This window comes from Panthera leo, chromosome F3, assembly GCF_018350215.1.
Source record: "Panthera leo isolate Ple1 chromosome F3, P.leo_Ple1_pat1.1, whole genome shotgun sequence".
In the NCBI taxonomy this organism is placed as follows: domain Eukaryota; kingdom Metazoa; phylum Chordata; class Mammalia; order Carnivora; family Felidae; genus Panthera; species Panthera leo.
In genome coordinates this window covers 62,063,109-62,135,040 of record NC_056696.1, presented here as the reverse complement: position 1 = coordinate 62,135,040, position 71,932 = coordinate 62,063,109, and the positions used below count along the sequence as shown (strand labels likewise).

The following is a 71,932-nucleotide window of genomic DNA, read 5'->3' as shown; positions in this document are numbered from 1 at the left end:
ATTTTAGTAACAGGACATGAGTTCTTGAGGGTCGGCGTACCCATCGATGTCCATTCTTGCTCTTAGATGGCACCTTGTTAGAAAGTCCAAGACGTTGCCTGTTGAAGTGGTGATGGTGTCTGCATAGGGCCAGTGTTCGAGGGCTCTTTCCTTGTCAGGAAGTTGTCTCTGTGCCTCAGACGCCATGGGACTGGCTTGGTAAAGCATGGTCGTCGGACGGCGCCTCTACGCTGTTGTCGCCTTCATTTTCTACACCCTCTACTGTGTGGGCACTACCTCCGCTGTTCCCCCATTGTTTCGAGATTCCCCTGCGTCTTTATTCAGTACCACAGAGATTGCTTCCACTGTACCCACAGTCCCTGTCTGAGTCACACAGATAATTGAGAACTTTTCATCACTACTACTGACGTCGAAGTCCTTGCTCATGCTGGACATCTCCTTGGGCTGGAGAGCCCTGCGTCTCTTTTCGTAGAGGTGAATTCTCTGCTGGGCAGGGAGAACTCAATCCCACAGACTGGTCTGGGTGGCATCTGACTGCTGCCACCTCTCAAGTCGGCTCACCCACCCCTGCCCAAACCCACACTGATGTGCTCAAGAACTTCTGGAAGTCCATTATCTGGATTTTACAGCTCAAGTCGTCTTCGTGAAGCCTAGACTGGATATAGCTTGCTTGACATGCTTGCATCTTCCCACATCTTTAATCCCAATTTTCTCCTGGCTTGCTCCCTTGTAGACCCACTCCGTCCACATTCTTGGCAATCTGCCCGTTAAGTGTTGCCTACCAGGAGGGCTTTTTGCCGAATCCTTCAACTGTTCACTCTTCTCTGTATTGAGGAAGGAGATCACTTCCTTAGAATCTGGAAATCAGTTCTTTCCCTTGTCGAACCTCTCTAAAAATGGTTTGGGGTATTTGTATCTCCCGTCATCAGATGGGTATCCCCGGAGCCAGCTACTAGGCTAAGGGTAACTTAGTTACCATTTTTTGCCCCCTGCCATATTCCAGGCACTACTGTTGGGTAGAGAAGGAGCCCCAGTAACTCCAAAGACCTCATTCCTTCATGGATAAATTCTGGGCGCAAACAGTAGAGGCAATTGGGAAAGAGGAATTAATTCTTTTTCTTTCTTGGTTTCCTGCCTTATTAGTCACGCTGTGTCAAACAGAAGAAATAAATGACCACAGCGTTGTCTAAAAGCAGGCAGTTCTTGCTGTCAGAAAGGTTGGTGTTTCAGAAATATTTTGTGTAAGAGGAAATGGGAGTCATTGGAGAGAAGTGGACAGTAAGACCATTTCTTTATGTTGTTGTTTTTAAGTAGAAATACTTTAAGGAGCCTGAGGCTCTCCATCCCTTAGCTCCTGACCCCTTCAGCTGGCATTTTTATCTGGGTGTGGTTGAGTTAAGTTGAAAGTCAAGCAGCAGGTATGGTGTGGCACAGGGTCATTTCCACTCTTTACCGGGGGGCAGCTGAAGAGGGGTTATGGCTGACGCATGTACGTAAGCCGTTTGTTTTCTTTGGCACAAACTGGGAGAAACAGTTTCTTCTCTCCAACCAGTAGTTCCTGGAGAACCGGCTCTTACAAGCTAACAGGCTTTAAATCGCATACTTTGGCATCTTTTGTTAGAATGAAGGCATTGCATCTTTAGAATATGTCTGTGAAACGTGTGCCCTAAAGGGTTAAATTTTATCTCGGCTAATGCAGCCTATTATCCTGGAAAGAACACGACATCCGCAGTCAGAAAATGTGAGCTTGGATTCCTGCTTTGTCACCTCCCGGCTGAGGGATCTTTGTTTCACAAGTCCCAACTTCAAGCTCTGTTGCTTTGTCTATAAAATGAGACTAATAATCATGTCTGTGTCATAGGTTGGGAAGGTGAAGTACAATGATACCTGTGAATAACACTTTGTAAATTCTGAGTTGAATAGAAGCTCATCTGTTCATTATTTACCCTATGTTCCAACCTACACGTCTCTCACTAAACCCGCTGGTATGACTTACAATCTTCATTTTCGCCCCAATTCCCGCCAAGATCACCTATGACTGCGTCATGTATTTGGATGCCCACCCAACGAACTGATCTTAAGCTTGACCCCAAAGTCAATCACATGGCTGATCCTGGACCTTGGATTACCCTCACGTCTGGAATGGTAAATTCCAGAGATCTGACAAGCATCTCCTAGCCTACAGCCGTTATAGTCGCCTATGTTGACCTACTCACCAATCTCCTTGAGACTTTGTTCCTCAATTTTTCCCCCTTTTCTCTCAATTCATCACTTTCCTGATGGTTTTCCTTCTTTTCGGTCTAAATCTATGGGGAATCTCTTAAATTCCTCTCACCAGCAAGCACTTCGAAGTCCAGAGACCCTTCCCCCTCTGTATCCACCCTGTCAACTCATAGCCATTGACAAACAGACATGTGCTTTGTCCACTCAGACCCTTGGCTTCTGAGCATCAATACAGGACATTACACACCTGTGTGTGCTGTTGCCACTAGGACTTGGTGGACTCCAACTCAGAAGCGCTCACCGCACCACCTGACAAACCTTCTACCCATCCCGGCTCAGCTCCCTTTTCCGTCCCTCGCGTGGGCTGGTCCACAGTTATTTTAGACTTCACAACCCCTATTAAATGTTCATTTTCCAAGATTCCCCTCAAAACTTCCTTTTTTTCTTGGGGCACTGGGGTGGCTCAGTCAGTTAAGCATCTGACTTCGGCTTAGGTCATGATCATCTGACTTTGACTCAGGTCACAATCTCATGGTCGGTGAGATGGAGCCCCTCATCAGGCTCTGTGCTGACAGCTCAGAGCCCGGAGCCTGGAGCCCAGAGCCCGCTTTGGATTTTGTGCCTTCCCCTCTCTTTGCTCCCTCCTCCCCTCTCTCTCTCTCTCTTTCTCTCTCTCTCTCTCTCTCTCTCAAAAATAAATAAACATTAAAAATTAAAAATAAAAAAAATCTTCCTTTTTTCTTTGTGAATTCTTACTCCACTCCCTCCACGCAGGCTCTCTCAGCTCTTTCTGATACAATGAGTTATTTTCTCTTTCTTACTACTCATTTCTTTGTCTGGACTTAATACTCTGCATCTTGGGTACTATACTGCATGTAAGATTTACCTCTTTCTCTGGATTGCAAGGCAAAAGAAAGCAGGGATGTATCACATTCACTCATACCTTCCCAATACCTGCCATGGTGCCCGAAAATATCTACTTAATGAGCATTAAGAAGAAATTAAGAAGAATTAAAGAATTAAAGAAATAAGAGGGGCAGTTGGAACCCTAAGTGGACTTTGGAAGATGAGTGGCATAAAACCATGTGTGACAAACAGCTGAAGGATATTTAGAGACACACTATTGTGACAATGGTGCTCCTTATAATGCCAAGAAGTGTCCTTCACATGCCGTTCTGGAGTGAATGTTGGTATTCACATATAACACACGTGCTAAAGCCCTAACCCCAATGGGATAAATAAGTAATGGAGAGATCATGTACAGCATGAGTGGGACTTTCTTTCTTAATGTTTATTTTATTTCTGAGGGAGAGAGACAGAGAGATAGGGCATGAGTGGGGGAGGACAAGAGAGAGGGGGGACCAGAGGATCCAAAGTGAGCTGTGCACTGACAGAAGCAAGCCCAATGTTGGGCTTGAACTCATGAACGTCTAGATCATGACCTGAGCCAAAGTCAGACACTCAACCAACTAGGCCACCCAAACACTCCCAGTGTGGGACTTTAAGGCAAGGAAGTTTGAATTATTAATACTAACCTCACCTCATTTCTATATTCTAGGGTAGAAATGAGCTAGGATTATGCTGGTTAAGATTACCCATTAATTTTCTAATTTATCGTTGCAGCACTGTACAGGTATTAAGTTATTGTTAACTCCATTTAATATATGAGAACAAAAGAAAATTGAAGATTTAAAATGTCTAAAATCAGAGTCATTGGTAACACAATAGAAGATAGCTTTAGTTTTCTGACAATAATTTCGAATTATTTAGAATAGCCAACATATGGAAGCAACCCAGAGTCCATTTGATAGATGAATGGATAAAGTTGTGGCATATATATCTACATGGAATATTACTCAGTCACAAAAAAGAATGAGATCTCGTCGTTTGCAACAACACGGATGGACCCAAGATGTACTATGCTAAATGTTTCGTGTTGTTTTTGAAGTATTTGGGGGGAGATAAGAAGGTTATTTAATCACCAACCTGCAGGCAGACAAAAACTGACTCAACTTTCTTACTTCCCCGGAATGATCTTTTTCCCTCTTGAATGGAATGAATGAATCATTTATTTTGACATTATGCACCCTGCCAAGTCTAACCGGAAAAGGGGACATACATTCAAATGTAGCAAAGAAATGGGAGATCTGGATTATTAAACTCGAAAGGGTGACTATTTACTAGTGTAGAACTATAGTTGTTATATGCTGGAGTTAGGAGTACTGACCTCCTATAGAGTCAAAAATCTACATATAGTGCTTGACTCCCCCCAAAGTTGACTACTAATAGCCGATTGTTGACTGGAAGCCTCACTGATGACATGAACAGCTGATTAACACACATGTTGTATGTTAAATGTATTATATACTATATTCTTACAGTAAAGTGAGTTAGAGAAAAGAAGATGTTATGAAGAAAATCATAAGGAAGAGAAAATATATTCATAGCAGCGTACTATTAAAAAAATCTGCGTATGAGTGGACCCACACAGGTGAAACCCGTGTTGTTCGAGGGCTAACAGTATTTTCAACGTTAGGAATGCACAAAGTTAGCATGTATATACTTGGGGTCACTCTCCATAATTGCTCAGAGATATTTGAATTTTTGACAGAGTTTTTTTTTTTCTTTGCTTTGCTTAAAGACTTTGCAAGGAATAGCCTGCTATCCTGAATGTTTGTGTTCTCCCCAAATTTATATGTTGGAGCTCTAATTCCCAATGTGATCGTATCTGGAGATGGGGTCTTTGGGAGGTAGATCATGAAGGAGCCCCCATGAATGATATTAGTGCCCTTCTAAGAAGAGACGCCAGAGAGATAATCTCTGTCTGCCATATGAGGATATAAGAAGGTGGCCATCTGCAAACCAGGAAGAAGGCTCTTACCGGGAACTGATAGGCCGGTACCTTGATCCTGGACTTCTCAGTTTCCAGAACAGCGAGAGGTAGATGTTCATTGTTTAAGTCACCCAGTCTAGAAGGTGTGTGAAAGCAGCCTGAACTGGTTAAGACATGGCTCTGTAGTTAGTTTCATCTGCGGGGGCTTCAGAAAGGGAATTTACTGGTCTAGAAAGGAGATTATTAGGCAAATAAACAGAGCTACTGGCAATCTTTCTTGAAAAACAATTTAAAAAATTCTACCGTTTTCATCATTAATGAAATTCATGCATCTGTTATTTGGATGTTTCTCCTCTGAGGACAACAGAAAAAGTCAAACGTCCTCTAGGGAATTAAGCATTTAAATTTCCCATAAACTTTTACTACTGAAAGCAGAGTTAATCAAGTCAGACGATGAGAAAGAAAAATAATCATTGTGTAACTCAGTTTTTGTCTAAATATACAAAGCCAGACTTGGCCAGAGACCTTGGTCTTTGCCCTTCCTCTTGATTTTTTAAGACTTTTTTTTAAATATAGCTTTTTTGAGTTTTATTCTAAATTTTTTGTCATATTCAAAGCATTTCCTCGAAGGGAGACCTCTGGCCTGTCATTGTAACTTGAAGTCCCAAACCTACTTTTAATCCTTTCTGACCATCCTGCTAATTGAGCATCTTTTAAGCCATAAAGCCAGAAACTAAATTAAGTGTTTCCTTTAGAAACTGGATACATTTAAAAGCACACAGTTTCCAGAAACCCGTCTCTGACCCTAACTAATCCTTATCACTTTCTTTTCTAGTAACAGACACATCAGAACCTATAAATTTGGATCCAGTAAAAGGCTGACTGAACCAATGGCTCTGAAGTTATACTCCCTAGTCCTCTACTGTATTTAAACAACGCATGAATAATAGTAATCTGCCCATGGCTTTTGAGTACTTGAGAGAGAGTGGAGGTGAGAGAGGACATTAAGTTTTGTAATGGTATTACATAGTAGGAAGAGCCCTGGAATGGGAGTCATTTCAGCCATTTGTTGTTCCATTGTGCAACATGATTCCCAACACCATGGTTGTCAAAGATTTACCAAACATGACCCAACTCTAGTAATGCTTCTCAAGCCTTATCTTTCTAGACCTCACTGCTGCATTTGACATTGTTGACCATTCACTTCTTGAGATTCATCCCTCTCCTCTGGCATCTATAACAACAACTCTATCAACTGTCCCCTTTTCTTCTCTGATCATTTCTTTTTTTTTTTTTTTAATTTTTTTGACGTTTATTTATTTTTGAGACAGAGAGAGACAGAGCATGAACGGGGGAGGGTCAGAGAGAGAGAGGGAAACACAGAATCCGAAACAGGCTCCAGGCTCTGAGCTGTCAGCACAGAGCCCGACGCGGGGCTCGAACTCACAGACCACGAGATCATGACCTGAGCTGAAGTCGGACGCCCAACCGACTGAGCCACCCAGGTGCCCCGTCTGATCATTTCTTGATAGTTATGTTTGCATGTGGTTTACAGGTTTTCAGTCAATAGTCTTGGTTATTTCTGTAATCTCTTCAGTTATCTCATCCATGTTCATCATTTTGACTAAGACTCATAGAGTGATGACTCTCAGATACTACCCCAGTCTGACTCCTCCTGAACCAGAGACTCATAACCTTTTGGACATGTCAGCTTGGTTGTCCCACAGGCACCGCCAACTCACTGTGTTCAAATCTGAATTCATTTTTTATCCCAAACACAACATCTCCCGTGCCAGTACTTGGACACCATCATCTGTGCAGAAACCTGAAAGCAAGCATCGTCTTCTCATCCCTGGAAATTCTACCTTTTCGTGTTTCTTTTTTATTTTAATGGGTTTCTTCCTAATTGCAGCTTTGTTGGAAGATAGCTCACTTTCCACAAAGTTCACCATGTTGAATGGCACAGCATGGTAGTTTTTAGTCTGCTGACAAAGTTACATATCAATCACCACAATCTAATCCCAGCACATTTACATCACACCGACAAAACCCTCCTTGCCCACTGGCAGTCACTTCCTACTTCTCCTTCCCCTCAGTCTCTTTCAATGATTAAGTCTACTTTTGATTTGGATTAGGGTCGAGTTGCACTGAGCCAGAAGGTTGATACCTGTCACTTTCCAATTCCGAATCCAATTGATTGGATTTTCCTATTCTGGACATTCGATATAAGTATAATCATATAATATGTGGCCTTTTGTACCTTACTTCTTCCTTGGCATAGGATTTTCAAGATCCATCCATACTGTAGAATATAACAGACTTTTATAGAAACAGAGAGTAGAACGGTGGGTGCCAGGGATTTGGGAGGGAGGTGGGAAAATGCGGAGATGTAGGTCAAAGGGGACAAACTTCCTGTTGTAAGATGAATACGTTTCAAAATCTAATGTGCACCACGGTGACTGTAGTGAATAATACCGTATTGTATACTCGGTATTTCCAGAGAGTAGATCTTAAGCTTTCTCACCACGACAGCAAAAAACTATGTGGGGTGATGGGTGTGTGAATTACCTTGATTCTGGTAATCATTTCATAACGTACGTGTGGTCGGATCATCATGTTGTACACTTTAAAGATAGACAATTTTGTCATTTTTTTTCCTCAATCAGGCTGGAAAAAAATTAAATAATTAAAAAGGAATGAAGTTCTGCCTCCTCATATGTTTTGAACCTGCTCCTTTTTGGCATTTTTTGTTTATTGTTGTTGCATATTCCAGTTTGATCACTGTTCTAGGTTGTGGCTCTATCACGTCTTGCCTGGGCTGCTCTGATCCCTTCCTAACTGGTCACCTTTTCTCCATGATGCAAATAGAAGTTCGAGTAAATTCAAATGCATAATATGTCCAGGCTTAAAACCCTTTGCATGCCCCATATTTCTATTTTAAAGGATAAAGTCCAAGTGTCTGTCAATGATTCCCTGCAAGACCTGTTCCTGCCTCAGAAAACTATCACCACCTTCGGCCTCCACATTTTTCTTCTTGTTAGTTCCTGTATGCACAATACCCCGTCTGCCTTTGCTCCTTCTTTGCATTTCCCTAGGATACCTTTCCTCATGTTCTTGGCTTGGCTAACTCATGTATCCTCTTTCCCAGAAAGGTTTTTCAGAAACTCAAGTCAGGCAATTCGTACACCTCTCTCATAGTACTTATGTTACCATACTCAAATTTTAAATCTAGGAAATGCATGGCTCTCCAATCAGATAGTGGGGTAATCGGATAAATGGGAAGATTTTTTTTTTAATCTTTTAAGAAATCTTTGTTCTCTGAGCATCTAAATACCAATGCACAGTAAGTACCTAATATAATTATGTTGCGTTAAACTTAATCGTGATAGTGACTGTGACCTTGGAAAAGTCCACCTTTCTAAACATTATTTTTTATACTTTAAAGTGCTAGGGTTGGATTAGTTGGTTAGTTGGTCTCTTCCCGACCTAAAATTCTAATTATATAATCCTATTACCTTCTGGTTCAGTGAAGCTATGCCCCAATTCATATTTGATCTCACAAACAATATTCGACTATTCTCTCCTCCTATATGATTCTTGCCAGAGCTATTGTGCAAAATTTCTTCATCATTTACTAAGCCATCCGAATATATTTGTCTCTTTAGGATAATCTAATTATGTCTTTGTTGCTAACAGAAGTTTATGGATTCTCTTGTAATAAATAGCATATTGAATATTACCATATTCAATATTATATTCATCTCTCTCATGGCAAAAAATCCACATTCAAGTATCTTGTTCAGAAGATACGGCAGCTCATACAGAAAAAAATACATGAAGCTTTTATAGATCAAGACTTTAGGGCCTCCATAGCTGGAAGAGAAAAAGGTAAGCCTTTAAATATCATAAAAAGTGTTTCCATTCAATTCTTCTTTCCATAACTTCACCAGATGAAGGCTATTCTGTGAGATCAACCCAATTTGAATTTTTTTACTTACAAAAAAATTAAATACAGTCCTAGTCATGGCTGTTAAAATAAGAAGTATCACTTGAATAGAATTCTTTGGGCTTAGTAGTAGAGAGAAAAAGGCCCAAATTATGTTTATAAGTGGCAACCACCAGAATTTAATGATTTCAAATAACAGAAGAGTTGAGTCACACTCTGTTGTTCACCCCCTGGACTATATTGACTTAACCAAACGAATCAAAACATTTCTTTTGGAACTATATGGATCCCAGTGCTGCAGACTGTATTTTGAGAAAGAGAAACCAGGCCATTTTAAAAAAGTAGGGTCCTCTGTTGAATCAAAAGACTCAGTTACCTCATGTCAAATCTCTAGGTACAGCTTCATTGTTTTATTTAATGTGTTGTGAATTCCCAAGATAAAAGGCATAGATATGCCAACACAATTACTTTAAAAATTTTTTTTTGTTTAATGTTTATTTATTTTTGAGACAGAGAGAGACAGAGCATGAACGGGGGAGGGTCAGAGAGAGGGAGACACAGAATCTGAAACAGGCTCCAGGCTCTGAGCTGTCAGCACAGAGCCTGACGCGGGGCTCGAACCCACGAACCGCGAGATCATGACCTGAGCCGAAGTCGGACACTTAACTGACTGAGCCACCCAGGTGCTCCAATACAATTACTTTTTAAAACCCAAATGGAAATGGTTTTAATGTTGGACAACATTTAGGGTTAGACAAAATCTTTTCTATTTCCTCCGTCCTTATTTTTCTAGAAATCTGGAATTGTCAATAGGCCTAATAGCCATCTTATTTGTGGGACTGATACATCGATTCTTTGTGGTGCAGACTAGATGGTATTAAGGAAAGTATTGTGTGTTCAGGTTCCATCAGGCACATTATTCTGATAAAGAACCTTAAAAGTATTGGTATCATATATTTTTGCCGTTTAATCCTAGGTTGGCAGTAAAATCACTGGCCGTTGGAATCTGGGAGAATACGTTCCAAGGGAAATCAGGCACTTCTTTTTGGTTTGGTTTCTCGATTTATAATTTAGCCTGGATAATTTTCCTTTGTCTCAAATAACATTTTGGAGAGAACACGAACATTTTAAATAATGTCATTATTTGTCAAAGTAATTTGAGCATATTAAGGTCATTCAGAAAATATGCAAGAATAAAAAGAAGTACACGAAACTGGCCCATCAGCTGATCTCTGGAGGCACCTATAATAAATAATTAGGGCTAACCTGTGCCCATAGAGTTTTGTCCTGCCTTAAAAAAAAAAAGGATATTGTGAGCACTTCCTTTCTTAGCACTTTGAATAAAAAGGGAAGCACAAGATTTTCTGTAAAAAAATATATGACTGAAAACTAAAAATAGGAAAATAACCTGTTGCCTTAGTGGACTTAGCTCAAGAAACAAACAAATCATGTAAATTTGAAAAAAAGCAGGGAGCTTGAGCTATTTCCTCAGAAAGAGTTATAGAATCAGCAGAAACAGTGATGGTATTATGTTAGCCAGAAAACCAAAGGCATTACTGTGCTATGTAGGGAATTTGGAAACCAAATGAAATGGATCATCATTTAGGACCGTAATAACCAGAATTTTTGTCAGCTGATTCAACATACATATGTAGTCCAGAAAAGGGGCCAAAATGCTTGCACACTTTCCTCATCAGAATCCCCCACTGATTCAACAGAGACAAACTTAAATATTTTATAAAAATATTTATTTATTTTTGAGAGAGAGAGAGAGAGAGCTCATGGGGGAGGGCAGAGAGAGACAGAGAGACAGAGAGACAGAGACAGAGACAGAGAATCCCAAGCAGGCTCCTAGCTATTAGCACAGAGCCAGATGCAGGGCTCGAACTCATGAACTGTGAGATCATGGCCTGAGCCAAAATCAAGAGTCAGATGCTTAACCGACTGAGCCACCCAGGTATCCCCAAATTTAGATATTAATGGCTAACATTTATAAAATGCTTACTTGTCAGCCACTGTTCTAAGTAATTGACATGGACTAACTCATTTAATTCTTAAAATAACTCTTGGAAGTCAGGACTACTATCTTCCTCATTTAACAAGGTAACAGATTCAACCTTAGCCATTTGATTCCAGAGAATCTCAACGCTAATCACCAGATTATCCTGCCTCCCAGATCGAGACATACAAGATCCTTTCTCTCTCCCTCTGGTCTTCCTCCCCTTTTTTTCTTCTTTTTCTGCCCATCCCCACATACTTGAATCCATTTTGGAAACCCTCTAGGCATCAAGGTTTAAAGCAAATATCCGGGCTCCATCCTTGATGGATGACATCACATAGATACTGTGCATCTTCAGAGCAGGCATTTTGTTTCTTAAATTCCTCAGAGTATGGTATTTAGAAGACAGAACAAGAGTTCTTTCTCTTGACAATTGACTGCCACTTGTTATTACCGTCACCAAGTCTCAATCTTTTTTTTTTTTTAAATCAGTTCTCCATTTCACGGAAATGGCCAGAGTAGAGAAAAAGGAATGAGGAAGAAAGAGAATTCCCTCTTACCACACATGTAATTGAGAACAGGGAGCAAAATGAAATAGATCCACAATTGTTTTGTAAAAAGACAATTTAATCATAATTGAGTTTAAGATGAACAAATTATTCTGATAGCATCTGTAACAGCACACATAATGTTTTGTTTTACCCTATTTTATTTTTTGAGCTGGGAACCATTGATCGCCAAGTCATTAAGGAACATATCAAAGGTCGGTTTTGCTTGGGAAGGGGAAAGAAAAACACTGCCATAACTGTTTATCATTATCCATTTGTAGGTGGGACTTTTAATTTCTTTCATTTCATTTCTGATTGATTTGACAAATATTTACTGAGCACTAATGATATCCTAATGCAAGGAATGGAAGGGGACCCAGGGCAGAGCAATAGGAACTGTAGAATGTACCTGTACATCATCTCGTTTGGGGTGATAGGTCAAGTACATACCTGTGTGTATATCACAACTAGTTAAATTCCAAATTACTGTTATGATTGCTACTATGCAGGTAAAGTAGATCATTACTTACCTTGTGGCTTCTGGCAGGAAGAAACAAATTCATACTTCCCTGTAAAAGGACACTCACGTTTCTGTGATGGAAGCATAAAACTGACAAGATGGCCTGTTGTGTGTTAACCTTGTCCCTACTCGGAAAGTCAAACACGTGTTTCCCAAGATTGTGAAGCCAGTAGTATGTTCTCTGTTTTCTCGGGGTAGGCACTGAAGGGATGGAAAAGGAGCCATATAGTACAGCCCCTGGAAACCAGATGATCAAAGTGGACAGGGTGGTTGTACAAGAACGCATGTTCCTTTTTGATCCTTTTCTATCTTTGGGCAAGCGCTCGGTGTTTACAATGCCAGTCTTCTTTCCTTTACAGATTTTGCATCTGGTAGGAAAGACCTGTGGGGAAGCCAGTTGCAGAACGGCCTCTGTTCCTTTTGGTATCTTTCCCAATCTTGCAGGGCTTTGCCACACCATAGGAGAGTGACAGCAAAGAACTCAGAGGTCTTTGACCCTGGGCGGAGGCGCACCATGGCAGAGACTTTCCAGTTTGTCTCTGCTCTGCCTCCACAGTTTAGGTACGCCACACAGGTCCCTTCGCTTCTCCCTCTCTGCTTCATGTGTAGAGGAGGGTAGTAACATCAGCACGGGGTTATTATAGTAATACACAATAAAGGAGCACGTACGGAAATACCTTGAAAAATACGTACAAGGTACTGGTCTTTGCTGATGGAGACTCTGCAAGGAAAACCGAGATGTCTTCTCATGTAGGGAAACCATCTGTGGCACCGGGATGAACGTTTTTGAGAAATAATGGTTTGGATTCTGGTTCCCAGAGGCCTGTGCTATCTTCTGAGAAAATGTCACTCGTCTATGATTTTGATCTGGGTGTTATTCTTTCCTACCTGAAAGGCAAGCCAAGAGTTTTCTCCTACCAATGGTGTCTCCAGTGTTTCAGGTTACAACTTTAGTCGGTCATTGCTTGGGGAATATTTGGGAGAAGGGGCAGAAATTAACCTTGTAACCTTGTAAGATGACTCATCCGTGTTTTCTTAAAAAAAAAGAAAAGAAAAGAAAAGCACACACTTACGAGGAGCACAGATTACTTCAGAATATCAAGTCTTACTTTTTTTTTAACGTTTTTATTATTTATTTTTGAGACAGAGAGAGACAGAGCATGAACGGGGAGGGGCAGAGAGAGAGGGAGACACAGAACGAAACCACGAGATCATGACCTGAATGGAAACCAAGAGTGAGACGCTTAACAACTGAGCCACCCAGGCGCCCCTATCGCGTTTAACTTGTACTTTTTTCAAGGTAAACAGTAAACTTGTCCCTCTTCTAGAGAGGCAGAAAGACAAGGAGGAAGAAGGGGGTCACTCTGATATCTGATTCCCAGAGGGTGACTGACACTAATGACTCCTGTGGGGAGTAAGGCTTGTCAAGCAGATGGGATGGAGGCCGATGGTCTCATCATCGTCACCTCAGCGTCACCTGGAACAGAGAGTGATGGCTTGCACGTGGGGGCCACCCAGACAAACGAGAGCTGCGTTCTAAAGCAGCCTATTCTCAGTGTCCCCAGACATCGAGCCTAAGATGCTTCCATCCTGAATGTGACTGATCCTAATTCCATGCTCTGTGACGGAGCGGCCTTCGCTGTCTCCACCTTGACTTCAAAATGTCCATCAGCGCTCAAGCACTAACCAGGTTTTCAAGCGCCACCTCCAAATCATTTGATAAAATTGTCGTGGGCGTCGCCTGACCATTCCGTTCTTCCTTCGTGTTGCGGTCTTATTTTTACGTCAGCTGTTTTAAGGCTGAAGGTGCTCTCACAGTTAGCTCCTGGGGGCTCTGACAGACCTCAGCAGGATTCATGAGTCTCACGGGAGACGCAGCTTGGAGAAGGGGAAGGTCACCTTTATCTAATTGGAAATAAATCTGAGAGTCTCACAAACACGAACCCAGAACATTATTAAAAACAAAGAAGGAAGCAGGGCCAAGAATGTTACCCAAGCAAATCACTCAAGGGCAGGTCTTCTGGGACTGGTAAAATCACGTACGTTTGCTTAAAGCCTGTAGGAGTCCTCCTGTGTCACAGCTGTGCGCTTACCGAGTTTATTGACCCCAAATACCAAGTATGAGAATAAAGCTAAGACACAACTCACGCTGTGCTGTGCATAGGAATGAGCTCAAAGCAAGCTGCAGGCCTGGCACGAAAGGCAAAGGACTGGGTAGTTTTTCTTCCACTGCAAATCTATTTTAGATGCTCGGTAATGGGGACAGGAATGAGGTTGAGGAGAAAAGATATGAATAAAGGTAGCTACTGGCAATAATTCATTTGTAAAAGAAAAACGCCCAAATGGGGAGGCATTATCTGTAAACACAATTTCAGCAGTCCTGGCTATATCAGACTTTGACAGGATGCTTTGGGTGACTGTTCCTCTTGGTGCTTTTCTCACAGATCTTAGAAATATATCATCAATCTTTGTGGCCCATTCTATGTCGACAACTGAGACAGAATTCTAGCGGACAAAACCAGAAACAAGAAGAATTATCTAGAATGAGTCTCTACAATGAGTAAACTATTCTATTCCTGCTCCAGTCCCCCTTCTCTCGGGCTTTCACAGGCCATGAACACCAGACTCTGTTACCCCATCAAGCACAGAACATCCCTGAGATTCCCTGGTTCACCAGCTGAGCTAAAACTTTCACACCATCTGGACAGACCAGAGATAATTAAGTAGAAATGTCTACTTTCATTTAATAATTACCCAAAGACACTCAAGCTCTTCCCAGGATACCCATTCAAACTAGATGATGTTTCGGGGGCAGGGGGTGCCTGGGTGGCTCAGTCTTTTGAGCATCCAACTCTTGATTTCAGCTCAGGTCATGATCTCATGGTTCTTGGAATTGAGCCCCGCGTTGGGCTCTGTGCTGAAGTGTGGAGCCTGCTTGGGATTCAATCTCTCTCTCTCTCTCTCTCTCTCTCTCTCTGTCTGTCTCTCTCTCTGCCCCTCCCCTGCTCATTCTCTCTCTCTCTCTCTCTCTCTCTCTCTTTCAATAAATAAATATTTAAAAAAATGATATGATATTTCAGGACAGAAATCTAGTTTTCCTTTGGTATTGAGAAAATCATTTGAGAGCAAATGTTTCACCCAAACGTTCCAAATATTAGCTTCTTGGCTTTTCTTTTTCTTTCTTTCTTTCTTTCTTTTTTTTTTTTTTTCAGCTCAAGTGGGTATGTTGTTCCTTATTTTAAAAGATTTATTTCTTCATAAAGAGAAAAAAATGAATATTTTGAAAGGAAGTTTTCTATCTCCTAAAAGCATCTTCACCTGTTACCACAAAATAAGACACTTGAGGCTAGAGGGGAATAAGTAGTAAGTAAAATAATAATTCACTTAGCAGTTAGTATTTAGTGAGCTCCTCCTGTGTTCCAGATATATGTTGGACTTACTCATAACATCCAAGCATAACTAGAGCGTTTTCGGTCCCAATTATAGATAAGGAAACTGTGCTTCAGAAACCAGAAATAAGATCATACAGAGGGGAAATGCGGATTTGAACTCACAGCAAAGCTTGTGATCTTCTCATTTTATCCCATTTCCCCTCCACTTACTATATTTGTTTTTTTTTTTTAATTTTTAAATTTTACTTATTTTGAGAGGGGGTGCGTAGGGGCAGAGAGAGGGGGGAAGAGAGATAGAATCCCAAGCAGGCTCTGTGATGTCAGCAGAGGGCCCAGCTTGGGGCTTGAACTTACTAACCATGAAATCATGACCTGAGCTGAAACCGAGAGTCAGACGCTTAACCAACGGAACCACCCAGGGGCTCCTTTACTACATTTGTTAAGATGGGCGTTTTCTTTTGTGAACAGAGATGACGTTAACGGACCATTTTTTCTTGGAGATGATTGGTTGGGGACGATTCCTTCACACTCTCCCTTCTCTTGGTGTGAGGTGTCACCTCAGATCAAAAACCTTCAAGCACCCAGTACAACACCTGAGCCTCTTCAGATTTCCAGCCTCCATCCATCCTGTCTCTGGCCAGGCTCCTGTGGTGTGGCCCAACTCTACCTCTCCAATCCCTTCTGCCATGATTTACCTTCTCACAGGCAGACCACAGGCCCATGAAGTGACTAGTGCCTTCTCTTATTCTGTACTTTCCTACCTCCAAGACTTTTCTTTCTTTTTTTTTTTTAATATGAAATTTATTGTCAAATTGGTTTCCATACAACACCCAGTGCTCATCCCAAAAGGTGCCCTCCTCAATACCCATCACCCACCCTCCCCTCCCTCCCTCCCTCCCCCCATCTACCCTCAGTTAGTTCTCAGTTTTTAAGAGTCTCTTATGCTTTGGCTCTCTCCCTCTCTAACCTCCTTTTTTTTTCTTCCCCTCCCCCATGGACTTCTGTTAAGTTTCTCAGGATCCACATAAGAGGAAAACATATGGTATCTGTCTTTCTCTGTATGGCTTATTTCACTTAGCATAACACTCTCCACTTCCATCCACGTTGCTACAAAGGGCCATATTTCATTCTTTCTCATTGCCACGTAGTACTCCATTGTGTATATAAACCACAATGTCTTTATGCATTTGTCAGCTGATGGACATTTAGGCTCTTTCCATAATTTGGCTATTGTTGAAAGTGCTGCTATAAACACAAGGGTACACATGCCCCTATGCATCAGCATTCCTGTATCCCTTGGGTAAATTCTTAGCAGTGCTATTGCTGGGTCATAGGGTAGGTCTATTTTTAATTTTCTGAGGAACCTCCACACTGTTTTCCAGAGTGGCTGCACCAGTTTGCATTCCCACCAAGAGTGCAAGAGGGTTCCCGTTTCTCCACATCCTCTCCAGCATCTATAGTCTCCTGATTTGTTCATTTTAGCCACTCTGACTGGCGTGAGGTGATATCTGAGTGTGGTTTTGATTTGTATTTCCCTAATGAGGAGCGGCATTGAGCATCTTTTCATGTGCCTGTTGGCCATCTGGATGTCTTCTTTAGAGAAGTGTCTATTCATGTTTTCTGCCCATTTCTTCACTGGATTATTTGTTTTTCGGGTGTGGAGTTTGGTGAGCTCTTTATAGATTTTGGATACTAGCCCTTTGTCTGGTATGTCATTTGCAAATATCTTTTCCCATTCCCTTGGTTGCCCTTTGCACAGCAACGGAAACAATCACCAAAACTAAAAGGCAACCTCCAAGACTTTTCTAGGGCCACCAACTCAGCCAGGAAGGCCCTTCTCCCTGCCCCTTCTGCCTTCATGAGACTCACTCCTGCCACTTTCCCAGCCCTCCTCCAAGGCTTCCCTTACTTCTCGTGGCTGGAAGCAATTTCTCCTCGTGCACTTTTAGAGCATTCTCTGTATATTTTGTGTAAACTTATTCCTTTTCACACTGTAATATGGTATTTATTTTTGAGTCTTATTTCACACTTTAGAGCCAAGGGAGGGTCTGTACCCAATTCACTGTTTTCCACAGAGCCTAGCTTATAATTTTAAGGATGCTAGATTTAGAAAAAAACTATATATTTAAAAAGGACATCTACTTAAAATTGAATTTCAAATAAAGTGTAATTTTTAAGTATAATTGAATATATGGGGTGCCTGGGTAGCTCAGTTGGTTAAGCACTGGACTCTTGGGTTTTGGCTCAGGTCATGATCTCGTGGTTTGTGGGTTGGAGCCCCACATTGGGCTCTGTGCTGGCAGTGTGGATTCTGCTTGGGATCCTCTCTCTCTCCCTCTCTGCCCCTTCCTTGCTCGCGCTTTCTCTGTCTCTCAAAATAAATAAATAGATAAACATTAAAAATATTTGAATATGTAAACTATTACATAGAACATACTTATATTTTTTAAAAAGTACCTATTCCTTATCTGAAATTCAAATGTAAGTAGGTATCCTGTATTTTACCTGGAAACTTTAAAAGTAGATATTCAAATTATTTAAAAAACTTTTTATTTATTATTTTTGAGAGCGTGAACAGGGAAGGAGCAGAGGGAGAGGGGGACAGAGGACCCAAAGCGGGCTCTGTGTTGACAGCAGAGAGCCCGATGTGGGGCTTGAACTCATGAACCGTAATATCATGGCCTGGGCTGAAGCCGGATGCTTAACCGACTGAGCCACCCAGGTCTCCCCTCACCACGTGGTTTTTGAATGAATGAATTTCGTGCAAGTCTCCAAATCTGACTGCTGTATCATTATAAGCTCAAACAGTCATAAATTACAGATAGCTTTGGAAAGGGTCATAATGGCAATTAAGCCCAACCTTCTAGTTTTAGGATTATTTTTCAAAGCGGGCTCTCTCTGAGACTTGCTGCAAATCACACGACTAGCTGGTATTGTTTTAAAAATATAACATAGATCCCTGAAGCTTTACAGAGCTCTAAGGTTGGAGAGAACTTGAACCTTCTGGACGTACTCAGTGGCTCGTTCTGGGGTTTCCATGTATGACTGTTTCAGCCTCTGTTTTGCTGCCCTTATGTCTCTCTACACATCTGCACATCGTTTCAAACTATGAAGTCTTAAGAATCAGGGACTGTCCTGTCTGTTGGGTCACTGGTCAATCCTGCACGCTAAATAGAATACAATTACAAAAAGACCCCTGCTATATGTCAATAGAACCAGGACGGACCTCAGGAAAGTGATGGAGGCCCCACCTCTCTGTCTCCTTGCCCTTTGGAAACTCAGCCCAGCCCACCGAGCTTGTGTCCTTACAGGGCCCCGGGTCTCTGGCCCTCCTTCCTCCCTTCGGAGGCTTCCTCCTGTCATCTGACTGCCAAGTGGAAAAACAACCTGACAAACTAAGCTGAACGTTAAATGCCGACATGGATTTAGTGGGTTTTGTGTGCACCTCCTCCAAGAACCAGCTCAAACGCTATACTTTGTGTGAGGACTCTATTGATTTCCCCCGGAGATTAACTGCTTCCTCTTGGGGGTCTATCACCACACTTCAATCAACTCCGTGGTATCATTCTTCACGGGCTGAAGTACAATTAGCTGTTTATAAACACACACACACACACAGACACACACACACACACACACACACACATACACGCAATGACCTCTTCAAGAACAGGGACAATACCTTCTTTATATGTGTGCTGCTAACATCTAATATAATGTCCATCTAATAATAGGCAATCAGTATATATTTCTCCTATTTTGATAAGTTTATTGAATTGGGATTCCTAGGTGTATAACAGCCAATACAGTGACTCTCAAATGAGTAGAGGGTCGAGCACCGAAAATAGCCAGGAAAGAAGCTTTCTTCTTGTCTCATGTTCTAACGAGCCATCTTCAGTTATGTCTAGCAGTCAGGCCTGGAGATTCCTTCTAAGAATAGGATTATGACTGGTTCAGGAGTGTTTACAATGCTAAGCATTATAAATCTTAAACTGTTTTTTTTCTTCTAAGTGTTGCCTCCAACGAAGCTGTTTTGAATCTCTTCTGTTTCTTTAATAGCATCTTGGGCAGATTCCATAACTTTCTGGCCACTTTTAATCATTAAAACACAGACTTGTCAGTTCAAAACAGGAGGGGAGAGGGTGAGGTTCTTACCCTACTCTCATTCCTTCATTCTGGGCCCATTTTCTTTGAAGTTGAGGGCAGGGAGGAGGGACAGGAGAATTAAAGGTCAACTTATAAAACCATCCCTATCCTGGACCAAGGTATAAGGCATTTCTGGAATTCCCCTGGTTTGGAATGGCTCTGTCCTTCACTGGTGGCTTCTGTTGAACCAGTGCTGGTCTCTCTGTAAGGAAAGTGTCCTTCGTTTCTTGGAGAGGTGTTCACTTGTCCCAAGGCTAGTCTAAGTCCAGCCCTGCTGCCATATTTTTTGGGGGGTAAGGGCTCCGTCCCTTGGTCCTATGGCTGCCTGAGCTGCTCTAGAGACCCTGCCCCCACCGAACCCCTGTATCCTGTCATTTGGAATGACAGATATGATGGGTTCTCTTCCTAAATACTTACGTTGGTGCCTTTGAGCCCTGCAGGTACAGGCTACACCAGCATACTTTCTGTATTCGTTAATATAAGAATAAGAATACAAATATAAGAATAAGAAATAGGCACTTTTGCCATGTTTACAAACATGCTCTTCCTCTGAATCCCTTGTCAGGTTTCCCTAAGGACTCCCTCCCCACGCTCCACCGTTTTCCAGTGGGAGCTCTACAGTGAGCTGCAGGCTGTACAGGTCAGCAAGGGACAAGGAGACAGACTCTCCCTTCTGTTGGCATCTCCAACTCTACCCAGGATTCTCTTGCAGCATATGCCCCTTGACCATCCTCTTAGGCAACTTTTCTTAAGTCGGGTCAGCGGCCCTCCCCTGGTCAGCTGTGAGCGATGCTCTAAAACTACATCACCAGAGTTGCGCCGCCCCATGCTGGTCTAGAACTCCTTGCAGAACCCACTGTTAGCAAACCAGCCTGTTAGCAGCAGTCTGGGGCTTGGGCACATTTTAAAAGTTGTTTCTACGCTGACACTTTGTTATTCTTCTTTTTAAAAATTTTTTTAATATTTATTTAAATTTGAGAGAGAGAGAGAGAGAGAGAGGGAGAGAGAGAACAAGCAGGGGAGGGGCAGAGAGAGACGGAGACACAGAATCCGAAGCAGGTTCCAGGCTCCGAGTTGTCAGCACAGAGCCCAACGCGGGGCTCGAACTCACGGACCATAAGATCATGACCTGAGCCAAAGTCGGACGCTCCCCTGACTGACCCACCCAGGTCCCCCAGTTATGCTTCTTTCAATTTTAATCTTCACGTAGTCACTAAGTGCCTAGTTTAGAATTCACAGACGCTGTCATTCCTGCGAAAATTAAGACAATCCTCTCTGCTCTGTTGGATACAACAGAGCATTTTTTTCTCTATGAAAGAGAGCCAAAGTGTCACCAATTCTATCAACTTTCTGTTTGTTCCTTCTGAAGTTATCCAAGCAGTGCTTTTTAAGAGGATGGTTTCTAAGAAAAATAAAATGAATCACATATATTCAGCATGTTGCTCTCAAAGGGCATTAGTAATGCAAACATAATAAGTGATTAGTACTCAATTTTAAAAGTACAAATCCAGTAATTGTATTCTGCTCAGAGGGGAGCTGGCGCATTTGTCCTGGCTCAAGCCCTCAGGCTATTTATGGACCCTGTGCAGGAAGGCTTTTGGTTCATGATGTTGTGAACCTTGTTTTTTGGGGTTAAATGGTGTTCTCCAAGAGAGGTATATTGAAGTCCACATCTACAAAACCTCAGAATGTGACCTTATTTGGAAACAGGGTCTTTATGGGCATAATCAAGTTGAATGAGGTCATTAAAGTGGCCCTGATTCCAATATTACCCGTATCCTTAAAAGAATGGGAAATTTGGACACAGACGCACACAGACAAAGAATGTCATGTGAAGAGAAAAGCAGAGACCAGGGTGATACTTCTACAAGCCAAAGAAAACCAGAGACAGCCAGCAAACTACCGGAAGCCGGGGGGAAGCAGGGAACGGGTTCTTCCTCACAGCCTCCAAAGGAATCGATCCTGCTGACGCCTTGATCTTGGACTTCCGGTCTCCAGACTGTGAGACCATGAATTTCTGTTGTTAAAGGCAGCCTGTTTGTGGCACTTGTTATGGCAGCCCTAATCCATAAGGCCTTTCTCTTAATCTCTTAACTTCTAAACTCATGTACCAAGGGCACTCACCTCCCATTTGGGAGAAGCACCTATAGGAAACGAGGCTAAAACGGAGGGCAGAGCTCCTGGGATTCTGTGGCCGTGCTGCCCAAAGTGTGGTTTTCCTGCCCTTCCCCCTCCAGCCTCTTTACCTCACCCCCTTTCTGAGCCAAGAGACGTCATCACCCAGGAAAAATGAACTCTAGTGCATTCTTTGTTCTTTTCCCTGAAATGAAATTGTTTTCTCCAACATAGATGTAGAATTCTACATCGGCAAAGTGGCAAATAGTTGGGGAATGTAACATATTTGTGAAACAGAAATGAGAACTTTTTGGCTTTTTTTGGTGGAGGGGAAGCACCCATCTAGAAAAAGCCTCTGCTTTACTGAGAAGGAAACTGAAATAATAGAAAAAATATATGATGTCTGTCCTCCTCTGCATATTCTCTCCACCCCCACTCCCATTCCTGGCACAGAGCTTCTGAAACCGTCGTAATATCCTCAGTGAAAAGGACACTAGGAAGATCTTTTGTTCTAATATTTGGTTTTTGAGCCTAGTTCCTGACACAGGGCTCCTAAATCCTTTGGAATTTCTCGGGTGATAGAAGAATCTTTTGTTCTAATGAGAGGACTTGTGGTGGGCTTCTGGATAGCTTCAGGATGGGGGCTGGTCACCAGGAAGACGAAGCCATGATTAGAAGCTTAGAATTTACAGCCCTTCCCCCGTTCTCAGGGCAAGGAGAGGGATAAAGATTGAGTTAATGATCAATCATGCCTGTGTGATGAAGTCTCCATAAACATTCCAATACTACGGGGTTCTGAGAGCTTCTGGTAGGTGAACACATTCACATATCAGAAGGTAGTACCCCAATTCCATGGGGACAGAAATTCCCAGACCTCGTTGTGTGTCTCTTCATCTGGCTGTTCACCTATATCTTTTATCATGTCCTTTGCTATATAATAAACCAGTAAATGTTTTTCCTGGAGTTCTTTGAGCCATTTTAGCAAATTATTGAACCTGAGGAAAGGGTCATGGAACCTCCAGTTTATAGCTGGTTGGTCAGAAGCATGGGTGACAGCCTGGGGCTTGAGACTGGTATCTGAAGTAGGGCAGTCTTTGGGTTGAGTTTTTTAAGTTCTTTTTGTTTGCTTTTTAATTTTTTAATGTCTATTTATTTTTGAGAGAGAGAGAGAGAGAGAGAGAGAGAGACAGAGTGTGAGAGGGGGAAGGGCAGAGCGAGAGGGAGACGCAGAATCCGAAGCAGGCTCCAGGCTCCGAGCGGTCAGCACAGAGCTGGAAGCGGGGCTGGAACCCACAAACCGTGAAATCATGACCTGAGCCGAAGTCAGACGCTCAACTGACTGAGTCACCCAGGCGCCCCTTAGGGGCTGACACTAACCCCCCCGGGCAGATGGTGTCAGAACTGAATTGAATTGTAGGACACCCAGCTGGCACTGGAGAATTAGGTGGTGTGGAAAAAACCACACACATTTGGTGACCAGCAGTGAAATGGAACGTTGACGGGAGTAACGGTCTTCCCTTGTCACTCACCTAGAGAAGAATAAAAAGTTAAGACATTATTTTGCACTGGCCAGTAGTCTGCCCCAATTTGGGGTTCTGAAAATACAGTGCCTGACACATAGAAGTGTTCAATGAATTCCTGTTGACAGACAGTGATTATCACTATATTTATAATCTATACAAAATCTTTGCAGTCCTTGCCAAGTGTGATTTATCCTGGGGTTAGAGTCTTAGTTCTAACCATGCGGGTGGTTTGGCACCGTGCTTTCTGTCTCCAAGCCGAAAATGAAAACCCAAGAGGGGTGAAATAAAATGTCCTCATTCCCTCACACAACTACACCCTTGCCGCAGTTGGTTAGGGGAGAAATAAAGTGATCTTGAGATAAATAATTCATTGTCACTCCGGGTAGGAGTGATCTCTGAGCATAATATAGCTGTTTTATTTCTAAGAAATAAGGTCAAAATTATGTAAATACTATGACCATGAAGTTTTCATGTAGAGAAAATAGTGGTTTTCTTAAGGAAATTAATGCTTAGGGTGGGGATAAATTACTAAATGTGTTTTGTTTTAGTTCATATTAACTGCAGGAAAAAAAAAACAAAACAAAACAAACCCACCCTCGGAGGACAGCAGGTCAATGAACGGAACCAGAAGCAAGAGGCAATCAACAAACAGCTAAAGCAGTGAGATTTCCTTTTAAGACAAAGGGAGAGACTGGGAGGTCTTGGGACTTTCCTCCCTTTGGAGAGACGGTAGGTCCTGGAGAAACGGGGGCTGGGAGAGACCTGGAAGCTGTCAAATTGTGGAAGAACAGGGTTGGGTATGAGACGATATCTACACAGGACACCTCTGAAGGCCTAGAATACCCTTGTGAGACTGCCAGCCCACCCAAAAGCCTCCAGAGGGTCATAAGGCCTCGAACAATCGAACAACACAAGGAGGCAAATTAGTTAGGTCAAAGGTTCCATGGGCTAAACCCTTCCCGAAGGAACTGCTTAACGCCCCCCGGGGAACTCTCTCATTGGATGCGTGTGTGTGTGGGGGGGGGGGGGGTGGGGGGCAGGGGTCGGGTTGCAGTAGCTACGGACAGATCTTTTATTATGAGGTTACTCGGGGCCCAGTTTTGGTTCCCTGCTTTCTCAGATACGTGACTATGAGTAAACTGTTAACGTTTTCTTACGTGATTTACACTGTTGGCTTTTCATTGGAAAATGGGCCTAGAAACGACTTCAGGCAGCTGTGAGCATTCATGAGGTAGTGCATGGAGAGGGACTAGAACCTGGGAGAGCTTCTATGAATCTGAGTAATTATTAGTATTAGAACACCACAAGTAAAAGATGTATGAAAGGGAAATGTCTTAATGGGCTATCCTGGGAACACTATTCGGTATTAATTTTGAATTTATATGGCCAAACTCTATTGACCAGGTCGAATCTGCTTGATAACAGTATTTTTAGAATACTGTTACTTAGTACTTACGTAGAAGTTGTTGATAAAACGTGGAGTCTCTTTCTTGAGAGAAAACAGAATTAGGGTCTATGAAAAGATGTTTGCAATTGAGAAGTGATTTCCCTGTAAGGGTTCACTAACTACAATGTGTATTAGACTTACCCTGAAGGTTTACTTGTTTGTTTGTTTGTTTGTTTGTTTGTTTGTTTAGAGGGTGGGCAGAGAGAGAGAGAAAGAGAGAGACCAAGTAGGCTCCACATTCAGCATGGAGCCTGATACAGGGCTCAATTCCATGACCATGAGATCATGACCTGAGCCAACATCAAGACTGAGCCACCCGGGCACCCTTAGACTTACTCTAGGTAAGAGAAGTCACTAGCATAAAGGAACTAGCATAGGAATGACAACACGACACAAGAACTATTGTTCTTGACAAGCTCTTGACAAGAGCTATTTTTCCCCCCAAGTTTTCTGATTTGTGACACTGTTATTATTGGTCTCACTGTAACTTTCTTTTCCAAAATTTGTTATGAATGATACATTTTAACATTATTATTTATTAATAGTTTTTCAAATTTTTTTTTTTTTTAAATTCCAGTTAGCTAACATACAGTGTAATATTAATTTCAGGTGTAGAATTTAGCGATTCATCACTGACATACGACACCCAGTGCTCATCACAAGTGCCTTCCTTGGTACCCATCACCCATTTAACATATCCCACAACCCGCCTCCCCTCCAGTAACCCTCCATTTGCTCTACAGTTGAGAGTCTGTTTTCTGGTGTTCCTCTCTTCTTTGTCCCCCTACGTTCACCTGTTTTGTTTCTTAAATTCATTAATACTAATGTTTTTTCTTGCGACTCTCATAAACACCCTTGAAAAAACTGGAATTACCACAGGATGTTAAAATATCAACATTGGAAATACCAGAGTATAAAATTTGTATTTGGAAAAAAATGTCACATTGGACAAAGATTTTTATCAGTATCCAATTAGTTTGGGCTATTAATCCCTAAGGTATTCTACATTACCTAAGTTAAAACAAGATGTTGGTGTGAAAGTTGGGGAGAGGACACGAGAGGGGTTAGAACGTAACACACTATGTGTTTGCTCCCTTGGATCTGGTTTAGAGCTCATCGAAAATGAGCCAAGGACATGTATTTTATGGTTCTGACCTAAACATTCCATTTGAGTCCATAACAAAAATAAGGTTTAAACTGTTGCAAATGCACAGCTCAGTTCCCAAATCCACCAACAAAAGTGAACACAGCCAAGGAATGAAGGAGATCAATAGGTCTGGAACGATTAAAAGGCAGTAAAAGCAGCAGCTACTTTGACTTCAATCCTCTGTGTCTTCTTTAGCCTGAACTCTAAACGTGTAGTTTAAAGCCAATAAATTTAGAATCTAATTATCCCCCCCAGAACATTGTGTGCGATGCTTATCACTCTAATTCTGTTGACTTATGTAAAAGAAAATGAAATAAAACTTTCAAAGGGCATAAGGTTAACGTTAATGCAACCACGCCACCCAGTGAATATGCCGTGCATACAAAAATGTTCCTAGAATTTAGCATTTTCTTTAAAATTAGTGCATTTTCAGTAGACCTACAGCCCCAACTTTTCCTATAAAATCATGCACTAAAATAGTAGTTCAAAACAATATAAGAGCATTATACATTTCTACCTACTCATGCAGAATTACAGTTAAAATGTTCAAAGGCTAGTCCAACCCTTGTAAATAAAGGGTTTTGCATATTCGATGTAACCTCTAATGTTGGCAAGCAATAGAGGTTAGATGACAGGTGAAGGAGGCCCATTGTTTTCTGTCTTATGAAATGTTAGGCAGGCACAAAACAATGACATGCCTTTGCAGTAGGAAATGTTGTCTACACCTCACAATAAGAAGTTTCAAAGATTTTGTCTGATGCCATTCAAGCAACATGAGCTCATAATTTCACTTCAGCTTGCTATTTGTGGTTAGTCATCATTTTTAAGAAATGAATGAATATTATTAATAATTCATAGAAGTGGGTTGAATAATGGCATCAGTGATACAGCGAAATAATTTGTGAATTAAGTGACGTGATGTGGTCAAAAATGCTGTCATGATTTCAGGTAGGATTACTAGCCTACCTTCTACCAATCAGGCCATAGATATTGTTTTCAGTTTAAAGTTCACAAAAATTGAATAGACAACTTTTTTGGTCATCCTTTTATTTTGCTTAGAAATATAAGCCCTCTTAAGAGGGGGACGTATGAAGAACAAAGGAAGTACAATAAAAACCTCCTTTCACTCTGACCCCCAGTTTCCCTGCTCAGAGGCTACTACTGTTATTACTACTTTCTTTTGTTAGATGAATCATGTTTATTTATTTATTTTTTAAATGTTTATTTGCTTATTGAGAGAGAGAGAGAGAGAGAGAGAGAGAGAGAAACAGTACAAGCGGGGAAGGGGCAGAGGGAGAGGGAGACACAGGCTCCAGACTCTAATCTGTCAGCACAGAGCCCAACGTAGGGCTCGAACCCACAAAACATGAGATCATGACCTGAGCTGAAGTTGGAGGCTTAACTGGCTGAGCCACCCAGGCGCCCCAGATGAACCATGTTTAAAAAGGAATAGTTAATTTCAACAACAGACGTTTAACGGGGTGTTCAGTTTGTGCCAGACGTAGCATTAGGTGCTAGGGAATCAAGTCATTAAGAACCAGCCCCGTGAAGTGGTTGAGACAGACACAAAACAGATCATTTCCATGTAACATAAACTTTTATTTTTTTTAAGTATGCAAAGAATCCACTGATCTCTTCCAATTGTCATGTATCTGGACATTTTCATGTGGATCTCCCACAGGCATCTCGAGCTTGACGGGTCCAAAACTCAACCACCACTCACCACCCAAAATGAGCTTCCCTCTGTAAATCAGAGAATGACACCCCATTTATCCAGGCGCTTGAGCCAGAAAACTCTCGCTAAACAGACATTTATCAAGCATCTACAACAACTACGGACTTGTGCTAGGCTATGAATATATGACGGTAAATAGGGTAGTTCTTGTCTTCACCAAAACCTGTTTATGAGACTCTGTCCTTGCTTTCTCATAATTCTGCCCTCCTTGTCCAATCAGTCATCAAGTTCTGCCTCTTCTACTTCTTAAATTCCTCTGAGACCTATTTCCATTACACTGGCAATACCCTAGGACAGGCTGCCCTCTTCTTTCCTCTGGATTACTACACTGATGTCCCAGTTGGTTTCTCTCCCTCTTGGACTGGTTTCCTTGCCAATCCTGAATTCCATTTTTCTCACAAATTTCAGAATCATCATCTGAAATACAGACCTAATCATGTTTATATTAAACCTAAACCTTCAAACTTTCCATCACCTTTAGGAAGAAGTCCAAACTCCTTAACTAGTCCTAACTCCTTATGACTAGAATACTCTTCATGATCTGGTCCCTATTTACCTTCTCAGTCCTGAGTCTACAATCTGTGTTCACAGACTGTGCTCTCCTATCATGCGTGGGCCTTCACACGAGTTGCTACCTATATCTTCAATGCTTGCCTCCCCTCCACCCCTACCTTTAACCTGGCCAATTTCTAGATATTCTCAAGCATGAAGCCAGTGAGACTGAACTGCATTAAAAAAATTTTTTTTATTACTTGCCTCCTTTCCCTATGAGAATATAAGATTGGTCAGGTCAACTATTAGATTGGTTTTTACCACATTTGTTTGTTCACTATTCTATTTCTAGTATCTAGCTCAGTATCTGGCATAAAATTAGGGGCTTAATATTTTTGTATGAATAGATGATTGCTGGGGGCAAGTCAACTAATTCAGACTGTGGAATAGGTAAAAACTTCTTGAAAGACATCTGAAAAATAAGTAAGGATAAGTAAGAGTCAGGCAAAGAAATCAGGATAGTTCAGAGAGTCAACAAACATAAGTCTCAAAGTATAAAACAGCCTCATGAAGGGGAAGTAGGTGTGATGGGGAGGTGAGGTTGGAAACATAGTGACAAGATCATGGAGGTCCCAGCAAGCCAGGCTATGGAGTTAAGACTTGATGTTGGAGGTGAGAAGAAGGATGGGCAGAAGAAATCTAAGCCGACAAGTGAAATGGTCAGGTTTGCATTTGAAACTGATCATTCTGGCTGCTACTTATAAGATGAAGTTGGGGGTGTGGGCAGGGGTGGTAAGGCTAGAGACAGCACTGAGATAGTTGAAATGAAAGGGTCAAGTTAAATTTGGAATGGCTCATGCGCCCTCCCAATGTAACTATTTAGAAGGCAAAGAAATTATTGAAGGAGTCACCAGGAGGACATGACCGCTGGTTGACCTACGAGTTGGACGCTGGCAACTGGAGGCTCCCCCCTGACCACCCTGCCCGTCCTTGGAACGTGCATCCAGCTTGCCTTCCCCCCTCCCAGAGGAGGTTCCAGGGACACAGCCTTGTGACAGTGATGTGGTGTGGAGAGCCATCTGGATTGTATATGTGACTGAAGGATTCTATATAAACTGTTAAGATTTGGCAGGCAAGTGTGGAGGTCCACTCCTCTTGTGGGCACCCAAGACAAGCCTTGTGTGTAAATTCCCTTGCCGATTCAATGTGCTATGTACCAACCTGGAGTGGCCCATCTCCCCCAGCCCTCCAAGTATGGGTCTGGTTACACCCAGGTTACACCCGGCCAAGGAGTTTGTGAACCAACAGAAATAAAAGCCTGAATCTCAAGGGAGAAGTCAGGAATAGCAATAGATTTAGGCTCCATGAGCAAACGGATTAAAAAAGTGAGAGTGGATGATAATCCCAAGGAGAAAATATAGACAAAACAACAACAACAACAACAACAGGTTGGAACTTACACTGGTTAAGACAGAGAAAGAGCCAGCTAAGAAGTGGGAGGCAGGTAGAAGAAACAGGGAGGGAAGCAAAGGGAATTAAGTTTCAAGGAGGGTCTGTCTGCTCTAAGGTAGCAAATGTAGCCCCAGAGGTCTAGAAAGAGAAGCACCGATGCATAGCATTGGTGGAGGTGGTATATTTCATTTTCTGAAATAAGCAAGGAGGTACATGTGGCAGGGAGGGAAAGGGAGAGGCAGGAATGTGTTGCCTGATGGCTTGAGTTTTCTCACTTCCCTGGAAACAAGACTACAGGAAATGTGTGTGGCCCCTAGACAATCTCTGTTCACATGAATGGGTGCCTGATGGCAAGTAGGGAGCAGGATCCAGTCTTAGGATTTCCCCTATTTTCTACCACCCTAGACCAAGTGAAGCGACTTTTCATCCTTACTTATCTCCCCCAAACAAAGCAGAGTAACAATTTGGAACCCAGCACTTAAAAAAGGGATTTACTTTAACCCAAAGTACTAGCTTTGTGTTACAGGATGCCATCGTCTAGCTGAGCATCCCCATCACGTGACTCAAAGGTCTGTTCAGTCCTTACAGGTCTGTCACACAATCTCTCTGCACTCTAGGGAGGGAACATGAAATGGAAATGAGAAAAGGTACAGGCATAAAAACTGCAGGTGAACGTGCATGTGTGTGAAGTGCTTGAAAAATACCTTTGGCCACACTGGCCCCCTCCTCCTAGAGAGAAGGAGGGGCTGGGAAGGGGTTGAGGGAAGTGGTAGTTTGTTACAAAGTTTCCTGAAAGCTGTTAAGATGGGAAACAGAGGAATGATAAATTAAAGGCGTGTCAAGAATCAAGAGGTGAGCTGAAGCTGGAGACCAAAACTCTGTCATCTGTCCCCATGTATTATTTCCTCGAGGGTGCCAGGGTAGGGATTTGTGGGATCCATTCAGGGGTAGTTTTGACAGCACCCGGGTCAGAGGCACTGGACGCAGGGAGTTTGGATGCTGATAAACCCTGCAGTTTAGGCTGGGAAGGGAGGCAATGGCCTGAGGGCTAACAAGGATAATGAAATAAAAGTATAGATATTAGAGCATGTGAGGGTACACAGGTACCGAAAAACAAGAGGCCACAGTTGTAAAGAATGCTATAGGTTTCATTGTCTGCTGTAGTTAGTGTCTTTCTGGATGATGATGAAAACTCTAGAAAGTCTGAGATTTCTACCCTTCCAGTCTCTACCTCACTACCTCACACTGCTCAGTGGCAGGCAACTGAATTTCTTTTCTTTTTAAGAAATGTTTATTTATTATTGAGAAACAGAGACAGAACATGAGCAGGGGAGGGGCAGAGAGAGAGGGAGCCACAGGATCAGAAGCAGGCTCCAGGCTCTGAACTGTCAACACAGAGCCTGATGCGGGGCTCGAACTCACAAACTGCGAGATCATGACCTGAGCCAAAGTCGGACGCTTAACCGACTGAGCCACCCAGGCACCCCTGGGCAACCGAATTTCTAAAAAATCACACTTACCCTTGTAACTGAGTTGATTTTAATAAATACCCATTTGCTTTTTCACACTTTTCATTCTAATAGAACTACCAAATCGCCACAGCTCTGGTAAAATTATCCCCCAACTGAACAGTTATGCTGTAGAGTTCTCTTGCTCGTCCTTCACCTCAGTTTTTCCTCCCCCATTGGGTCCATTCTCTTCTTGGCCTACACAGAGGTCACTCTTTTCTCCTTTGGACTCTCAACAGTTTACATATTTTGTTAAGCTCTTACCATTTGCAAGATATTTTACCAGGGACCAAGTATAAATACTATCAGTCAAAAGAACAGCTAACATTTTTTGATTGCCCACAATTCTTTCTTTCTTTTTTTTAATGTTTATTCATTTTTGAGAGAGGAGGGGGGAGGGCACAAAGAGAGAGGGAGACACAGAATCTGAAGCAGGACCCAGGCTCCAAGCTGTCAGCACAGAGCCTGATACAGGGCTCGAACCCACGAACCACGAGATCATGACCTGAGCAGAAGTTGGATGCTTAACCCACTGTGCTACCCAGGTGCCCCAAGGGCCCACAGTTCTGCCAGGTACTTTATAAGAACTAATTCATTTAATCTTCATGACACCCTGTACGTTGAATAGGAAGGTTATCTCCATTTTTGAACAGGTGGAGACCAGCTTAGGTTAAACAACTAGCCTGAGTCCACATAGGTAGTAGTAGGTAGTGTGATCGGGGATTGAAACCCAGCTACTTCTGATTCCAGACCTGTGCTCTCTGTCCTTCAGTGTCCCCACTTCCCCTGCCTCTGAGGAGATGTGCTCCCGTAGAGGAAGTGTATGCACAAGTAATGAATTTGATCTGGCAAGTGCCAATGAAAGGTCGTTTTTCTCTCCTTTCCTCACTGACTCTCTGAGATCTCTAATATTCTATTTTCCTAACCTACTTTTGAGTTTTACTAAAAGTCTGACTTTGAGATTTACCTAAGTACATGGGCTTAGATAGGGGAAAATTAGCCCTCAACTACTTAATATGGAACGTATTTGTTCGAAACGGTATAGACTTCTCTGTGAATACGCACAACAAAGCACCAGAACGTCTACTTCCAACACAAGATTTTCAGCGTTTTCACTTTATCCAGTCCAGACTCCCCATCCAACATACGACCCTCACCAGCTAATACTCTACCCTGCCTGCAGTCAGACGCAGGTCCTATTATGGCCTCTCCGTGTCCCAAACCGCCATAAAACTTAAGGACTTCTCCAATGACAACTAGTCCAGTCTGCAACACTCTTGGCTTGTGATCATGTATGAAGTGCCCTTCACTGGGGGACCGGCACGTTTGGGGAACAGTTGGTGCTGGGAAGCACCTGCAGCGCCTGGCTTCTATGGAGAGATGCACGGAGGGAGGGAGGAGCTAAAATCGGGAGACCTGGGTTCTGCTACAGACAGTGCCGCTTACTGTCTTGGTACAAATCACTGCTAACCCCCGTTCGCCTGTCGGCAAAGGTGAACGGCTTTGACCAGACGTACTCGTGGGTTCCATCCACCTCTCGAAGTCGTGCTCACCAACGCCGGATCAGGGGGCCTGTGTCAGGATACCGGCCGTGCTACTCACAGACTACCGTGCGCGTCCTTGGGCCAGCTCCATAACGTCTCTGATTCAGATCCCTCATCTGATGACAGTATCTATTCGCCCCTTCTTCCTTCCCCCCTTTTAATGTGGCCTAACAGAACGCGTGCGCTCACGGTCAATATCAGATCATCGGTATTATCATCACCCTGGGACTCACCCTGCCCCACGGGGAGCCCTACATCCTCTCCCTTCTCACTCTGAGCTTGGCTCAAGACTCTAGGACGTCTTCGCTGGCTTTTGCTCTTCACCTTGGGCCCCAGACGCTCTCAAACGTCCGGGGGAAGGCCGCAGCACCCCACCCCCTTAACGCCCGACCCTTCCGGCGAACCGCGACGCCCCCACGTCCTGCGGACTCCAGGTCCGACTGGACGTCGACGCCGCGAAAAAGGGTTCCGCTTGGAGTCGGGCGCGCTCGCTTCGCAGCACAAGCCCCGCCCGCCTGGAGTCTGTTGAGCCTTACGGGCACCCGGCGCGGCCGCCGCGCAGGAAGTGGGCTGGGCGGAGGGGGCGGGACTTCCAGGAGGAGGCGGCAAGTTTGAAAAGCGTCGACGGTTGTCGTCGGCCGACTTCTGCCTTCGCCTGCAGCACCTCCCGGGGCTCGCTGCTCTCCCGCGGGCGGCTGGCGCGGTAAGTGAACGCGAACGGACACGGGAGGACGGGAGGACGGGAGGACTGGAGCCCGGACGCCGGGCCTGGCAGTGTTTTCGTTGCGCGCAGCGCTGGGGAGGAGGCCGGAGAAGCCAGCCCCCGGGAGGTGGGGGCTCTTTGGATTTGGCGTTGGTCCCAGAAACAACCTAGGCTCCGTTCCTACGAAACGAACGAGTATCGTCTGGTGCCGCGTAGACTGTGTGAGAAGACACTTGAGCTGAAGCTGGCCATGTGCAGCTTGTGTTTATATGTACTGTTAATCCGCTTAGTTAGAAGGCGGTAGGGTTGAGATGCTCATCAACTTCCTGCAGATCTCCGTTGCTCACACATCGCTTACCCACAAAATCAAGAAAGGCAAACATACATACTTAACCCAAACGTCGAAGGAAAGAGCCGTACATGTATGGCACTGTGCCTGCGTGGGACGATCCTTTTCTCTGAACGACTTCGGGAAACTTTTTACAGTACTTAATTTATTGAGGTTGAGAGTCATTTCTGTCTGTTTTTGTTTATCGCCTTTGCCTCCCGGAATTTTGACTTCCATGAACTAGTTTGTGTTAGCAAGACGAAGTGTGTACAATTTAAGAGGTATTCTGCCAACGTCTACTCGGCCCAGCGTCTTTGGTGTTGCAAATACATAAGAAACCGGAGGGAGCATTAGCAGATAATCTCTGCTTCCTTGCTAAGCTCTCTGAGGGTCACTCTATGTATATTATTAGGTCATTTGTATGCTTTATCCCAGGAGAGAGCTCAGACGGTGTAGGTGGGAGGCCTTTCCCCCCACCGGCCAAAAATGAATCGGAACTGAAATTGAAATTGGAAATGGCAGATGATTCCAAAAAGAAGCACTGGGAGTTTGGGAAACATCTTGGAGGAGACCAACGTGAAACAGAAAAGTCATTGAGTTACTAAATACTGGAAGGTTTCAGAAACCAAGCTAAAATTTGAATTTATGTGGTGGGTAGGGTAATTGAAGTATTTTTGTAACGATGTTACTGAGGCATGTGATGTTTATAAGGGTTAATCTGATAACAGAGTGTGCAAGGCAGAGAGGAGAAGGATGTGCGACAATGATTACGAAGGTCTTTTACACCTGCCCTTTCTCTATCGTGACGATCTTTGATCCAGATGTAGCTTGTTGGTTTTTAAATCTGTGACTTAGATGAAAATGTGGAATGTGTATTTGTGCTGAAAAGGACACCTAATATGTGAGGTGTGTCAGGATTTGGAGTCAGAAAGATGCGGGCTATGGAATGAAAGCTTGAATTTATGAGGGTCAGTGATGGGAAGTGCAAATCCTCGCCTAAGGTTCAAATAGTTCTCTAAGAAAAACATGGAGGAGTCCTGGCTTCATAAAAGTGGGTCACACTGGAGAAGTTCTGGGAGTTTTTAGTTGATCGTGGGTGTGTGCGTGAGTGTGTGTGTGTGTGTGTGTGAGAGAGAGAGGGAGACAGACAGACAGACAGTAAGTGCTACAGCGGTAGACCAGAGCAGCAGTGGCCAGGGTCACTGTATTGATCTGCTGCCCTCGACAAACCATCTCTGGAGTCTCGTGTTCAGTTTAAGCATCAGATTTTAAGAAGACATTGACCACAAAATAGTTGGTTTTAGAGGAAAGTGAGTAGAACGGTAAAGTCTCCAAAGTAATGTGTGAGGAGCGACTATACTTACATCATGCTTAACCTTAGAGAAGAGGCGGCTGAACAGGGACGTGGTAGCTCTCTCTCTTCACACTTTTGAGAGTGGTGTCACGTAAACAGAGATGAACATGCTCTTTGTAGCTGCACAGACTGGAAAGGGGACCGGTGGGTGAAGGTTACAACGCACGGATTTCTGCACAGTCTGCCCAAGAGTTATCTAATCGTTAGAGCCATAGTGAAGCGGGAAGAAGTTGCCTTGAGAGTTAGCGAATTTTGTGATGTTTGCACGTGTTCAAGCAGAAGTGGGAAGTTACTTGCCAATGGTCTTTCAGATTGGCTTTTTACGTTTATCAGAGTTGAGGCAAGTTACCGAAGCTGCTTTTTAACTGTAGTGTTCTAAGAAACATTAGGAACCTAAAGAATTGGGTGTCCAGAATTGTGGGTCACTTCAGTTTGTTTGCAAAATGGAACGTAGCCACACGGGATCTCCTGAGTTACGCTACTGCCTTACAGAGTGGGGGGTCCATATGTAATAAACCGGGTGTTGTTAACTGAGTGGCGGAGGCAGGAGCTGCTCTCCGGTGCTCCTCCTGCTGTGTTACCACTACTGCTGTTCTCCTGGGCACAGCTAGAAATACGAAGGAAGCGTTGGGTTACCGGGGCTCCAAGTGTAGTGTCCGTTCTGTAAACACAATCCCAATACGCTGTGGCAGGCGTTAGAACAGTTAAAGGCTCTAGGGCAGAGTTTCTTAACCTCAGCGGTATCCACAATCGGACGGAATAATTCTTTGCTGTGGGGGGCTGCCCTGTGCATTAGGTTGTTCAGCAGCGTGCTGGTCCTCTGCCCATAGGTCCCAGTAGCGCCCCCACTCCAGTCCGGACAACCAAAGATGTCTTCAGACATTGCCAGATGTCCCCCCACTGGGGCGGGGGGGGGGGGGGGCGACATTGTGGGAACTACTGATCTAGGGGCACAGGCCGGAGTACCTCTGAGGGCCCTGAGGGGAAAGTGGTTTTTGTTGTTGTTTTTAAACTTCTCTTCTCCGGTGATTGGAATGCCTTCCAGTTGCAGCATTCTATTCCTCCTGTATTGTTTCCCCTCTCTTCTTCCTATGTGCATCTTAAATCTTATTACCCGTCTCACTATGTGTACATTGCATAGAATGTAAGGTCAGAGTTCGGTTTTATTATGTGCCCTCTGTTGCTACTGTTTATATACAGCTTCTGCTGATAGGGTTGCCTCTGTATCTTGGTTTGAAGAATAATTCTCAGGACCAAACTTGTTAAACTCCATGCCCCCCAAATTTAAAAAAGAAAAAAAAACATGCTTTTTCAGGTATATTCATGCAAAGTCCTCTTTCCCATATGAAAGAGAACAGCGTTAGGAAACTTAGAGAACGATGGTGCCATTTCAGAATAAAAGATATTTTAGGATCCATATATCCACATTTATAATTCAGATGTATGATGTAGGATTTTTATATATATGTCATTTGTGTTCTCTTACTGGGATGTTTGATGATAGTTATCACTACAATGAATATTCAACCTCGGCTTGTTAATTTTACTCCTGTTTATCAGCTTCTGGATCAAGAGATCAGCTGCTCTTGCCAGGTTACTGATCTTTGTTTTTCTTCCTTCAGACTCAGGCTAGCAGGACATTCCCAGGATGGAAACTTTGTCTTTCCCCAGATACAATGTAGCGGAGATTGTGATTCATATTCGCAACAAAATCTTAACAGGAGCTGATGGTAAAAACCTCTCCAAGAATGATCTTTATCCAAATCCAAAGGTAATATGTGATTTGCATGTGGGTGATGGCATTTAAATACAAATGAAACTACTTAGGTCTGCAGTGTTTGTGGAGAAGGGCATGTATGCTACCTTTTGATGTAAGCCAGTCATTTTAATCCAGAAGCAATCTCTCACTTCTTGTAATTTTAAAATAATGTTAAGTCTGTATCTGGGGTGACTTCTACATTTCCATTAGGAATTCAATTCTTTAATATGGTAGTTTTCTTTAAAAAAAAAAAACAACAAACCTTCTAAATCATAAGCGTATTAAAGTATATTAAATTTTTTATTATTATTGGAGTGGTGGTCTGAGTGCATTATTTATTGGTAGGGCTTGAAGGAACCTATTCCAGGTGGTTTCCAACCACAAAAAAATTGTTTAGAAACAATTCTCTTTGGAAGCTTGCAGATTAATTTTCTTGCATTGTGCCCCAAGGGGGGATTGAGTTGTTTTGACAGGCATCGTTCTTATTTCTTTAGTTATTAAATGCAAAAATGAACTATTTATGTGTCACAGAAAATCCCAGAGTCTCCTTCCATTTTCCTGTGTTGGTCTTGAAGTGATAACATAATAAAACCTGGTTTAATGATGTAGAACTCAAACTTGGTGATCTCAGTGCCTTTTTAGTTCTTTAAAAGGGAATGAATAATCTCCCAATAAATGAACTTGTATATGGAACAGAACAGGTTCTACAGGCCAGCGTTTGGCAACTGCTGTATTAGAAAACATTTAAAAAATCCCAGGCTACCCTGTTAAGTTTATATCCCCAAGGTCATGGTGTTCACTTAAACTATTAACATCTTGGGAAACCTTAACATCTAGAACATGAACTAAGTTTGCCCATGGTCTTTGTTTAAAAAACGAAAAGAAAACAGAACACCCCGCCCTCAGTGTGCTTTAATTTTTGCCACATGTCCGCAATCTGTTTTGAAAGACTAACCCTTCTTCCCTTCCCTAATGTGGATGGATTGCTTGGATTGGATTGGGTTGGATTGAATATACTTGCTCTCATTCTGTTCGGAAGCTGAGACAAATAATCTTATTCACCACCTACTACATCTGAACAGACTGGTAAGTGTAGAAGTGTGTTAAAATTTGGAAAAATTGAGTATTTCAAGGGCAATAGAGCCATTTTGTTTCTCTTTTCTTCTCTGCATCCAGTGGTGACAATATTGGATGGTGACGATGATAGTGACACAGCGTTACGGTCATGCATCCAAGTGTGAACGGTTGTTTTTCTCTTGTAGCCCGAAGTCTTGAACATGATCTACATGCGAGCCTTGCAAATAGTGTATGGGATTCGACTGGAGCATTTTTACATGGTGGGTTTAAGATGAGGCAAAATTACGTTCTTCTGCTGTATTTCTCTCGTTCGCATCGCATGCTGGTTTCAGGATAAGAAGTTCTTGACTTTGTTTTTAACAAAGTCAAAGGCTTATGTAAAATTAATGTCACCTACAGAAGAATCTTAGGCATAATAGTGGCTTATATTGATAGCCTTAGTAAGACAAGAACAGAAGTAAAAGACTTAAATGGCACGACTCCTCGACGCTGTGCAGGTATTCACAGACGTACGGACTGGTCTGCAGAGACAATAATGAACGACAGTGGAGTCTCCACAGATTCTGTTCTCTTCCGGGACAGGACTCCCAAAATAGGGGAGAAGATATGCACTAAGATTGGGAAAAAATGAAATGAGGCAACTGAGCTTTTAGCAAATTAGGTATTTCTAGTAGGAAAGGTCATTTTTCTTAATTTTGTCGTTGTTACATCTTCAGGGCATTATCTGAAGTTTTAACTAAAAATGTAGTATCTTTAGAATCTCAGCAGTATGATTACATGTTGTTTAAAAATCAAAGGCTTTGCTGCTTATTTGCTATGAAATCTTGCCAAGGCTTAGTTTCTTTGTTTATAAAATAGGGTCTTGTAAAAATTAAAAAAGAATATGTCCTAGCCTGTCCTAGGGTTCTTGTGAAAATTAAAAAAGAATATGTAGAAAATGCTTAGCCTGGTTCCTGATACCTAATATGCGCTAGCCTTACCCCTCCATTGTTTCATTCATTTGAAACATCTTTACTGAGCTCCTGCTGTGAACCTAGATTATAATATTAGCAACAACTCTAGTTTTGTGCTAGGATCTATATTGTTGGCTGAATTTAAAAATGTTTTTAATGATAATAGGATTATTTTAATGTTAACTTATGACTAAAGTTATCTTGAGGTTGAAGATTTTTCTCGTTTTGTCCAATGAGTGTGTAACTTAGATTTTGTGATGTGTCACATCTAGATGCCCGTGAACTCAGAAGTCATGTATCCACATATCATGGAAGGCTTCTTGCCAGTTAGCAATCTGTTTATTCATCTGTGAGTAAAGTGCTTTTATTTTCTTAGACCACCTACATGCACATGCGCATTACATTAAGCTTTCTTAATGACAGGGTTTCTTGGAGAGAGAATTTCTGTCATCTCCCTCTCCACTCCATCAGTACGTTCAAAATTGCAGACTTCGCCCCGGATAGAACTAACTGCTTCCCTCTGTGGCACTGTGAACCCTGCTTGCGATGGAAGTTTTGAGATGTTGTGAATCTAAAATTGTTGGGAGTGTTTTGAGTTCTTAAAGAGTCCTAGTACCTCTAAGTGTGTGTTGTTTATTAGAATTTATACCTTGGTATGGCATGAATACCTGTAGAGTGTGCAGAAAACATAGGTTTCTGTACTGCAGGATTATGCACGGTAGTAGGCTTCTGATTTGGTCTTTTGATGTTGAGAAACATCTCCAGAGAGCTCTCTGAAAATGAAATGTTTATGTCCTATGGTTTGTATATAATTTATGACATTCTTTCTCTCCTTCGTCTTCAAGGGACTCCTTTCTGCCCATCTGTCGGGTGAATGACTTTGAGATTGCTGATATCCTATATCCAAGTAAGTGGGAATTTGAAACAGTTTTTAATATCTGACTCCAATCTCATATATTACCTTAACATTAACAAATGTAAAAAAAAAAAAAAACTGTAGGAAATTGGCTTTAGAAAGTGTATCCCATTCTTAAGGATGAATTTTTTCATATCCTATGACTGGAATTTTTTCTTTCGTAGATCTGCAGAAAAACTCTTTTCTTGATCTGTTTTTCTTAACTGCTTACATTTAAAAAACACTCTGTAAATTTGAAAATAAGCTTATGAGTAATATACAAGCTGTGATATTGCATAGCGGATTCTTCATACCAATTTTATCAAATGTAAGAATTACTTTTTACCATGAAGAGAATATCTTTTAGCACTGCTAAGAAGAGCCTTGATATTAGATTAAAATGTCAATTTCTCTTAACTATTTAAATGTCCTTAATTCGTTTGACTCTTTGATATATGTCTACTTACTTTTTAAAGTTTATTTATTTATTTTGAGAGAGAGAGAGAGAGAGAGAGAGAATCCCAAGCAGGCTCTGCAGTGTCAGTGCAAAGCCGGTGTGGGGCTTGAACCCAAGAACTGGGAGATCATGACCTGAGCTGTAGTCAGACGCTTAACCGACCAATCCACCCAGGCACCCCTGACTCTTTGATATTTCTATGTCAAGTTATTTTATGTTGCAAGAGATTCAGTGTGCCATTTAAAACTGTTTTTTTTTCCTCTTTCTGATGTAATTTTTTGTTTTGTTTATCAATGTATAATTTACACAAAATAAAAATTCACCAATTTTAAATGTATAATTAAGTGAATCTTAACAGGCGTATAGAGTTGTATAGCCACTACCACAGTCAAGTATAGAGATTTCGATGACCCTGCAAGAGTTCTCTCAGGTCCTTTGCAGTTGGTTACTTCTGACCGACGCCCCTTCCCTTGCAACTGCTGGGCTGCTTTCTGTCACTGTAGTTTCTTGACTTTTCTAACATCTGATATAAATGAAATAATCTGTAGCCTTTTGCATTCGGCTTCCTCAACTTAGAATGCTTTTGAGATTCGTCCATGTTAATTGTATTTATTAGTACTTTGTTTCTTTTTATTTTGGAATAATATTCTCTTGAAAGTATAAACCACAACTTATTTACCCAATGATTTACTCAGGGGCCCGTTGAGAGACATTCGAATTGTTTCCAATTTTTGGCCGTTATGAACAAAGCTGCTCGGAAGGTTAGGTTACAAGTCTTTGTAAGAACACGTGTTTTCATTTCTCCGGGTAAATACCTTGCGGTAGAAATGCTGGTTCACGGGGCAAATGCATACTTACTGTTTTAGGAAACTGCCAAAGCGTTCGCCAAAGTGGCGGCATCGCACCATCGGCAACATCTGGTCATTTCAGTTGTTCCATATCCTCTCCTGACTTGCTTGGTATCAGAAAGGTTTAATTTTGGCCATTTTAGCGGCTACGTAGTTTTATCTCATGGTTTTAATTTTCATTTCCCTGATGACTAATAGCAACATGTTTTCATATACTTATTTACTATCCACGTATCTTCTCTGGTGTAGTGTCTTTTTGAATCATTTGCTTGGGTTTGTTTGTTTAATTAATTAACTAATTATGTTTTGAATTGTCTTACTGAATTGTAAGGCTTCTTCAGATATGAAAATACATAACTTACCAGATATGTATTATGCAAATATTTTCTGCCCGTCTATTACTTGTCTTTTTAATTTTATAATAGTGTCTTTTGAAGAGCAAAATATAGTTCCATTTTGAAGATTCTAATTGATCAGTTTTTTCATTTATGATTCATAAAACCAGTTTTTTGTATGTACTATTAAAAAAACCTTGGTTGCTAAGATTTACTCAGATACTTTGCTTTAAGCATATTATGGTTTTAGCTTTTACTATTTAATGCTTGAATTTTTATATATTATGTAAGGTCAAGGTTCTTATTTTTTCCTTTTTGCATATACTCATCAAATTATTCCAGCACCACTTGTTTAAAACAGTGTTCTTTTTTTTTTTTTTTCTAAAGTTTCTGTATTTACTTAGAGAAGTGGCAGAGAGAATAAGAAAAAAAGAGAGACTCCAAGCAGGCTCTGCGCTGCCAGCGTGGAGCCCGATGCGGGGCTCAAACCCGCGAACTGTGAGATCATGACCTGAGTCGAAATGCTTGAGTTGGACGCTTAACCGACTGAGCCACCCAGGCGCCCCTGAAAAGATTATTCTTTTCCCATGGAATTAACCTTAACACTTTTTGTAAAAAATCAGTTGACCAAACACTGCACACCTATTAGAAGAGGAAAAATCTGGAACACTGATAATATCAAATGCTGGTGGTTTATTGCCAAACTCCTGAGTGAGCTTTGGTGTTTCCCCTTTTTAGGGAACTTATACACTTCATTTAAGTTGGCAGTTTATTAACATAAAGTTGTTCGTAATTTTCCTGTATCATTTTTTAACAGTCTTTGGGCTCAGTAGTGAAGTCCCCTGTCTCATTCTAATATTTATCATTTCTTTTTCACTCTTGTTTTTCCCGGACCCGTCTGGCTAGAGGCTTATCAATTTTATCTTTTTGGAGAACCAGCCTTTGATTTCATTGATTTTTCTGTATTTTATTTCTTTTCTCTATTTTATTGGTTTCTGGGCTTATTGTTATTCCTTCTCTTCTCATGCTTTCTTTGGATTTGCTCTTTATTTTCCCACTGTTTTTTTTGGGTTTTTTTTTGTTTGTTTTTTTTTTTTTAAGTAGAAGCTGAGGACATGAATGTGACAGCTTTCTTCTTTCCTAATACAGGTGTTTAGTGCTATAAATTTCCCTTTCGTCCTGCTTTAGCTGCATCCCACACACTGATGACAGGTTGTTTCTTCTGTGTGTTGTGCGCGTGTGTGTGTGTGCACTCACGTACACATGCACGTGTGCCTTTGGAGTGTAAATTTAAGCTTGTCTTCAACAGTCTGTCTTTAACAGAGTAGTCCTGCGGTCTTCTGCTTCTGGGGTTGAGGCCACATCCCTCCTGAGATACTTTTTTGCCTTTGGCAGTTGTTCCGGGGTTATCATTGGACAAAATCACTTTTTAATTCCTAATTTTGGTAGTTCTCAGACCACATATGTAGTTGAATTCAAACCGGAAATCCCTATGGTAGTCGGCTCCGGGTTTAGAATTCTCAGTGTTTGTCTTCTTGCCAGAGATAAGGCTAAGAGACAGCGTTACCTGACATTTTCCTCACTGGCGTGAGAGATTTTCTTTCCCTAGTCTACCTTTCCACTAGACACGTCGCCTTCTAGCATCCCACGTCTTCTGGGGCCTCTCCGCTCCAATTCCCAAGGCATTTGCAACTCTTCCTGCATGAAAGTTCATAATCCAAACCACTTGCTTATTTAGTCTGGACTTACCTCTTTTGGTTCTCCTCCGTCTGGTTGCTTGTAAGACTTTCTCCTTATCGTAAGTTTTTAGCAGTTCGATTATGATGTGCTTTTTGGGGCATTTCTCTTTGTCGTGTTCCCCCTGACCCAACTTAGATTTGCTCACTTCCTTGCCTATGTCTATAGTGTCTATCAAAGTTGGAAAATATTCAGATATCTGTTACAAGTTTTTTCTGCCAGTTCTTTTGGTGGGGCTCCGATGACACGTTTGTTATGCTACTTGATGTCTCTCGGCTCATAGATACTCTATTCATTTTTTCTCTCTGGCCTTGTAGATAGGTTTGATTGTCCTGTCTTCATTTTCACTAATATATCCATCTCTCAGGCCGTTCTGCTGATCATCCCATCTGGTGTATTTTTCATTTCAGATATTTTTTAAGTATAAAAGTTTGATTCGGGCCTTAAAAAAGAAATTCTTCCCCGGGGCACCTGGGTGGCTCAGTCTCAGTTAAGCCTCACACTTCTGCTCAGGTCACGATCTCACAGTTCATGAGTTTGAGCCCCACGTCAGGCTCTGTGCTGACAGCTTGGAGCCTGGAGCCTGCTTCCGATTCTGTCTCTCTCTCTCTCTCTCTCTCTCTCTGTCTCTCTGCAACCTTCCACCCCCCACCAACCCTGCTCACACTCTGTCTTCTCTCTCAAAAATAAATAAACATTAAAAAAAATTAAAAATCATCTCTTTATAATGCTGATGTGTCTCTCTGTGTTCCTGAACAAACGATATCTGTATAGAATAAAGGCTGTCAGGAAGATATTAGTTTGGAGAGGCCAAGGCATCTAGAACTCATAAATTCTAGTTGCCTTGGGCTCCCCAAACTCCACACTCTATCTCTGTGACTCAGCAGGACCTGTGAGTTCTGATGGTGTCCTTCCCTCCCAGCCTGAAAAGTCCCAAGTAGCAGGCTGGTGCATGAACAGGGTTCACTCATGCGTTTGTCTTGGGGACTGCTGTCCTGTGGTGCCTGTTGTCCGGTGTCTAAAATCTGTTGCTTCATACATTTTGTCTGGTTTCCTAGTTGTTTAAGATGGGAGAGTAAATCTGCTCCCTATCATTCTCTCTCAGCCAGAAATGATTTGCCATTTTTTTTTCTTTTTTAGTTATTAATGCAAAGATCATTCTGATCTTTATATTAGAGCACATTTTTTTTGCACTTTGGCTAATTATAGCAAATTCTCGGTTTTATTCTATAAACTGAGCCACGTATATAGTGGGAGAGGATGAATTTTTATTTTCACATTGTCTCCAGGATTTATTTAAGGAGTCTTGCTTTCTGTTTTAGAGGCAAAACGAACAAGTCGGTTTTTAAGTGGCATTATCAACTTTATTCACTTCAGAGAAGCGTGCCGTGAGACATACATGGAATTTCTTTGGCAATACGTAAGATTTAAATATATTTTGGGGTCACATAGCAGATCAGTAACATCATTTATGAGCTACTAACCTGTTTTGAAATAGTTGTCGTGGGTATCTAATTGTCGTATGGCTGTTAGAGCCCAATTTATTTTAATATTTATGTGAAGTTGATTTTAATGACTGGAAAGCCTCTCTCAAAAGGAGTTTTTCTTTGCTATTTGATCATGTTAGGGAACTTTTGTTCCCTTTTGTTTTCTTCTTGTAGCTGAGGCTCCTTTTCCTATATTAGGAATTGTAAGGGAAGAGAAATAGTAACGAATCTGTCTGTTTTTATTTAATTAGATATTTGAGGTTTGTATTTGCTTTCTAAAAAATAGCCTAAAAGGATGTTCTGTTTATCAAGCTTGCCCAACATTGTGTTACAAGATTCAAGCCAAGTAAATCACTCTAACAGATGGAAACTCGTTTCGTCAACAATTTAGAGAATTTGGAAAGATTATGGGTCATCTGGGTGATTTGTTTCCATCTGTCCTCAGTGTGGGGTTATCATATTCTTAGAAGAGTGCCAGAGGACCACCAGACAATTAGAACTTAAGCTCCAGCTACACTGAGTGTATATGTAAGTGCTTCCTTGCACAAATCCCGTTAAGCTTATACTTCCTCAACATCACACACTCTCCAGAGCTTACACACGTATTTGCTACACACACAGAAACATACAGTTTTGCTTGGCTGATTTCTCATTTTTTAAGCCACAGCTCAAACATCTGTTGGTTTCACGAAGCCCCGGGGACACTCCTCCCCAGCCGTTACCCACGTCGGGTTTGGGTGTCATTGTATCTAGTCCTGTAGCAGGTTGCTCTGCGGTCTTCCGTGCGTGTGTCTGACTCTTCAAGGAGCTACTTAAGTCCGAAGTGTAACTTCGCCTTCTTGGGTATTGTTCCTGGCACTTAGCGCAGTGCCTGCCTATGGTAGGAACTGGGCATTTGTGTGTGAACAAGAAAGTTTCTAGTTCACTCATCACGAATGCCTGTTCTCAAATTTCTTATTTCTGGTGGTGAAAGATGAGGGGTAAGCATTCTGTGGTGTGAACCGGTAGATGTTTTTTGAAACACATCGCTGTTTATATTGAAAAGCACTAATACAAAATTTGCTTTAACAGAAATCTTCTGTGGACAAAATGCACCAGTTGAATACGGCACACCAGGAGGCACTGATGAAACTGGAGAGACTTGAGTAAGTCGGAGATTTACGAATAAGTACGGTTTCGGGGCGCAGAGTGAATCGCGGGTAGGACTTTGCAGTCCTGCGGTCCCCTTCAGGTCTCCCCCACTGCCCTCACTAAATAGCAGACGGTCTAAGTTTACCTGTTCTAAAAAGAAAAACTAGCTTTCCTTCTTTCTAACTCTTCGTACATAATATATTCTTTAACTTTATCCTTGTGGTTAGTGAAATTAGCCTGAAATGTGTAAAGCCGTGAACTTACCTCCTAAGTTGTGTCTGGAGTTACTAGTGTAGGGGACTAACTGGCCTCTGTTCCTTAAGGTCTGTTAATTCTGGGCAAGTTTTACTCCTTCAACAGAGCTTTGTTTTGCTTCGTTGGTCAGTGGGGAGAGTCATTCAGGAGTTGTGATTTCTTGGTCAGGTACATAGACTTTGAGCAGAGGGATTTTTTTTTTTATCCCTTCTGATTTCTTGACGGTTTTGAGTTGACCTGCTTCAGGGAGAACATTCCTCACCTGTCCGTGTGTAGATTTAGAGACAGCCGGGAGCTGTGAAGTCTAGGGGTAGGAGGCAGGTAGTAAAATGTAACAGGTAAATTTGGCGTGAGCCAAGGGGAAAGATGAGGAACAAACCAGGAGCAGGTGTTTCCAGCATGTGCAGCAGAACGGCCCTGTCCCTAACGAAGCCTGATACACACATGTACAAACCAGGAGCCAAAGGATGAGAGAAAAATGGGCAAAGGTTGAAAACGGGATTTACGGAGGAATACGTGCAAATAGCCAGTTGAAAGCATGTCAAGATTATTCGGCGCGCTAGCAGCCAGGGAAGTGATAGCAAAAACCACAGTTCTAGACCGCGTCTCAAAACCGAAGTTGAGAGCCACGCGCAGGGCAGAGACCTTTACGTGGGCAAGTGCTGGTAGGAAGGACGGGCAGAGTAAAGGAATGCGGGACCCAGGAGAGAGAGGGGAGGAGAGCAGCCAGGCAGGAACCGTCACGAACAGAAAGGGATGTCCCGCCCCTCGTATCAGGAGCCGAGTTAGAAGGGGCAGGTATGAGTGCAGAGGAGTCCATCCATAGATTGGGAGGTGGGAGGCCGAAGGAGCCCATCTGATTTTTATTTTCTGTGTCGTAGAGGTCAGGTCATCTATTTTAAACCCCTGTCACATGAAAGGATGAGAATTCAGACACATGAAAACAGTTTTTTGTTTCTTGTTTTTTCATCTGAGTTATTTGAGGACAGGGACGGTTTTGGCCTTGCACAGTTAAGAACTTGATATGTGTCATTTTAATCTATTTTGCTATGTTTAGTTCTGTTCCAGTCGAAGAACAAGCAGAGTTCAAGCAGCTTTCAGATGATATTCAGGAGCTGCAGCAATCACTGAATCAAGAGTTTCGTCAGAAAACGGTATCAGCTGTGTTGACCGTAAAAATGAAACAGCCAGTTAATCTTATCAGCAAAAATGGGTTTATGTGGGAAGAGCAGAGAGTTGCAGCTTGGTACACGTCAGCTGAGCACGAGCCGAGGGCTAGTCGGACGAGGAGAGCGATGTTACTTTATGGAGAAGGAGGGGGTTGGGAGGGGCGACTTTGAAAGAAAGTCCACGGAAGAAAAGCAGAAGTTGAGGCTGCTGGTGGCTTCTCCTTGGCTGAGTGGCGCGGTGGTTGGGGGAGTTGATTCCCAGTGGAGATGCCATGAACCTCCTGCCAGCATTGGGCCTGCGGTTGCCGAGGCTTCCTGTAATTGACATGGAGTGGTGCGGGGTGAGGGCTCCCCCTCCTGGCCTCCCGACTCCATGTGAGCGAGGTCTCGTTTTATTTTCACGGTTGTTAGCTTAAAATTTAAAAACACCGCTTTTTTTTTTTTTTTTTTGGTGGGTGTGGAGGGGTAAGGGAATGTTACTTCCAGTTGCTAAAGATACAGGGTACCTTGCTGTGCCCACTTGTGCCCCTTAGAATGGATGTATACTTCTGTTGACCATGAGTTATTTATTCGTGTTGTCAGAGTTACACGCTGTCTCCTTGACTAGAGTTTTTTAGGATTTCCCTTTTTCTGCTCCCGCCGTTCCCAAACTGTCCCATGGCACCCTGGACACCACAGCGAACCCGCAGGGGTGCTTCAGGATATTTTAAAATTTCAAGGGAAACAATGATAAGCAGCATCTGCCATACCCTGCTTGAACCACCAGTTCAAGATAGTCCACAGTTCCAACAACTCACATTAACTTCCTTTCGTGTCTTTGTGAACCTGGGTTTTGACATTGGCCATGCTAAAAAACCAGTACTACGTGAAAAAATCTCAGAACAGGAAATGAGAATGTCTGAGTCCAATCTGATTCCAAGATGTGTGCATTTGTGCAGTGTGCAACAGGTACACACATCCTATTTGGGAGTAGTTGTGGTTATTTGAGAATAAAATAAACATCTATTTCTTTCAATTTGTATATATTGCTTTTTCAGAGGGCTACTGCGTTGTTAGGACATAAGTACTTATGCACTTATTTGGACTTCACTGCTTAGTAGAGGAGCTGTTAGATACTTGTTTTGGAGCAGTGGTATCACAAATAGATAAGTTTGAGAATATATATTATGGTCTAATCCATTTAACTCCTCTTCTTTCTTACCTTTATGTTAGTGGCAAATTTAAATCTATTTTGAATCATTAGAGAAGAGTTGTTTGCTTTTTTCCTTAGATAGTGCTACAAGACGGAAATTCCCAAAAGAAGTCAGAGATTTCAGAGAAAACCAAGCGTTTGGTAAGCTCCTTTTCATATAACTAGCCCTGAAGGTTTGACTGTGTTATGTGAGGAATGTTTGAACTGTGTGTGTTACGGTCACATGTTTCTCCCTTTCTCCTTAAAACGAGACTAATTGAACTTTTCTCAATTTAAATACAATAGCTGACTACTGTCAAAAAACGGAAACACAGAAATGTGTGAGGAAAGCGAAAATCACCTGAAAGCTCCCGCACAGTCTGAGATGTGTCCCAGATGACGCTTGTCTCTGCGGACAAGCACGTGTGATTGTACACGGGGAATGCTAGACCCTTCACGCCTCAGACCTGCCTGCTTTCACGTAACAAAAGAGTGTAGAGAGTTAGCACGTCACCGTCGATCCTCATCATCTAAATGGTTACCCATGGTTGTGCGTTGGGCTAACGTAGCTACTTCTAGTGTCCTGTTGATAGACGTCCGCTGGCTTCTAATTTTTCTGCGATCGGACAGCAGCGTGTACGGGCTACACACGTACGGGCGTCGATATTTGTGCACCTGCTGCCCTTCATCTTGGAATAAATTCCCACATGTAGGATTTCTGGGTTAAGGGGAACACACGTGTAAAATCGACCCACCGAGGGGCCCCTGGGTGGCTCAGTCGGTTGAGCCTCTGACTCTTGGTTTTGGCTCAGGTCGTGATCTCACGGTTTGTGAGTTCGAGCTCCGCGTCAGGCTCTGTGCTGACCGTGCGGAGCTTGCTTGGGATTCTGTCTCTCCCTCTCTCCTTCCCCTTCCCCTGCTCACTCTCTTTGTCTGTCTCTCAAACATAAATAAATAAACTTGAAAAAGTATTTAAAATTGATCCACCTTGCTAAACTGACTTCTAAAAAGATATCAACTTGCATTTCTACTGATACAATATGAGTGTTCTTTTCCCTACACTCTTGCCAAAATTGGATGTTTTTAGTTTGCTCTCTTTGTCACTTTTGTAGGAAAAAAAACACCTCATTTTAATTTTGATTTTTTTTGATTCTTAGTGATTTTGACATCTTGATTCAATGGTTTACTGTTATTTCTTATTTTGTAAGCTATCTGCGTTCTTTTCATTTCATTTTTTTAATTTATTTTTTTAATGTTTACTTATTTTTGAGAGAGAGACAGAGCACAAGTGGGGGAGGGGCAGAGAGAGAGGGAGACCCAGAATCCGAAGCAGGCTCCAGGCTCCGAGCTGTCAGCACCGAGCCCGACGCGGGGCTCGAACTCACGAGCCGAGCCGTGAGATCATGACCTGAGCCAAAGTCAGACGCTCAACCAACTGAGCCACGCGGGCACCCTGCTTATTTCATTTTTTTTAAAGAAGATTTAGGAGTTTGGGGTATTAACTATTTGTCTTTTAAATTCATCATTTTTTCCCCATTAGAAGGCTTATGTTTTCAATGTGGTAAAATGTATAGACATGGCCTTCATGGTTTGTGGCTTGAGTTCTTTACGTAGAAAATACCGTCCCACTTCTCATTTGTTTAATCCCACATTGTCTCGTTGTACTTTTATGGCTTCCCTGTTAACGCTGACACTTTAGATCCACCTGAAATTTACTTTGGTGGAACATGTTCCTTGTTTTTCTGTCACTCTTTTTATTAGCAAAGGCTTTTATCTGAGTAGTATTGGCTGTGGTTCAGTTTTATTATTCATTTCTTTCTGTCCCATTTAAAGCTACATTAAAATAAAATCATTTTGTAATTATAATATCCAATCTAAGCTTTTTATAAAGGGAAAAACTGTGATGAAAGTCAGTATCAATTGGAAGGAAAGTGATCACTAGTTTTGTGGAGCATGAGGGAGCGGACAGTGGGGCGGTCTACTAAAATAACAGACACACTGTTTCAAACATTCAACTTGCCTCCCCGAGTTAGTTGGAAAAAAGGTGAGATCAGTTGTGGTACTTCTTAGTTAAAAAAAATAACTTGTAGACAGGTTACACGAGCCACATAGCAGTACCTTCCTGTCGTGAAACACTCAAATGGCATAACGTGTGTATCGTTATATATGCAGGGAGAGACAAGGGACAGCGAGTGAGACACAAAGCCCCTCTTCTCTGGGCCCGCTTACCCTGCAGGCCACACCCTCCCGTCCTTTTCCCTGACATGGTGTGCACCTGTGTAGAGGCATATGGTTGTCTTGCTTTTTCATTATTCTGCTTTCGTAGAAACTATTGCGTTTTGTGTTGTATGTTGATCTGTAATTGGTTCTTGCACTTCATATTTCTTGGAAACCTTTCTATATCGATTCATTGAGTCATAGAGTGTTTCAAAACAATGTAATTTATCAGCTAATACTTTGGGAGGAAGTTCATGTGAATATTTTTCTTTTTATATAATTTTAGACTTGCAGAGATTTTTTTTTTTTTTAATATTTATTTATTTTGAGAGAGAGAGAGAAACATGAACAGGGGAAGGGCAGAAAGAGAGGGAGAGAGGGAGAATCCCAAGCAGGCTCCGCGCTTGAACCTACGAACCGTGAGATCACGACCTGAGCCGAAATCGAGAGTCAGAGGTTCAACTGACTGAGCCACCCAGGCGCCCTTACACTTACAGAGAAGTTTTAATAGCGTTTTCTGATGCCCTTCACCTCAGTTCCCCGGGTGGTTTGAAATTCGGGAGACTAAGGAAATTTGTTTTAATTCAGCGAGCATGTGTCGATCACCCCCCCCAGTGCTAGTGCTTGGTGTGTGCTCTGGGAACACAAAAGAACTTTACACAACTCCAGGTCACCCAGCCAAAGTCAGCAACACATACGAAGTACATACGGATAGCGTCCCCTGAACAGTGATGGTGTTGTTTATAGAAGGACGTAAAGGCAGTGGGGGCAGGATTTCCAAGGATTAATGGAGCTCACAGGCGGCACAGGGCTGACGGTTTTCAGAAGGACCGTGCTGATCAGAGAGACATCGCTGGCACCTTCCGAGCCTAGGCCTGACGTTAGCAGGTCGTAGGTAGAGCGGGGCCCTGGTGGAAGAGGACCCTGGCGAGGACGGGAGGGGTACACGGCAAAGGGCCTTTGAATGTCCTGCTCAGGGGCTTGGTCTTCGGCCCACAGACGAATGGGAACAAATACGCAGGCGAGTGACAGGGTCGTAGTTGTACAGCCGCCCCCACCACGGCGAGCAGAGACCCCGTTCCTTTGTCCTTTTCCGTTGTCGTAATGGTAAGTTACCAGTTTTATTACTGTATCTAATATAAATATGTTTTCTCAACAGAATGAACTAAAATTGTCCGTAGTTTCTTTGAAAGAAGTGCAAGAGAGTTTGAAAACAAAAATTGTGGATTCTCCAGAGAAACTAAAGAATTATAAAGAAAAAATGAAAGATACTGTCCAGAAACTTAAAAATTCCAGGGTGAATTTCCTTTTTATTTAAAAAAATTTTAATGCTTTTCTCTATATGTATTTTTTCTTTTTAGCAACTCTTGCTTAGTGGTGTGTTAATTTTGTGGTATCCAGTTTATCTACATTTCTTTTTTTCTCAAGCTTCTTGCCCTTGTCTCTAAGATATAGCTCTTCTCTAAAGCAGGTGTAGGGAAAGGAAGTACAATTTTAAGACATTTGTTCAATTATACAACAAAGTTTTGAGACCTTGTCCTGGATGATCAAAATAGAAATTCTTTGTCCTTGTGAGACCTGCTTACTTTATATGATGGAGAAAGGTATTAAGTTTATAATCAATTACATAATTACGGATTATAATATGTATTATGAAAATGCGTAGGGTGTGCATGTGTTGGGGTAGGAAGTACATGGGAAATCCCTGTACCTGCTGCTCAGTTTTACTGTGAACCTAAAACTGTTCTAAAAATACTTTTTAAAAAGTGCCAAAAAGAGAAACGAACAAAATAATATGGGGTTCTTTGAAATAATGCAATGATGGTGGTCTAATTTAATATTTTGGAACTCTGGGAGTGGAGGGGGAAGGAAGTAGAAATTGATGCTGACATCTGAAGGATAAACAATGTTTATCCTACTAAATGCATGGAAGAGCATCTGAGGAGTGGGAACAGCATTTGCAAATTCTCTGAGGTAGAAGGGAGCAAGGTATATTCAAAGAATAACACCTTAAACGTAAGAAGGGGAATGGCATGAGGTGATGATAGAAAAACTGGCAGATTTTTCAGGGTGCTGGGTTTTACTGTGGGAGCAGGACATACCACTGACTAGTTTAAAAGGGGGATGTTGGAACATGATATAATTTATGTTTAAAAAGATGATGGGTCACTGTGGGAGATGGATGGAGGTGGACAGGGACAGAAGTAGAAGTGGGTGGACAATTTAGCATCCTTTGTGAGGCAGGGTTTTTAAACTCCATTAAAGGAACATTTCTGGTTTATCTCTGAATTCGTTATTCCAGCCATTCCTGATCATTAAGATCCTATTACAGGAATAGACAGCAGAACGGAAATGAAAGCCAACAAATAGATCTGAGTATTTAAGAGAAAAGTGTAGTTTATTTAGTAAACAGTTCTGGCTCAGTTGGCCATTCATTTAGAAGAAAAGGGAGCTGGGTCTACACCTTGTGCCATTTACAAAAGTAAATTCTATGTGGATTAAAACTTAATTTTAGAAATTTTAGGAGAACATTTGTATAATCTTGAACTGGGCTAGATTTTTTTTTTTTTTTTTTTTTTTTAAATTAAGATAGGAAATCCAAATCTGTAGGGAAAAGAAGACCTATGGAACATGTTTATAGTGCATGAGAGGTAAAGGGGTTATATCTATGACACTCAGAGATGCAAAAGTATTTACAAATTGGGAAGAAAAAGACAACAGAAAAGTGAGCAGTCATCTGATGAAGCGTTTCACTGAGGACAAAGTCCAGTTGGCCAATAAGGTGGGCGGGGACGGGGACGGGCCCCTGGGAGAAGGAAAGGAAGCCTGTTGTTCCAGGGGTTGTAGTAAACATGCTCATTTTCTAATTTCAGAAGACGAATTAATCTTTTAAAAAGAATCTGCTGTAGCAATGGTTATTAGAAAGATGAACAGGAAGATTATCATTGGTAATACGATTGCCCAGGAGTAATTAGGAGTAGTTTGAATATTAGCAGACACGAACTCTCTTAAACTCACCATGAATAACCTTTGGAAGGTACTTCAGTGAGTGATTTAGTAAAATTGTGGCAGTTCTCCACTGTGCAAGGATATCTGGCAATTAGGAAGCATAATTATATGTACTTAGACACGTGTCAGTAATAGTGCTTTCTCCCTGACCCAGAAACTTAATTGTTCTCTGCTCTTAAGCTTTCAGTATTAAGTGCAGAAATTATTTAAGAGCAAACACAGTACTGCAGTTTCATAAAGGAGACTATCACACTGGCTTTTATGTTTTTTGTTTTCTCTCTCAAAGCAAGAAGTGATGGAGAAATACGAAATCTACAGAGACTCAGTTGAGTGCTTGCCTTCATGTCAGCTGGAGGTACAGTTATATCAGAAGAAAATACAGGACCTTGCAGACAATAGGGAAAAGTTAACCAACATCTTAAAGGAGGTTTGTATTATGTAGCATTTTAATGCTTTTATTATGTAATGGTTTACTATAGTTGCTTGGATTTGCTTTTACTTTTTGTTACTATTTCCTAAAGAAAAGCAAGGTCATCCTAGAGAATAATAGATGTGGCAGTGTATGCTGGGCAACGAAACATTCTTCTTTTTTTGTTTTTAAATACTTACCTTATTTTATATTTGAGAGAGAGAGAGAAAGAGAGAAAGAGTCAGGGAGGGGCAGAGAGAGGGAGACAGAGAATCCCAAGCAGATTCTGAGCTGTCAGCACAGAGCCTAACATGGGGCTCGATCTCCCGCACCGTGAGATCATGATCTGAGCCGAGATTGAGTTGGATCCCGACGGAGCCACCCAGGCGCCCCAAAACAGTTTTCTTGTTGCACACAGTAGTGGGAAGGCCTATGTTAAACTTTCAGATGAGATGAATAATAAATTCAGTAACATGGCATATTGCCATGTGTATTTTGGGGGAAAAGTAATGGAATTTTAAACCTGTACTAACAGTTGCAAATGCGCCGTCCCTGGGGTCTATAAGGAGATTTAGGTTTACAATGTAGGCCCTGCTCTGGGGGTCCACAGGTATACTAATGTTACTTAAGTTTCTCAGGCTGGAAGCTGGAAAATCCTTTGTCACGTCTTCACTCTATCATAGTAATCCAGACTATCCCCAGGATCACTGACTTTGCATTTGATAAAGGACTTCTTTGAGGGAAGAGAGGGGTAGAAGGTGAGGTTGCCTGGGGTAATCTTTCCCAAGCGCGTACTCCCTTATCTGCCGTCTAGAGTCAGCAAGAAGATTGAGGTGCACCTGCTGTAACAGTTCCCCTTTCTCCTTGACACGTGTTGCACTTCCCCTTTCTCCTTGTTCCTCCTACCTTAGTTCAGGCCCAGCGCCCTCGGCACAGCCTCTCGGCCGGTCCTCCTAGCACATGGCTCTGTCCTCATCCTCACTGATGAGCGACCCCGTACGGACCCCTCGCCGGGTGTCCCGTCCTTTCCCAGGGTCCCCGGCGCCTTCCCGTGCCCTCCGGACGGTCCTGGTTTTTCTCACCTTCCAACTGTATCTTCGTAGAGCTCATCCAAGAAATAGACATTCCTCTTGTTTATAAATCCTAATGGGTTGTATTGACTTTACGTCCTTGTGTTAAAACGCAGAGCCTGAACTTGGAGGACCAAATTGAGAGTGATGAGTCAGAACTGAAGAAACTGAAGACTGAAGAAAATTCCTTCAAAAGACTGATGATTGGGAAGAAGGAAAAACTTGCCACAGCACAATTCAAAATAAATAAGAAGCACGAGGACGTCAAGCAGTACAAACGCACGGTGATTGAGTATGGAGTCATTGTCACTTCAATGTGTTAGAGAAAATAAGCGGGGAAAGCTAGCATGTTGTCACCTCCCTAAGATTCCAAAGCTCCTGTAATCTCAAAAAGGTGTCCCGCCTTTGGGTGACCAGAGATGAATTCATTATGAATCTCCTAATGCTGTGTGTGGATGGAGAGATGTTGTAGGTCCTCGGTTTTTCCTTTTCCGTACATCACACTAGTTAGTGTTTCCTTTGCCTGGTTCTCCAGAAGGGCCTCTGGTATCTCTGCTCATGTCCGTGCCCTCTCGGAAGATGAACCGCCTGGCCCGTCTTACAGTCCAGCTGGGCTATGGCATTATAGCATCCATGTTTTGTTTTGAGAAAAGGTTGCCCCCGTTTTTTAATCTAGTAAGAATTAATACTTCAGTAAGCATGTTATTGTTGTTAGCCAGTGTGCTTCCTGTCAGTTCCCTTTTGTTTGTTTGTTTGTTTATTTATTTAATATTTATTTATTTTTGAGAGCAAGAGAGACAGAGTGTGAGCCAGGGAGGGGCAGAGAGAGATGGAGACACAGAATCCGAAGCAGGTTCCAGGCTCCGAGCTGTCAGCATAGAGCCCGACGCGGGGCCCCAACCCATGAACCACGAGATCATGACCTGAGCCCAAGTCAGACACTTAACTGACTCAGCCACCCAGGCGCCCCAGAGACTGTATTTTTAGAGTACGCACCGCATGTATGCCCATAAGACCCATGTTTCAGCCTGTATATGGTGAAGATTTCCTTTGTTCTGCCTCATGCGGATGAAGAAAAAGGGCAGAAGCGGTGGATTTTGTATTTGTGGCCAATCCGCCTTGCAGAAAAGTTGTACTGATTCACATCCCCACCCGTAGTACAGGAGTGAAGACACCTGGGGGAGTGTAACTTCAAGTCTCCGCTTTAAATAATAGCCCTCGGGGGCTGCACCACACGGAGTTTGCATCCATTTGCTTTTATGTCTTGAGAAGGGGTTTAGGTTTGTCAAACAAATCGATGCGATCACTTCGGAGTCGGTATTAGAGTTAATGTTTTCCTTTTCAGATGCTTGAGTGGAATTAAAATTTAGCTGTCTCTGTTTTCCTTTAGAGATTGCAATAAAGTTCAAGAAAAAAGAGGAGCTGTCTATGAGCGAGTAACCACAATTAATCAAGAAATCCAAAAGATTAAATTGGGAATTCAGCAACTGAAAGATGCCACTGAAAGGGAGAGACTGAAGTCCCAAGTGAGTGTGTGTTCACAAGTGAATTTCACATCGTCTACCAGCTCACAGTGGCGGTTCCGTCACCCTCATCTTCGGGGTTGGTCCATTCTCTGAAGCAGAACTTGACCTCCTACGTCCTTGGGTTCTGTCTCCATTCACCTGTGTTTGTTTGTCTCCTTCGTACCTTTTCTTCACTGGTCTTTCCCCCTGGCCTGACTACAGTTAAGAGCAGGTGCTCCCGAAAGGCTCTGACCGTTTTTTGATAAGTAAACTTGCATAATGATCGTAAGTAATGTCCTCTAAAAAGTTTCTCTCCAAATGATTTATCATCAGTGTTCAGTGTGTTTGAGTTGTTACGTGAAACGAAATAGCTTAGGTTAGTCCCTGTGTGAGGAGACTTTTAATGGTATCTTTATCACAATTCCTGAAAGTTACTTACTGGTTTTATTCTTTGCTTGTTTCAGCGTATTTATTTTATTTCGTACATAGTTCCAAGTTTAATGAGGACACACATCTTGACTTCCACGTTTGTGTCTTCCAAAATGTCAGTGTAGTGCCAAACATAAAGTGTTTACCTTCTGTCCTTTTCTTAACTGCTGATGTCTCAAAGAAGTAATCTATTCCTGATGTGTTGATTAGAGCTCATTTTCTCTTAATCTTTTTTTTTTTTTAATGTTTTTTTTATTTTTGAGAGAGAAAGAGCACAAGCAGGGGAGGGGCAGAGAGAGAAGGAGACAACAGAATCCGAGGCAGGCTCCAGGCTCCGAGCTGTCAGCAGAGACCCCGACGTGGGGCTTCAACTCGTGAACCGCGAGATCATGACCTGAGCTGAAGTCGGACGCTCAACCGACTGAGCCACCCAGGAGCCCCTCATTTTCTCTTCACTTTTGAAGTTTGACCTATATCCTCAAGACTGGCCCAAACTGCTACCAGAAATCACTGAAAACAGCCCTTTATCACGTGAAATCCCATGGCCTCTTTTTTTTTTTTTCTTATTCTTCACCTTACCTATATTGCCATATTGGATCAAGGTTTCCTAAAACCCGAAAGCTGAAAAATGTTTAAATACTTGCCGTCACTACCTTCCACCATCCACATCCAGTTTGCCAGGAGTCAGAATGCTAAAAGCCACTGCAGACATGCCCCTCACCTGTTCTCGGGACTGTTATCTCCTTGAAAGAGGTTGTTGCATGGCCACTTGTAGGTGTGCATGTGCATACACCGAAGGCTGTCTTGAGGCCACTGTGGAGGGAAGGAAGCAAGAAAGGAAAGGAAAAGGGCTGTGTTTCCCTGTGCCTGTCTGCCCAGTGTGCTGCCCTGACTTTTTCTGCCCTTCCCTTTTCTTTCTACATTTCAACGGCTTCTCTTTTTCCTGCCTCTTACCTGGATATGCACCAAGACTCAGCCTTTGTCCCTCTGTTTATCTCTAAAATGTGGCTTACAAAGATCTTAGAGGAGATACTTAATCCTCCTTCTTAACCAAATCACTCAATCAATTAATATTTATTTGTTATCACAGGGTCAAGCACAGTTAGTGAAGCAGTTACTGTGGGAGGACTTCCTGCCCCTCAGCCCTGCTTGCCTTATGTTACTGTGTGCAACGCAGAGATGTCTGGCCAGTAACATTTCAAGTTTCTCGACAGCAGCAATTACGTGTTTTTTATCATTGTACGTGAAACCGTGCCTAGGCGGGTGCCTTCTATGTAGTGTGCTTTTCATGAATATTTGTAAACTTGGATGGTCCTCTAGCATGAAATTGCTAAAACTGGCTCTGTATTAGAATTCAAACAGGAATTGCAAAATAAACACAACCCCCCACCCGGATGTCCTGAATTAGAATCCTCAGCAGCGGGGTCCACGGACTGGAATTTTTTATTGTGGCTTTTGAGAACCACTGATAGGTTCCGCTTCATTGTTTTCAGTATCACCGAGCCCATAACCACCCAAGCTGTTTTACCAGGACAGCTTTGGTTGTTAAAATGTTACTTGTCGTTTTTAGTTTAGAATATAATTTCTGTAGCCTAGTGAACCAGGATCTCTCTGGAACAAATCTGTATCCTCCTCTGCTTAATATCACTGCAGACATTTGAGGAGAATGATCATGGGTTCCTTCAGCCTTCTCATCTGGGTTAATGAGCCCCAGTTTTCCAGCCACTCTTTATATAGCTTAATTTTCAGATTCATTACTATCCTGTTTACTGTCTCTCCCCCCCACTCCGCCCCGTTTCCTGCTTGTCATTATTCTGTTTAAAATGTAGGGCCTGGTTCTAAACATAGCCTTCCAAATAACGGTGTGGCCAGCCCCCGAGCACGGCGCTCCTGTTAATGAAGTGTGATCCTGGCTTGGATTTTTAGAGCAACAGCTTCCTTGGCTCATATTGAGCTGGTGATCAATTAAATGACCCCTGTCGTTTCCACATGTAGTTCTGCCTAGTTAAAATGTCTCGCCGTGCTTTAATGCAGCCATTTCTTGGAACTTTTAATTTAGAATTTTATTACTATTTTTTCAAGGCTTCGTTTATTTCCTTCAGTGTGGATTTCAAAGGATCAAGGTCGTTTGAAATCTTTGTATCACTCACATTAACTGTTTTTCGTGGCTTAGCTGTCACCCGCACACTTGACCGACATGCCTTTTTCTCCAGAATAAGAATGTTGACTAGAATTGGGCCCTTTGCTGTGTTAAGTTTTTCTTCCTTCAGACTGGCAGAGAACCTCTGATCGAGACTTGGGAGATAGTTGTTGAAGGTGCCTGGTGGTTCTAACCTTTACCCAGTCTGCCCTGTAATATCCGTTGGTTCTGAACAGGATGGGGGCGTCTGAATCCTTGGAGAATCACGATGCATTTTGCCAAAGAGCTCCTTTTAGCTTCTTTCATAAGCACCCTCCGTGGAAAGGAAAAGATGCACTGCGGTTGCCCAGTTATGCTGTGTGCGATTCTCTGGGACCCTAATGATCTTCACATTCCTTTCTTCCTTAAATATCCTTTTTCCCAGAGATACCTGCCTCTTCTGCTTCCAGTTACCACCTTTATTTGGACGGGTTTTCTCATAGTCTCTTCCTGTTCTGTCCAGTGGCCTCAACTGTGCTCTCTTTCGTAACTGCCTGCTGGATATTTTCCGTGGGCTTGCCCACCTCGACAAAAATAACGTTTTCAGAGTGACATCCAGATGACATCCAGCATCTTCCAGCAGCCTTCCTCCTCCTCACTTTTTCTTTCCCCCTGCCCTTTGTCTCTTTCCCTTTTACTCCATTTCTTCCCAATGTCTTCATATGATGGCATCATCACTTTCTATCACAAAGAGTTGAAATTTTGGACTTTGTTTCGATAATCCTGGTGTCCAGTCACCAAGTTAATGTTAGGATTTTTTAAAAGTCAGTGACACTGTTCACAACCACCCTTTTCTGGTCTACTTCTGTCGCGAAATTCTGTGATGCTCGTGGATTGTACCAAAAACTTGCTAAGTTTCTTCCTTGACTTAGGATTCTCTACATCAGATCTGCCCTAAGTGCTGCCAGATTCATCCCGCTGAATATCACTGTTGTTACACTTCCCTGGTGAAAACAGGAGCTCCCTGTTTTTTCTGTACTTTATTCATCCAGGCACTCATTCTCCAAATGGCCTGTGCGCCTGCTGGGTGCCAGGTGCTACACCTGTCTTGGAATAAGTTGTGACTAAGGAAGGCATGATCCCTGCCTTCTAGGACTTTTATTTTAAATGTCTGTTTATTTTTGAGAGAGAGAGAGAGCAAGCGTGCGTGTGTGCACGAGCAGAGGAGAGGCAGAGAGACGGAGACGGGGGATCCAGAGTGGGCCCTGCGCTGACAGCACAGAGCCTGACGCGGGGCCCCAGCTCGCAAACCGCGAGGTCGTGACCTGAGCCGAAGTTGGATACTTGCCCGACTGAGCCACCCAGGTGCCCCTGGATACAGAATTTAATTGGAAACTAAAACTGCATTTGTTTGGGCTGTGGTTTCTTGTCATTAACGTCCTGTGAGGGCCATGAGGGTCGGCTTGCTTCTGTTGCTGTGCCCTGGAATGGGCTTTGATGCGTCACTCATTTAGCTGGCTCCATCTGTGGGCTTTGGTTCCTCCGTGAGAGTCTGTCTGTTCTCAGAAGGCGGGGGTTTGGGGGTGTTGAAGCGGTGGGTTCAGATATTTAGATTGTGTATCTTTATTTAAACACTTAGTTTTAATAGTTTTTCACGAGTACTGCCTTACTACCAAATTTATTCAGCTTCCTTTTGAGTAAGAATAAATGTACATTCCTATGGAACTGGGAAGGTAAATTGATCTATGGCTGCTGAATGTGCTGAGTTTTTTAAAATGGTGTTTACACAAGCTAGCAACTAATTCACCTTGTTTTTCCTTTAAGACTTAAGAAATAAAGCTTTCAAAAATGTTTGATTTATTTTCTTAATGATTCACATCCCATAGTTGTAGTAATTTGATGCCCAATTAGATCTTAGAAATCTAAATAAGACTCTTCTATTTTTGTATTAGGATTTAATGACTATCTGTGTTTGGATTTGGGGAAGTGTTTAGCCTTAAGCATCTATTTATATTCACGGAATCTTGAGCAGGAGTGCTCACACTTGCATAGATGTCAGAGTCTGGAAATAGTTTTGTTCTTTTTGGAAACACTGTGAACTGCAATATATTAAATTATAATCTATATAGTTTGTTCAAAAACAGGTAGTGTCTACACTAAAACTTAAGCTTAGGTAAGTAGTGGGGCACCTGGGTGGGTGGCTCAGTTGGCTAAGCATCTGACTCTCCATAGCGGCTCAGGTGGTGATCTCAGGGCCCTGGGATTGAGCCCTGCGTCGAGCTCCACGGTCCACGGTCCTTGCTTAGTGCAGAGGCTGCTTGGGATTCTCTCTCTCCCTCTGTCTGCTCCTCCATCGCTCGCACGTGCACTCTCTCTGTTTCTCTTAAAACAAATAAACGTTTTAAAACAAACAAAAAACCCCTAAGGTCAGTAGTAGACAAAGTATAGGTTTAAGAAAAAGTTAATGGGAGGGACGATTAAAATTAAGAACATTATCCCCGTCACACCCATTTACTGCTTTTTCTTCCCATTGGAAAAGGACTGCTGTCTGCTATTTTATTTCAGTGATGAAACTATAAACTTTCAGAATGCCACTTTTTCTTGTACCGAGGTTTGAGAATTGTTTTGTTCAAGAAAAAGGAATAATACGAAGGTCAAAATCATTCTATGTAAAGTACGAGAGAGAAGAGAATGCATGGAGGCCAACTGGCTTCTTTTATTTTATTCCATCTATAAAAATTGTTCTCTCGTGGTTTTCTAAATTCTTAGCCCACCCCCATGTTTCTATGAAAACTCATTATTGCTTATTAGAATTACCTGATGGCTTTATTAAAGCGGCTCTACCATGTATTTTCCAGTCCTCCCGATTACTTCTTAGACCTGCATACACAGCTTTTTAGTGGTGATCGGGGCCAGATGCACAGGGTGTAGTGGTATATACAGTCAGTAACCCAGGTACTTGCCTGGTACAGATGAAAAGCTCCAAAGTAGGAACTGTTCCTTGACAATTAGAAATATGTTCTTGACATCGTGGAATCCAAGGCATTGTTGTGCACATCTCTGCTTTCTTCTGAGTAGCAGACTTTTTCGTTGTGTCTGCCCAGCTTGCAGAAGGAATTTTTAAAACGAGCCGGTACACGTGTGCGTGCGTGTGCACATACGATCGTTGGGGCTTTAAAATATGACTAATGCATATTAACGAGATGGCTCGAGTTCTTGCCACTCATTATCAGGTTAGCTTGATGCATGGGATAATCCTTACTCCAGTTCATTTCCCACCTAGGAAATCTTTCTGAGTTTGAAAGCTGCTTTGGAGAAGTACCATGAAGGCATTGAAAAGGCGGCAGAGGACTGTGGTGCTAAAATCGAGGAGAAAACGGCTGAACTGAAGAAGAACATGTTCAGAACGTCGGCTTGATTAATGCAGGCACTTGTCTTTCCGCAAGCAGCTAGCCGCCTTCCTTTTACATTGGGAAAGAGGACAGTCGGTTGAAGTTCTTGGAAGTATCGGAAGCAGCACGTAATGTTGGCTCAGCCGTTTTCACGGGCTCTTATAGGTTGTTATTTTGTAAGAGAACATGTGTGATGTAGACTTTTATTAACTTACAATTAAAATAACCTGTGCAGCTGTTCATGTGTCTCCTCTGCCCCTGGTTGTCAGTAGTTGGAATAAGACAAAAATGGGTGCACTGGAACGCAAAATCTTCCTGTTGCCTTCTGTTGCCTTTGCTTGCTTTGTGGACATCAGGAGGTGTGGTATCACTGAGCAGCGTGGTCCGGGTCTTGTTCGCTGCTCACTTGGGCAACGCGCGTACATATTTCTGTTACTGCTCTGTGGGTCCTGAGAGATGGAACGGGTGAGCCAAGATTTGAACCGGGCTCTGTTTGGTACTGGAGTGCGGAACGTGTGTGCTGTACCACTTTCTAGCGTGATTACTTGCGAGAGAAGGTTTGAGTGTGGCAGTCCAGTTCTTCACTGATGCTTCACTTAAAAATAAACTGTCAGTTTTTCCACCAGCAAAAATGGGATTATTCAGTAATAGAGAATTGCAGTTCAGGACGTGCGGGCAACGGCGGGACCACAGGCGGGTCCGGCAAACGAGAGGAACACTGTCTCCGGAAAAGATGGATGTCGGGAGGGGTCGTTTGATCCCAGGTCCGTTGGAGAGAAGTGAGAGTTGAAGGCGATGATGGTTTCTCGTCGGCTGAGTTGCCAGCGTGGTCTCTTCCTGGTAGGAGATGCAGAGCTCATCGCTCCCTGTTGGATGACGATTCCTTACTGTGGACGATTCTTTTGTTGGGATCTGCAGCTGTCGTTCTTCCAGTGATTGATGTTGAGAGGTAGGGCTCCCCCTTCTAGCCTCCAGACCCCACTGTGGTGAGGTTTCCTTTTGTTCATGTTCACGGCGCCACGACACCTTTATGAGGAAAATGAGGTAAAATGCGCCAAGTGCCTAGAAGAGTGCCATGGTAGATATCAATACGTATTCCATATTAGCATCTGGAGTCATGGGAAATCCGGGTATTTCTGTCTCTGTCAGAGATAATAAAATATTAGTGCAGGTAGAGACCAGCCTTTCAGTGAGAGGAAAAGCCCTGGAATGGAGGCACTGGAGAAATCTGGGTGTCCAGGGAGGGATAGTTGGGCTAAGGCTGAACTATTGCGCTGTTCCTTTCTTGCTTCTTTTTAAATAGTTAGAATTTTAAGCCTTTAAAAGGTCTGTTTATGAGGCTAGGTAACAGGTGTAAACATGACCATGTCTCTTTTTATTTTATTTTGTTAAAAAAAAAATTTTTTTTTTAACATTTATTTATTTTTGAGAGAGAGAGAGACAGCGTGGGAGCAGGGGAGGTGCAGAGAGGGAGACACAGAATCCGAAGCAGGCTCCAGGCTCTGAGTTGTCAGCCCAGAGCCCGACATGGGGTTTGAACTCAGGAACTGTGAGATCATGGCCTGAGCTGAAGTTGGATGCTTAACCGACTGGGCCACCCAGGCACCCCTAGACAATTTTTTTAAATGTTTATTTATTATTGAGAGAGACCACAAGTGGGGGAAGAGCAGAGAGAGAGGGAGACACAGAATCCGAAGCAGGCTCCAGGCTCTGAGCTGTCAGCACAGAGCCCGATGTGGGACTAGAACCCATGAGCTGTGAGATCATGACCTGAGCCGAAGTCAGACACTCAACCCACTGAGCTACCCAGGCGACCCTCTCTTTCTTTTTATATTTAAAAGTTTAACCCCCTGGACCTATCTCCACCTTTAAGCTGTTGTCTCCCACCCCTACGCCCAACCAAGATGCCATCTTACACTTGTCAGAATGGCTAAAATAAAAAAGAGAGGGAGGAAGCGTTGGCAAGGGTGTTGAGAAAAAGGAACCCTCATGCACTGTTGGCGGGAATGTAAATTGGTGCAGCCACTGTGGAAAACGGTATGGAGGTTCCTCACAAAATTAAAAATAAAATAGAATATGTCGCAGTAATTCCACTACTGGGTATTGGAAACACGAATTCAGGGAGCCACATGGGCCCCTATGTCTATGGCAGCATCATTTAGAAAGGCCAAGATAGGGAAGCAACCCAAGTGTCCATCGATGGATGAATGGACACAAGGTGTGTGTGTGTGTGTGTGTGTGTGTGTGTGTGTGTGTGTGTGTGTTTCAGAATATTACTCAGCCATAAAAAAGAATGAGATCTTGCCATTTGCAACAACATGGATGGACCTAGAGAGTATAATGCTAAGTGAAATTAGACATATTATATGATTTCACTCAGGCGGAATTTGAGAAACAAAAAAAAGGGAAAAATGAAAAACAGACCCTGGAATCCAGAGAGCAAACTGCTTCTCACCAACGGGGAGAGGGTGAGGGGAGGGGGATCAAGGGCACACTTCGCATGATGAACACTGAGTCATGGACAGAATTGCCAAATCGCGATATGGTACGCCCGAAACTAGTAATAGTTACCGTGACTGGTTAATTAACCTTCAAAAAGAACCGGATTTCTAGAAACCGTAATCCTATCCACTGAATCTGCGTCCTTCTCTGCCCTTCATGACATTGTTCCTTCTATCCGTGCTAATTTATTGGACTTTCTAAGATCACCAAAACATTGCTGATATCCAAGTTCCCTGGATACTTGTTCAAATCTCTATGTTTCTTACATTCCACCTGCCCGATACTTTTCTCTCTTTGTCTCCGTAGCACCACTCTCTTGGTTCTCTTCGCTCCCTGTCCCTTTAAATGTTTTTCCCCCGGGGGCCACTTTCAACGTTCACCTCTGAAGTGTTTGTGTTCCAGGCTTCTGCCCTTGATCTCCTACCTCTTACTTTTCCTTGAAAACTTTTATCTACACCCATAGCTTCCACCACAAGCTAGAAACATCTATGCAACTCTTACTTGCACTACGTACGTTTAATTACATTTTTCCTGTTTCCCCTGAATTTCGCACTTGTATATCCAATAGTCAGTAGATGGTTTTAACCTTTTGGCATTCTGGTGGAGCTTAATGAGCCCTCTCAAAATGATGTTTTCCGCGCATGAAATAAAATGCAGGATTGCCAGGGCAACCAATTAGATTCAAGCACGATTATCAAAATACTCAACACACGTTCTGCTAAACAGTATCACTAACTACACTCTGCCCGTGTTGGAAAAGTAACTCCTCTGCTTTCCCTCTTGTGACACTCGCCTCACTCCTTCATATCATTTAGTTGCAAGAGCTGTGGCTCGATGGACCCCACTCTGCCTCTTGTCACGTCTTCACCTGTGGTGCAATTCACATCCTCATTTCCTACCCGATGTTTGCCATGATCTTACCAGGATCCTGGTCTCACCACCCTCACAAAGGCATCGGGGCATTTTAAACATGCAAGTTAGATTATGTCAGCGATTTGTGCAAAGTCTTTTTGGATTTTCCAGCTGTGCCAGGGTGACGTGGTGACCCCACGGGGGAACCACAGGATAGTTGCGATTTGCAAAGGAAAACAGCGATAGTTGCTCCCTATTGGACACCATGGAAACTACTAGCCCAAGGTAGTCCAAGGTTTCAAAGTTCGATCACCCTGCATTCCTTTCCATGATACATCTTTATGAAGTGGGTTTCTGGCATTTGCTGTGATAATAAGTATCACATGGAAATCATTAGGGAATAAGAAATGAGGGTAGTGAGGTCTAATCTGATTGCAAGCTTCCAGAGCAAGTTTCGAGAATGTGTACAATGCCCAACAGGCATGCGTATCCACTTAGTAACTGGTTATTTCAGAGCACAATAAAAATAGTCTTTCAGTTTTTGTGTTATTTTTCCTAAGCACACATTGTTAGGACATAAATGCCCCTTAAGTTGTTCTAATCTAACTACTTCTTAATGGACCTGTTTTGTTTGTTTGTTTTGTTTTGTTTTGGTTTGTTTTGTTTGGCCAAGGGGCACAGTGAAAGAATCTCTGAAAGACGAAGGGCTTCATGAATGAGAAAGTCATGGGACCCCTCACTTACAGGATAAAGTAAATGTGATGAGTTCTGTTAAGACGCTTCTTAATCCAGACTCTGGCCTTGTCTCTCGCCATTTCTCATCAGAACTTTATCCTGGAGCGGTAGCAAACTGGTTGAGTGTCCTTTTGGCGCATCTCACTTCCGTGAACTTTCTGTTTGCACGTGTTTTCTCCCTCAGCTTATGTTTCTCCTTCGTATGTTCATGTGGAGAGTAGTCCGTTTTCAAGTCTCAGTCCAAACTACAGCTGATACACCCTTTTAAACTTTATATCAGGTTTTCCTTTATGTCTGTTATTATTTTCATTAATTTATATCATTGTGAGTTTTTACACATCTTCACTTGCTACACTTAATGTTTCTTGAGGCCGTGTCTCCCCCAGTTCTCTCTAGTACTTTCTAGGGCAGCATCGTGCTAAGCACCCGGTAGTCACTTATGTTTAGTTAAGGCACTGCCATTTTTTCCTCCCGTGACCAAATAGTGTATCCATCGAGGTCAGGCTTATCTGAATCCAGCAAGAAACTTATTTCTCTCATCCTTTATTTGATTTATTTTTTATTTTTTTGTTAATTTTGAGAGAGAAAGAGAGAGAGAGAGAGAGAAGGCAGGAACAGGGGAGAGGCAGAGAGAGAGGGAGACACAGAATCTGAAGCAGGTTCCAGGCTCTGAACTGTCAGCACAGAGCCTGACACGGGGCCCGAACCCATGAACCACGAGATCATGACCTGAGCCGAAGTTGGACACGACTCACTGAGCCACCCAGACGCCCCCATATCTTTGGTCTTTTTTCACACCAAACACCAACATATGTTCCGCTAGTTGAGAGCTTTACTCTCCCCCCCCCCCCCAAACAGGTAAAAAAAAAAACACATTCAAGAAGCCCTCAGTGTAATCCAAATGATAACCTGTATTTGGCTGTTAACATTGAAGAATACAGTACAAAATTTGAAGTTTTTGTCCCAAAGCCTTCTTGAACATATATGACTTATGTGAGCGGCGTAACGTTTTCAAGTTTATTCGCGGGGAAACTAGTGCTCTGAAGGAAATAAATGGCATTGTGTGTGACACTGCGGCCTGATCTTGAGGGACGTTCTGCACATATTTAGACTCTAGCCCCTCTTGTAGGAATCCAGCCACTCAGCTGTATGTAGAGCAAATATTTAATTTCCAATTCAACTGACATATTTCAAGGAGCTAATCCATTTTATGACAAAGCAAGGGAAATTGAAATATGCACCTTGCAGGCTAAACTTAATACATCTGCTTTTAGCTTCGCGGGATGTTTCCTATTTTTAGTAAGACCAGAAAAGTTTTATATGAAATTCCATTTCAAATTCAGGGCCCGCCACCTACTTCAATTAAGTTGGCTCTGTCCCTTTGATTGAAAACAGGACTCTGTTCTGCCTACCCATATTGCCACCAGGGGGCATAACGCAACTTGCATAACCAATGCTAGAATAACTTGGTTTTCAGATTTGAAAGCTGACAAATTTAAAGTGATAGCAACGACTGAAAAAAAAAACAAAAAAAAAAAACAAAAACCAGTGTCAGAAAGAACTGAGAGACAATCTAGAGTCAAAATAGATTCGAAACAGTAACTTAAAATTATTTAAAATTTCGCTACATGGATAATTCATCCCAAAGCTCCAATTTCTGACCCAGTTTTATTATCTTTTTAAGATTATTTTATATTTTTTTATTAGAGTGTGTGAGCTGGGGAGAGGGACAGAGGAAGAGAGAGAATCTCAGGCAGGCTCCACGTTCAGGGCAGAGCCTGACTCGGGGCTCGATCCCACGGCCCCTGGGATCATGGATTGAGCTTAAATCAAGAGTCATACACTCCACTGACTGAGCCACCCAGGGGCCCCTTAAGATTATTTTATCTGAGTTATCCTCCTACTGCTTGGTTCTGGAATTCTAGCTCAGATTCCATGCAACTCTTAAAACCGACTTTTCCTGAGACAAGAATTTGAGATACCCATACGACGATGAGCGAGTCACTTAGGAAACAAACCCAGATCGCCACTGGCATTGATAACTCAGGGACATTATTTTTTTCCGAGAAGATTACTGGTCACATCAGTCCCTCACATCATCACCATCCTCTAATCCATTCACACTGCCTCCCCATAGATCTTCCTGAAATACAAACTTGGTCATCGCTTCCCCCACTGCTTAGGAATCTTTGCCGCTCGCCATTTCAGGATAACTCCAGGACCCTTCGAAGGTCAATGCTGCAACGGAGGCAGTATGGTGTAGCACAGTAGTTCCCAGACTGTCACGTTTGTGAAACATGCCTTGATTTGGTGCGTCTCTGGGAATCTACTCTTGAAACAAGTGACTAAGCGACTCTAATAACAGGGAGCCTTGGGGATCGCTTTATGAAGCTTTGCTCTGTGATTTCTTTTGTTTCCTTCTTAATTTTATTATGTTAAAATTATTTATTTATTTTTATTTTTTACTTTTTCTCTAAATAGAATTTATTGTCAGGTTGGCTAACATACAGTGTATCCAGTGTGCTCTTGGTTTCGGGAGTAGATTCCCGCGATTCATTGCTTACATACAACACCCAGTGCTCATCCCCACAAGTGCCCTCCTCACTGCCCATCACCCATTTTCTTCTCTCCCCCCCACCCCCCATCAACCTTCAGTTTGTTCTCTGTATTTAAAAGCCTCTTAAGGTTTGCTTCCCTCTTCTGTTTGAAACTATTTTTTCCCCTTCCCTTCCCCCACGGCCTTCTGTTGCTATGTGATTAAGAGCATCGGCGTTAGAATTAGCCCTCACATTACTTTCTTTATCATAAAATGGGAGTAATAACTACGTCTCTAGTACATAAGGACCGAGGGAGTTTGGGAAAGCAATTAGCACGGTGCCTGCCACATAGCAGATATTCAAATGGCAGCAGGTGCCGCTATAGACATAACTGTTGGTAGATCGCTCCGGGGACCAATCTGATATGCTTTCTATCTTCTGCCCCACCTCTACTGCAATCCTTTACACCTACTTGGTGCCGAATGAGTAAATGTTTGCCGAATTAAAGAATCTGGTCTGCTTGACCACAATGGGCGCAAGACCCTAAAGCAAATAGTTCATAGGGAAAGAAATCAGCCTTGTATTTTCAGTGCAGGGAACAAAGGTCATGACAGTCTTATCTTACCAGGGAGAAGGAGCAGGTGCACGCGTAGAAAAGGCGCAGACTTCCCTTGGCTCCACAGGGTGTCGCTGCTGACTCTTCTTTCCAGGTTAAGCGTAGGTGTAAGAATGACATCAGGAGGGTTCTCAGACCTCGGGGTCGATCAGAATCACCTGGAGGGCTCAACCAGCTTATTGCCCCAGCGTTTCTGATTCCGTAGGGCCGGGTGGGGCTCTAGAACGTGCACTTCAATCAAGTTCCCAGGTGAAGCTGGTGCTGCTGGCTCGGGGTCCCAGTTGCAGAGTCACTACTTTAAGGGGCATCCACCCACAGCGGGGTGAGGTTTTTTTACAGGTCTCCTTATGCGTGCAAGTCAGCTAGAGCTCTTCTCTTGTTAAAATAGTCATTTAGTAGGTCTGGGTGGGACCTGATACCTTGCATTTCTAAAAAGGAGGTGATCCTGGGGCGCCTGGGCAGCTCAGTCGGTTAAGCATCCAACTTCAGCTCAGGTCATGATCTCCGGGTTTGTGGGTTCAAGCCCCGCGTCGGGCTCTGTGCTGACAGCTCAGAGCCTGGAGCCTGCTTCGGATTCTGTGTCTCCTTCTCTCTCTGCCCCTTCCCCGCTCACGCTTTGTCTCACTCTGTCTCTCAAAAATAAACAAATGAAAAAAAAATTTTTTTTTTTAAATGTCTGTTTTTGAACGACCTTCAAACCAGCTGTGTTTACAGCTGACCAGCTGTGTGAACTGGGACACCCAGCCTAAGGTTCCTCGTTTGCGAATCAGGGACCGTAGCGTCTTTACCTCGCAAGGTTGCCGTGAGGGTTAAAATCAGATGATAAATGCGAACTACTTAGCACTCTTTGTAAACAGCTGTCATCACTAGTAAAGTCCAAGAAATAGAGGCGACGGAAATGGCTGTGGCACGTGTGAGGTGAGATTTTACAGTTCGAAAGAAATAGAATCTAACCAGAAAAACAAGTCCTACTGTACTCGTGATTCCAGCCACCCACTACCAGTGTTGACGTATTGCTTCAGCTCTATCACCAGGCAAAGGAGAGAGGATTCAGAGAAGACCGAGATGCTTAAAACCTTCCTTTCGACCAGATTCGAAGAAAAAAAATGTCATGGGAGCGTTAATCCCTCTTAAAAAGTTCTCCGAACTTAATTGCATTTTTCCGGGAGGGCGAAGTTGTCCAATGTCACCAAAGCAACTTTAAAAAAAAAAATTTTTTTTTTTTTAAGTTTATTTATTTTTGAGACAGAGAGAGACAGAGCATGAACGGGGGAGGGTCAGAGAGAGTGGGAGACACAGAATCAGAAGCAGGCTCCAGGCTCTGAGCCATCAGCCCAGAGCCCGACACGGGGCTCGAACTCACGGACCGCGAGATCGTGACCCGAGCCGAAGTCGGACGCTCAACCGACTGAGCCACCCAGGCGCCCCATCAAAGCAACTTTATATATCAGTTCTTTGGAAGCCAGAGACTGTGTTTTTTAATCTTTAGAACTTAGCACATAATGGAAGCGAAGTCATATTTGATGAACAACTGAGTGAAGAAACTTCACCGTATTCAAAGGTATAATAGGGTTGCCCCTCATTGGTTTCTTCCATGAATTCTCCTCCTTCCAATGGCTCCCCATGGTCGTAGTTTTAGAGCCACACTTCCCACATTCCGGAAACCACTCCGTTCTGGGCAAACCAGGATGGGTGGCCTCCCTAGACATGTCTTATACATGAAGCCCTGTTCGCCCCTCGCTCCTACCCCTGGCTGGGCTTTCTTCAGTTTTACAAAGCCTAGGCTCCCTCCCCCTCTTCTTTTTTTTTTTTTTTTTTTAATTTTTTTTTTAACGTTTTATTTATTTTTGAGACAGAGAGAGACAGAGCATGAACGGGGGAGGGGCAGAGAGAGAGGGAGACACAGAATCGGAAGCAGGCTCCAGGCTCTGAGCCATCAGCCCAGAGCCCGACACGGGGCTCGAACTCACGGACCGCGAGATCGTGACCTGAGCCGAAGTCGGATGCCCAACCGACTGAGCCACCCAGGCGCCCCCCTCCCCCTCTTCTTCACTCGGTAACTCAAACCACATCTACTAAGAGTCCACGTTATACCGGGTCCAATACGAGTGCCTTGAAAGAAGTGAATGCGTGATTCCTGCTCTCAAGAAGGATCCCTGGATGTTTGTCAACTCTTAGACTTTCTCTCCGTCCACGTGTTGTTAGTTGTCCCGTTTGCTCCAATCCGGGCGTTAGTACTCCGTGGCTGTGTCACCAGTTAGGTCACCGGGGCCGATTCTTGTGGCACAGCTAGTCCGGCCTCTGCCAACAA

The 71,932-nt window shown here is 42.7% G+C and overlaps 1 protein-coding gene across 2 annotated transcripts; it reads left to right on the top strand.

Annotated features, from left to right (window-relative positions):
• The first annotated feature begins 33,155 nt into the window (after positions 1-33,155).
• NUF2 (NUF2 component of NDC80 kinetochore complex) lies at positions 33,156-62,619 on the top strand. Of its 2 annotated transcripts, XM_042925878.1 has the most exons (14): positions 33,156-33,273; positions 36,578-36,726; positions 37,977-38,051; positions 39,017-39,093; positions 39,590-39,651; positions 44,339-44,436; positions 45,575-45,648; positions 46,947-47,043; positions 48,329-48,391; positions 51,606-51,743; positions 53,742-53,882; positions 55,051-55,226; positions 56,325-56,460; positions 62,271-62,619. In XM_042925878.1, exons 2-14 carry the CDS (start codon positions 36,604-36,606, stop codon positions 62,403-62,405), a joined length of 1,395 nt encoding a protein of 464 aa, XP_042781812.1. In that variant the 5' UTR covers positions 33,156-33,273; positions 36,578-36,603; the 3' UTR covers positions 62,406-62,619. The 2 variants fall into 2 exon arrangements, with proteins under 2 accessions (XP_042781812.1, XP_042781813.1); XM_042925879.1 differs by lacking the exon at positions 62,271-62,619 and having other exon boundaries at positions 55,051-55,218; positions 56,325-56,421.
• Positions 62,620-71,932: the final 9,313 nt, after the last annotated feature.

Coding starts and splice junctions, on each gene's coding strand:
- NUF2 (XM_042925878.1), top strand. CDS start 36,604: ATGGAAACTTTGTCTTTCCCCAGATACAATGTAGCGGAGATTGTGATT. Junction 36,727..37,976: donor ATCTTTATCCAAATCCAAAG/GTAATATGTGAT, acceptor TTTCTCTTGTAG/CCCGAAGTCTTGAACATGAT. Junction 44,437..45,574: donor TGGAATTTCTTTGGCAATAC/GTAAGATTTAAA, acceptor TTGCTTTAACAG/AAATCTTCTGTGGACAAAAT.